Source organism: Olea europaea, chromosome 11, assembly GCF_002742605.1.
Source record: "Olea europaea var. sylvestris chromosome 11, O_europaea_v1, whole genome shotgun sequence".
Taxonomy (NCBI): domain Eukaryota; kingdom Viridiplantae; phylum Streptophyta; class Magnoliopsida; order Lamiales; family Oleaceae; genus Olea; species Olea europaea.
This window is the reverse complement of record NC_036247.1, coordinates 3,959,867-4,030,711: the sequence shown is the minus strand read 5'-3', so window position 1 is coordinate 4,030,711 and position 70,845 is coordinate 3,959,867. Positions and strand designations below refer to the sequence as shown.

General features: G+C 33.7%; 5 protein-coding genes across 7 annotated transcripts; 2 read left to right on the top strand and 3 right to left on the bottom strand.

The window, feature by feature from the left end:
- Positions 1–14,233: 14,233 nt before the first annotated feature.
- LOC111404343 lies at positions 14,234–14,713 on the bottom strand. Its single transcript, XM_023033161.1, has 2 exons — positions 14,401–14,713; positions 14,234–14,325 (listed from the first exon to the last, which is right to left on the bottom strand). Exons 1-2 carry the CDS (start codon positions 14,711–14,713, stop codon positions 14,234–14,236), a joined length of 405 nt encoding a protein of 134 aa, XP_022888929.1.
- A 9,933-nt stretch (positions 14,714–24,646) lies between these two features.
- LOC111403041 (zinc finger CCCH domain-containing protein 29-like) lies at positions 24,647–27,307 on the top strand. The gene is made up of 2 exons (XM_023031389.1): positions 24,647–24,847; positions 25,073–27,307. Exon 2 carries the CDS (start codon positions 25,079–25,081, stop codon positions 27,041–27,043), a length of 1,965 nt encoding a protein of 654 aa, XP_022887157.1. The 5' UTR covers positions 24,647–24,847; positions 25,073–25,078; the 3' UTR covers positions 27,044–27,307.
- A 1,430-nt stretch (positions 27,308–28,737) lies between these two features.
- Positions 28,738–31,605, top strand: LOC111403040 (N-(5'-phosphoribosyl)anthranilate isomerase 1, chloroplastic-like). 2 transcript variants are annotated; one of them, XM_023031387.1, is made up of 5 exons: positions 28,738–28,844; positions 29,133–29,210; positions 29,709–30,073; positions 30,151–30,314; positions 31,196–31,605. In XM_023031387.1, exons 1-5 carry the CDS (start codon positions 28,784–28,786, stop codon positions 31,419–31,421), a joined length of 894 nt encoding a protein of 297 aa, XP_022887155.1. In that variant the 5' UTR covers positions 28,738–28,783; the 3' UTR covers positions 31,422–31,605. The 2 variants fall into 2 exon arrangements, with proteins under 2 accessions (XP_022887155.1, XP_022887156.1); XM_023031388.1 differs by lacking the exon at positions 29,133–29,210 and having other exon boundaries at positions 28,768–28,844.
- A 1,108-nt stretch (positions 31,606–32,713) lies between these two features.
- LOC111403039 (omega-3 fatty acid desaturase, chloroplastic) lies at positions 32,714–35,358 on the bottom strand. Its single transcript, XM_023031386.1, has 8 exons — positions 34,539–35,358; positions 34,347–34,436; positions 34,188–34,254; positions 34,000–34,092; positions 33,726–33,911; positions 33,498–33,578; positions 33,249–33,386; positions 32,714–33,149 (listed from the first exon to the last, which is right to left on the bottom strand). The coding sequence occupies exons 1-8, from the start codon at positions 35,027–35,029 to the stop codon at positions 32,985–32,987; spliced, it is 1,311 nt and encodes a 436-aa protein (XP_022887154.1). The 5' UTR covers positions 35,030–35,358; the 3' UTR covers positions 32,714–32,984.
- A 1,481-nt stretch (positions 35,359–36,839) lies between these two features.
- Positions 36,840–61,698, bottom strand: LOC111403038. 2 transcript variants are annotated; one of them, XM_023031385.1, is made up of 24 exons: positions 61,447–61,698; positions 51,144–51,256; positions 50,598–50,682; positions 49,993–50,046; positions 49,727–49,818; positions 49,514–49,617; positions 49,140–49,215; positions 46,884–47,343; positions 45,508–45,846; positions 45,227–45,436; positions 44,995–45,093; positions 43,642–43,714; positions 41,973–42,100; positions 41,576–41,864; positions 41,267–41,496; positions 41,060–41,184; positions 39,546–39,663; positions 38,820–38,875; positions 38,614–38,707; positions 38,363–38,546; positions 38,183–38,251; positions 37,998–38,101; positions 37,850–37,912; positions 36,840–37,167 (listed from the first exon to the last, which is right to left on the bottom strand). In XM_023031385.1, exons 1-24 carry the CDS (start codon positions 61,498–61,500, stop codon positions 37,060–37,062), a joined length of 3,327 nt encoding a protein of 1,108 aa, XP_022887153.1. In that variant the 5' UTR covers positions 61,501–61,698; the 3' UTR covers positions 36,840–37,059. The 2 variants fall into 2 exon arrangements, with proteins under 2 accessions (XP_022887153.1, XP_022887152.1); XM_023031384.1 differs by having other exon boundaries at positions 51,144–51,259; positions 61,447–61,692.
- Between the last annotated feature and the right edge of the window lie 9,147 nt (positions 61,699–70,845).

Below are 70,845 nucleotides of genomic sequence, written 5' to 3'. Positions count from 1 at the left end.
CTTTGGTTCCTAATGTGCACATAGTGGTTGATCCTACATCATTGCCCAAAGTACCTGCACAAAGACTTAACTTGTATCAATATGGAGAAATGATAAACAAGACTTAAATTTGCTAACAGGAAGAATCTTAGTGCCCATACTAGATGGGTTCTCTTCAGTTTGAATTTTTTTTCAAGATTAATGATTCTAGTTGCAATCTTTTCCATTATGAAGTAATGCTTCACCTCAATGTGTTTAGATCTTTCATGATAGACCGAGTTTTTGCTAAGTAATAATGCACTTTGACTATCAGTAAAGATTACAAGTGTTCCTTGCAAAAAAAAATTCAATTCCTTTAAGATTCATTTTAGCCAAATATATTCTTTTACTGGCTCATTAATAGCCACATACTCTACTTGATAATGTGACAATAGGTTGTAATTGAGATTCCATGTAATACAGTTATCACATATTGTAAAGAAATAGGCTGAAGTAGACTTTCTCTGATCTTTGTTACCAGCAGAGTCAGAGTTAACATATCCTTTCAATGTCAAGTTGTCAGTTCTCCTATCATACACTAATCCTACATTATAGTTCCAACTAGATATCTTAATAGCCATTTCAACCCAGCCCAATGTAGCTTCCAAGATTAGACATAAACCTGCTTAGATGACTAATAGAGTAAGGTAAGTTAGGCCTAGTGGTTGCCATGGAGTACATGACAGATCCTATGGCATTGGCATATGGTATATTTCTCATCTCATTTATCTCCTCATTTGTTTTGGGTGCCTGTTCAGTTGAAAGAATCGTATGAGCAACCAGGGTAAGTTAATAGGTTTGGCTTCCTTCATGCCAAATTTTGTTATTACTTTATCAAGATAAGACTTCTGAGTAACTATCAATTTATGAGTAGACCTATCCTTGTCAATAACCATTCCCAAGATCTACTTGGCTTCCCCTAGATCTTTAATATCAAATTCAAATTTTAAAAGATCTTTCATTCTGATAATTTCAGTTTTGCTAGGACTGGTCAACATGTCATCGACATATAGGAGAAAATAGACTATACTACCACTTCTCACATTGTTATCGTACAAGCATGGATCATATTCACTCCTCTTAAACCCAATCCTAAGCACACATGTGTCGAACCTTATGTACCACTGCCTTAGGCTTTGTTTAAGCTGATATAATGATTTTTCTAATTTGAAGACATAATCAGTTTTGCCTTTTAGTGAAGCCTTTTGCAACTAGCCTGGCTTTATATCTCAAAGGATTGCTACTGGCTTTATATCTCAAAGGATCGCTAGGATTACTACTTTCCTTTAATTTGTACACCGACTTACATTGCACAACCCTTTGTTTATCAGGTTTCTTTACTAGTTTCCAGGTCTTATTGTCAAGTAGAGATTTCATCTCCTTTTCCATTGATCTCTTCCAGTTTTCAGATTTCTTTCCATTCATAGCTTCTTCAAAAGAAGAAGGTTTTGAATGTTCTAAGTTTTCACCCGAGACTAAAGTAAATTCAGTTAGATTTAATGTTTAATACCTAGGATTTGGTCTAGGCTGTCTCATTTCCCTCTCTCTAATAAGTTGATAGTCTCTTATTGTAGAGTCTACAATAGTGTCATTATTGGTTTCACATCCACTATCAGCTTGAGGTTAGTTTACAGGTTCAGGTTCTAGTTCTTGTACTTCACCTCCACAAGAATTACTCCCATTCCCTTCCGTTGAAGGGGCTTCAGATTCAACCTCACCATTTACAGATTGTGAGGGACTAAATCTAGTTAACTTTACCTTACTTTGAAGAGTTCTATCAATTTCAAATTCCTTAGGCTTATTAACTCTATGTTTAATACATGGCATTTCAAATTCATTAAAGACAACTTTCCTACTATTAATGATTTTAATGCCTTGTACCCCCAGCACTCATAGCCTGTACCTTTTCATCCCTTCAAGGTATCCTAACATAACACACTTGGTGGCTCTAAGGTCTAATTTTCCCTCAGTTTGGTGGGCATATGCAGCACACCTAAAAACCCTAATATGTGCCAATTTAGGGGCTTTTCCTGTCCACAGTTCCTATGGGGTTTTAAACCCAACAGAGCTGCATGGAGGCCTATTTATAAGATAAACAATAGTACATACTGCTTCAAACCAGAATCCCTTTGCAAGCCCAGAACTTATTAACATGCATCTGACATTGTTTAGTAGGGTTCTATTCATTTTTTCTGCAACCCCATTTTGTTGTGGGGTATGCCTCACAGTTTTGTGTTTGACAATCCCCTTTTGGTTACAAAAATTGTTAAATTCAGCACCACAAAACTCGAGTTCATTATCTGTCCTTAAGGTTTTCAGCTTCCTATCTAGTTGATTTTCAACCATCCTAAACCAGATTTTGCTTTCAAATGATAAACCCGTACCTTCCTAAAATAGTTATCAACTAAGGATAGAAAATATATATTCCCACCAAAAGTGCGATAACTCTCTGGTCCCCACAAGTCTGAATGTACATAGTCTAGAGGTCTCTTAGAATTGTGTGACCCAGCTTCAAAACTCACTCTATGTGACTTACCCAAGACACGGGTTTCACAGAAGTCAAGTGGCTCAATTATATCTTTCCCAAGCAGTTTTTGATTGCTTAGATATTTCAGGCCCTTATTTCCAATATGCCACATCCTATTATGCCAAAGTTCAGATATGTTTTCTGTTACAGTAAGTGAGCTAGAGTTATTAGTGGTAATTATCTTTCCCAACAGATAATACAGACCATTTCTTTTGGTCCTTTTAAGACAACTAAGGATCCCTCATCACTTTCAAGATATTGTTGTCAGATTTAAATGTATACCTCTCATCTTCAGGGATTCCCAATGAAATGAGGTTTTCTTTTCAGATTTGGAACATATCTAACATTCCTAATTGGTCTCACTATGCCATCATGCATTTTGATGGCAATCTCAACCATCTCAATGACAGTTTGGGTATTATTATTATTATTATTATTATTATTATTATTCCCCATATGTACCTTCCTGGGTTCTATTTCTTTGTAATTGTAGAACCAAGATTTAATAGGGCACATATGGAATGTACATCTAGAGTCTAAGATCCAGTTCTCACTGACTTCTCCACTAGACACAGTCATAACATGTAGATTATCTAAATCAAGACCTGCTGAGTTGTTCAACTCAGGATTATTAGGATCCTTTTGTTTTCTCTTAAAATCATAACAGTCATTTTTAAAATGTCCTAGTCTTCCACGGTGATAACATTTTTTGTTACTCTTATCTCTGGACTTAGACCTTCCTTTTGATTTTCCCTTACTTCTTTTGTTTTGAAAATTATTCTCTCTTTTTTCTATCCTTTCCCTTATGAACATTCTTTTCTCTCTAAAGTTAGACTTAGACTCCTTCTTGACTTCTAACTCTCTGGATCTTAAAGCATCTATGACTATAGCTTGTGTCAACTTATCTCTCGAGTATTTTATGGCGTTCCTGACATCGTTATAAGACTCGGGTAGTGAGTTCAGTAAAATGATGGCAAGGCCCTCATCTTCAAATTTCTTTTCATTGTGTGCAAGACTTTTAACAATGATACTAAAGTCACTTAAGCTTGCTTCTAAATACTTTTCCAGCATCCATGTTAAAACTAAACAATTTTTCTAAGAGGTAGATCTTATTAGGCAAAGTCTTGGTTAAAAACAGGTTTATCAAGAGCTGTCCACAAAGTTCTTGCAGTCTTTGATTCATCAACTTGTCTCACAATGTCATTAAATAAATGCAATATTATAGAGCTATATGCAATTTCATTCATATTCTCAATTTCATCAGGTTTTACCTTAAGTTCAACAAAAAACGTTTCGGGCCATTAAGAGCTTTTGCAACCCTTCGCTGGACTAGAATGGCCCTCATTTTCTGCTTCCAATTGAGTAATCCCCCTTCCATCGAATTGTGATAATTCGACCTTCGAACCCATGACAAATTCTGTAAAATGGTGGATATTACTCATGGACATAAGTGATTTTTTATTCAAGATCACTTAAGAGCAGAAAAGGTTTTGTTTAAAAAACCTTTATCAATTCCTTTTAAAAAACCAGACAAGAAAATGAACTATGCAAGTTTATTTACAATCAAATAATATCAAATGCAACAGTAACTGGTAATGCAATATTAACACCAATTATCTGATGATCATATAGTTAATTTAAGTTCCCATAGAATAAAGTGTGATAATGTATTTAACAAATTAGTCATGTATGTGCGAATTAAAAAAGAATATACATAGGACATTTACAAATATGCAATCACAATATTCTGTAAAGAAATAGTATGAGAAGATATTAGAACAATCTCACCAAATATTGTTGTAACAACAATATTCAATCCAGAACCCTTAAGCTACAATTTTCCAAGACTTGGCCAGTTAATTTTCGTGAACCACAGTATCCTTTCACCGAAAATCTTTACCCCATGTTTTCAAGACTCCAGGTAGATTCACCCCAACATGATTAACCCACAGATTTCAATAAGATCATACACCAGCAAATGTCAACAAGATCGAACACTACTTATCAAATGAAAAATTTTTTCAAAAAAGAACACAGGCCTTAAACTAAAGCTCTGATACCAGATTGTTAGGGATTTTATCCCCAAAACGATAGTTAATAGTAAGTGAAAAACTGAACAATACGAAAATAGCCAAGCACACAAGAAAATCAAGAAAATCAACATCGATATGTTCACCCAATTTGGCCAAAAATGCCTACTCTGGGGGGCTCAGATATCAGCCCACTACTAGTACAAAAAAGACGTCCAAGAGAGATTATAATATTCCAAGACCCAAAATTAGATCTCAATATGGTCACTAATCCAAATAGATCTTCCAATTCGAAAGCCCTATTTCGAACAAAAAACCACAGAAAATCAAATTCTAACCACTATACATCTTATAGGCCCTCTTCACTGGCCAAAGTTACTGTAGCAACACCAACAACATAGATTTTTAGTAAAACTTGGATCTCTTTAGAGATCTGAAAGAAAGACTAGAAGGAGATGAAGAGACAAAACTTAGAGCGATAGAAAATCCAAAAGTCTCTCAGAACCGAAGGCAGAAAAGTGGTTGAAACGTTCCCCTTCCAAAAGTCTTTAGAAGAGTGTGATTATTTATTCTCAGCCATTAACTCAAACCAATGGTCCATATCCTATTTAAACAAGCACAACTCGTGTGAGGGGTCAATAGGCAGTTAGGGGTTGTCTCGTGGCCTTCCACTTCCAACTGGATTAAGTTTCAGTTAAAAGACTATTTTGTCCCCATATAAGTTGTGTTTTTGAGAAAACGTTTTCACAGAATGCTTAGGCTAATGTGTTCTCAAGTTGAATAAGCTCTAAAGAAGTAATATACTTTTGTTATGAGATCCCAAGTTGCCTCCTAAAAACTGTTGAGGAGGATTATCTTCATTACCGAGTAAGAACAATGAGTATATTTCATGGTTCATACAACACCAACTACACAAGTTGCGAGAATTCTAACATGAAATATCTATATAATCAAACGTTATAACAAGCCAATATATAATTTATTTAAAAAACTAGTCTTTGACATGTGCGTTGCACGAGTTTTGTATAGATTATATTATTATTAGCGTGGAATGTGTAGAATTGTTTTTTTTAAAAATGTGTTAGACCGATTCTCTTTGTCAAAGCAGTGAGCCCCAACCTATGATTCATAAGGCTTATCACCATTTCCCGAGCAATCTGAGGATAAACTCGGACAAGTGACTAGACATCAATCGTAAACAAAAATACTATTTTGCACTCCTCTTTTTTGAATTTGGCTCCGAGAATGCTATAACATTGAGGAGGCCTCATTACAATAAATTGATTATAAACTCTATGTAACGCCCCAAAATTTTAGAATAAAAGTGTATGCTATATTTTATATTTTGAAAATTTGAGGACTAGAATGGAATAAGTTTTAAATTCATATTTTAGTTGGACCAAATAATTAAATTTTGATAGAATGAGATTTTATACATCAATATTGGGCTCGTTGGATCGCTCGTAATTAATTACGTATGTTAGGCTTGAGAAAAAGTTGATTTGAATAAGTTAAGCCCAAGATATTGAAATTTAAAGAATTCATGGTTTATTATAAATTAGTTTAGATTCTTATTTGAATTTCATATGTTGGTCACGTGTGTGTATATATATTATATATATAATAAAATGGATTGCAGCTAGTGATTTGGGCCGAAATTCTCGAAAAACACGTGAATATGGAATTTGATAGGAAATTATATATATATATATATATATATATAAAGGTGTGGAAAAATATATTTTACTGAGAAATAGCTTTGAAATTTGAACTTTTACAAGAAATACAAACATATATTTCACCAAAATCATAACTTGATCGCTAGTAACAATTGCTGCAAGCCATGTACCAATATTTCTAATATATTTTTTTCATTTTTGCAGTGGCATTCACCCAATAAAATTTTGTCTGAAAAAAGGAAATTGTAACTTATAAAGAAATATAAATAGAAACCATAATTTTATTATGTACAGGAATATATAAATACCGGTAAAAGTCGGCCTTGTAGATTTTGAATTAAGGTGAATTTGTTGCGCATTGGAGGAGATAATTTTGTGGGAGATTTTTGAGTGTATGACTTTTTCAAAATGAACTCATCGACTTTGTCTAAATTTGTATCTTTCCTGAAAGAATGAAAGAGTAAATATGCCGAATAAAACCATAATAATTGCAAGCGGAAGGATATACATACATACCATTCAACCAACTTTTGTACTGCAACAAAAAGAGTATTCATGAAGAAGATACTACGAACTTTTGTGGAGAGCTTTAAACCTATACAATTCATTGATGTAAAATATGAAATGCATTTTTAAGCAAAATTTAAATAAGAAAAAATAATGAAAACTTACCGAAAAAATAGGTGACTTTTAGGTTTGTTGCAAAGATTACTGATTTCTTGTCAATATTTTCTAAGAATAATTTGCATTCTCCGTCGACAAATGAATCCCACAATGTCAACATCATTGTTTTGAATTTTTGGTCCAGAAGTATTACATCTTGTACCCAAGTTTGGTTGTTATTCTTTGAGTGAATCAATCGTTTAAGCATCATATCAATCATAATAGCCAAAATGTCTGCAAAATGAAAACTAAATAAAAAAAACTTTGTTGACTATAATTTTAATTATTTGATTAAATTATATATAATAGTATTATTTATTTTGAGAATAAAGATGGAATTTCTTACATATATCAATGTTTGTATCCATGAAGTGTTCAACTTCATCGAAAGAAGTCAGGTGATAGGTTGAGAAAATAAGTTCCAAGTTATTGTCATTCAACTCTTGAACACGAGTTTATCCAGAAATCGTCCATTGTAGAGCTCTCATTGAATATTTGTAGTTTCTAGTGTTGTTTTTAATATAAGCTTTAGAAATTACATAGGTCTTTCCAATGAGAAGTTGATTTTCGAACACAGTGATATTTGAATCATATAGATTTGCTTGGATAGTATTACACTAATAGATAGAAAGATAAAAATTCATTAGTGTAAGAATGTGTGTGTGTGTGTGTAATAATAATAATAATAATAATAATAATAATAATAATAATAATAATAATAATAAAAGAGAGAAAACATTCATTTTCAAAAAGAAAAATAATACTAAATAATTGTATAACTTACGTCAGTATCCATTAGCATCATATGTTGGCATCTTTCATTGCCTTGTTTTGAAGGTTTTGGTGATTGTTTTTCTACAATAATTACTTTGACTTTCCATTTTTGATTGTTGGATAGAATTTCTGGTATAAATTGGTACTTTTCTTCCATTGTGATTGTAATGATGACAATATTTGTATAAACAAGATGAATACAAAGAGTAACTTTTGAGAGAAAATATTTCTTTTGAAATAACCAATCGGAAACAGAAGAAGATATATATAGACATCTAGAGTTATATAATTTATATTTTTATATTTACCAGTAATACATTGTGAAATCTAATTTATAGTAATACTTGGCATGAAGATTACTTGTACACTGGTATGAGGATTACTTGTAAACTTATAGTACTAATAAGATGAATTGAATTAATTATTAGAGTAAGATATTTAAAATAATATTAACTCTATTTTTTGTATTATATAAAACTAAAATAAAGCTATGTTACAATCTGTAAAATTTCATCATGCTATACTTTATTGAATAATAACTTCTGTAAATAGTTTTTATATACTGCCATACTTTATACTGAGTAAACCCTGTAAATAGATATGGAGTGGTAAAATTTTAGTTTTAGTACAAGTAGAATGATAATTTATGATGAGAAAGAGTTTTTAGAAAAGATATTTATCATATACTTTGTTCATCCAAAGACAAATTTGATAAAATTAGTTATTAGTTTTTTTAATATAAATGTGAATGAATATGTTAAAGAAATAACAAAAAAATAAATAAAAAAGGAAAAAAAAATTTATTTCCTACAATTATTATCTCAACTAACTCACAAAACAACAAAATAATATTCCTACAATTATTATCTCCACTTATTATCTCAACTACCAAAAGTCACGAGAATTCAGGTGTGAAGAATCTTTCTAACATTTTATCTTATCAATCATACTAACCTTTTACTAATTTTACATTTTTGCAAGGGATGAAGAGTCTTCAAAGGAGAGAGAAGTGCCAAAGTGCAAATATTTAGCTGGATAAAATGTAAGATTTATTGTTGAGATCAACAAGAAAATTTTGTCGGGCACCGGTGGTGCATGAATAGGCGGCATTTCTGTAAGAAACTCTCCGTGCACGAAGAGCTTATCTCTCCGTGCACAGCTCCGTGCATGGAGAGACCTTTCTTGCTTTCTTAATCTATGTATGTATACAATATATTCACATCTTCTTCTTAAAAGTAATTTAGATTTTATAATGAAATGTTTACCGCGGAACTAATAATGCAAAGACAAGTAAACTATAACTACTTTTAAGATAAAATCTACAACAGGCAAAAAAAAAAAGGAAGATAAGATGAAAGGAAAATTATAACCTTAGTTCTTCATATAAGCCTTCATTCTATCTGAAATATAGTATGTATAAAGTCTTGAAATTTTAGTATTCTTTTGTTATAATCATCTAAAACATAGATAATAACACCTGAATTGTTGCCATTGTGAAATGTAGATATAGAGTTAGAATTTGTGGAATTCTTATAAATATAAATTTGTCTATTTCTTTTATTATACAGATGTCTCTAGAATATATTGTCTCTCCAAATCAATGGTTCTCTACCACTATTTGTCAATATCCAAGTCGGGAATATCTCCAAGATTTTATTGAATTTATAGATACAAATCAACAGGCTTCTGTTATGTGTAGCAATTTCTATGATTTTTTTACATGAGTTATTTATAGGGAATGAGAGGAACAATTTAGTAGTAGGTTGATACATGAATTTGTGATGAGGCTTGTACATTGTGGTAAAAATAACAAAGTGTGGGTACGGTTAGGTGATCATGTTGTAGGTTTAGCATGTAAGAATATTGTCTCATCACTAGATTACCATGTCATGAACCATCTGTGGATATTAGTTATAATAACTATCGTTTTATAAATTAATATTTCAATGGTATGAGAAGAATTAATATGAAAATGTTGCATGAAGCGTTCCATTCATGTGAAGACTACATAGATAAATTTAAGCTGTGGTTAATTATGTTTGTGGAGTGTGTTTTGAAACCAACTTGCAGAATTATTGATTATAAGAATCTTGGTATGGTTAAGCATCTCGATAACTTTCTTGCTTATCCATGGGGTCGAAATGCATATTTTGTTTTGTTAAATTCTTTGCAAGAATCACAAGCTGAAAGAGTGCAAAGAGCAAAACAAAATCAAACAGATTGCAAACATGCATTAAGAGGATATCTACTTGCATTCCAGGTAAATTTTTTCGATTCTTTTATTGTTATATATATTATGCATAACTTATTTGTATAACAAAATATCATAATTACTTGCAGTTCTGGATATATGAAGCATTCCCAAATATTGAAAAAAAATTTGGACGCAGGAGATACAAAACATCAAAAAGTTCTTGTATGTATAAGTGGAGACCTAATGCAATATTGACTGAGAAAATAGTAAAATATTTTTTGGTTATCAAGGAGGTATAACATACTTTTTTATGAATTCACAATTACATTTTCATTTCATCATTTAAAAATTAAATTTAGTTATCATGATTATAGATTGAGGTAGTTGCAGTGTTATATCCCACTGAAGAAGAGTTAGAATTGTCATGGTATACAACCCTTTCAATGCCAGCGGATAATCAACATAGCATCTTAGATGGTATTGTCAATGAAGAATTAGACAACACAGTACAACAAATCCCAGAAAACATCTTTGTGCAAGAAACGACTATTCCCAGTAGTTCAAGAACTTCTCCTGGAGTTGGTTCTACTTCTGCTTTTGATGCTTCCAACTACATAACTCGAGAACAAATGGAAGAAATGCTGGGAATACTAGGCAACATGTAATATTAGATGTATCTGGTGTATGCCAAAGAAATATTTCACAGTCAAAACCAGTTGTTTGAACACCATAAAAAATGGCAAAAAGATTATATCCAATCCAGTATTCATTCTTACATGGATACTGTTGATATCAAAATTAGCAAGGATAATTTTGAACCAACTTTAAGAAAAAATGCGATTTATGCTTAAAAAAGATCACAAAGATGTCATTTTAGTGTGATTGTGCCATAAGTCGTTATATGAATTTCTCTGCTTTTACAAGAGTCGTATTCAACTATTTATACATAATTTCAGCCGAAATTACATCAAATCAGCAATAGTGCCAAGCTCGGACCTCGGGTCGCCAAATTCTCCTGTGATTGGTCGATGAAGCCGGTGGTCATGTGTGAATGTATTATCCAGGTAATGATGACCTGTGAGGGGCTGGAGTTTTGAGAACTTGGAATTGGTTGTTCGGACGGCGATGACATCACCTATGACAAGTGTATCTGATTGATAGAGTGATGTAACAAGGGGTAATCATGATGTTTTTCTAAGATATCGTCGGGTAACTCCGGCCTGAGGGTGTGGGCCGAACTTACGTTTAACTGAGGTGGGGTTAGCGAACTGTTTATACTAGATCGGAGTTCAGATATCAACAGATACTATTCTTGACAATCACAAACAAGTATTTCAATAGGAATTTCAACAGCAGCAAAAATGACAAGAAGATAATATTTTAGGCAATATGCAATTTTATGTGGATAACAATTCAAGTTCAATTGGATCTTATGTAGATGAACAAAACAAGAGTACATTGAGCAATGTATCAAACATAGAAGCCATTACTGGTTCTATGCAATAATATGTTGCTATCCACACATTTCAATTCCCAGCGATTTGCCAAGGCAAACATTAACATATGAACAATAGGTGAAAAGTTTTGAAGGGTTGAGAAGAGAAAATAAAGGTAAGAAAAAATAAATATTGTTTTCGTCATTAAAAAACTATCCTTTAGAAGCTTATCAAAAGAACAAGTATAACATGATTAGAGATTGGATATTGCATAATTCGTCAGGGTAACAAATTTAACTCTGTATTAGTTTAAATACTATTTTTTTATTCAGTGGATAGTAAATTATATTATCCAACATTGATTTATATTTTTTATATGGTACTTATTGGGAGGACAGCGACAATTATATTGGAAGGGACATGTTGAAAAATTCGTTGGATGTAGGAAAATATGTAACTCCCAAGGTGAGTGAAGTTTAGTAATTACAATTAATTTAATTTTATCTTTGATATTAATAAATTAAATTTACATGTATTTATTCTGTTAGAGTGTTGAGCTGGAGTTAAAGTTACAAAGGCGATTTATTAAGGATGGTTCTACCTTAATTTCTAAAGATTATGCTATAATGAATTTCAAATTTGAAGATGAGTGTTCTAGTATTTTCAACTGGCTAATAGAAGAGAAAAACAAAACCACTAAAGAAGAAGTGGACCTCATTCCGTTCAATGAATATGTGAATGATGTTTCGCCTATGAATGGTCATACTTGGATGGTGTGCAAGCTTTTACTAATTTCATGTTCATTTCCTGGCAATTGTTGATATCTTTTTGTGGTGAATATTTCTGAATGAAAATTTCAAATATATGATTGTAGTAACGGTATTCTTATACCAAATCAAGTCATGATATATGCAAAAGCAACACATGGTACAATCCAAGCATTCATTCTGAATTCTGAGCTTTTTACCAAAAAGAATGTAAGGAAACATAGAAGCAAATCAATGCAAGTGGAGATCATACCTTATCTACCATGTGCAGGCAATGGGTGAGCATTTAAAAAAATATTTATTTGTCATAATATTTAATTTTTTCTTTATATTAATGTAGTCTAACATAAAATTGTTTTTTCTATAGGCCAAACTGTAGAATGTTCTTACTAAAATATATAGAATGCTTTATTCTAGGATAACCAATAGAATTAGTTTCACCTGATAAGATGTCAATTTATAGACGGAAGATGGTAGTGGATATTTGTAGCAATAAATATTTACTTCTTCCTCCTTCTTAGTTATCATGTTAGAACAAAGGTTTGCAACAACGAATATTTTTTTCATCCTTTTCCTTAGTTATGTGGTCATGTAATGAGAATAAATGTTATATAATAAGTTTATATTGTGTTTTTTTCTATTTTGTCATATTGTTGGTGTATATATAGAAAAAAATATTAAAATTGTGGTGAAATCGTGATAAACCTAAACGAATTAACAATGTTTTAGTTTTAGTATGAATCAACATTATAATATCACAATTTTACCTGATTTCTTTCCTCATAAATTTATTGTTAAACATTCATATTTATGCTTCAAATAAGAAAGATGATGAAAAAAATTAAGCATGTTAGCAAACAAAATATAACTATAATTAAAAAAAATAAATGAAAATAGCTAACCTTATGTATTCTTCTATTGAAACATGATGTATAAATCTTCACTTTGGCAGCAACGTAATGATAGATTAATTTTGGACAATTTAGAATTCTAAACTTGTTAAATAGAATGTATTAAATTCAAAATTTCCAGATACGCCACATTTTTTGTGCAACAAATATGTGATTTATTTTCGTCTCCTGGCTTAGTCAAAACTTTTAAATTTTGTCTTGTTTTTGCTCTAGACAACGCAACGTATAGCTGACCATGTGTAAACACAGGTTCAAGCCGATATAGACTTACAAAATCTAATATTTGACTTTAGGCTTTGTTAATAGTCATAGCAAAATAAGGACGAACGGGAAATTGAATTATTTTAAAGGGTACTGAATGTTTATCTCCCTCAAGTGAAATACATGGAATTTTAGGTAAAAAATACTTATTTTCCATGATATTCATCATATCCAATTTCAACTAAAATAACATTTTGTTTAAATTCAAAACAAATAAGTCTAGCTCCATTGCACAAACCTTCCGAATGATTAATATTTCTCAACAACATAACATGACAGTTTTTTTTAGAACAAGTTCATGTAGAAGTATACCGTTTGGAGTTAAACTATTCAAAAAATCTTTATGAATAAATCCTTCCATTTTATCAATCACTTCATCAAAACTGAAATATGCAAATGTATCTCCTGAAATTTGTTTAACTAACATATTGTTTATCATATCTACATATTCATTTTTTGGAGTTAAAATAATTCTATTCATCATAGTATTTAAATTATCACTATAAGTGCGAAAATTTGGAAACACAATGCTGATCAACTTTTTCAATGATTTATTTTCATCTTCAAAATCTATGACAATATCTAAAGGAAGCTTAATTATGCGACATGTATGCTCATTTTTACTTTCGTTTCCAATTTTGAGTAAATATTCACAAAAGGAAGGATCCAATCTAGCTATCATATTTTGAATTAGTGGTAGTTGTCTAAAGTATTGTCGCAAATATGAAAATACTAAACTTTCTTTCATAATATCATCTTTTGTTCCTTTCTGTACCACTGGCAAGATTTGATGAAAATCCCCTCCACACACAATGACCTTTCCACCAAATGACAATTCACATTCAATAATATCTTTTAACATTTTATCCAAAATTTCAAAAGCATATTTATTAATCATTGGTGTTTCATCCCACACAATTAGCTTCGTCATTTTTAAAAGCTAATTAAGTGCAGATTGTTTATTTATCGAACATCACATATCAAGACTTGTTTGAAGATGAATTTTAAAACGCGAATGACCAGTTCTTCCACCATGTAATAAAGAAGCAGCTACTCCAGATGATGCTATTACCAATGCAATTAGTTGTCTACATCATACTGTAGCAAGCAATGCTTTGTACAAATAAGTTTTACCAGTACCTCCTGGACTATCGATAAAAAAAAGTCCATTTCTATCGTTGAAAATACAATCTAAAGTAGTATCATAAGCAAATTGTTGTTCTTTTTTTAAACTCTTTGTAAAATGCACGTCAGACTCAACACTAACATTTGTACTTTCTTCTAAAATCATATTTGCTAACATGTCGGCGTCATCTACAGTAATGTCGAAATCTGTGAAGCAAAAATCATTTACACTTTTACCAATAACTTCTAAGAATGAATATATACAACGTAATGCTCTAATCTTAGTATCATACTTTGTCTGACTTGTATGTAAAAAATCTTCTTTCATGTAAGTTTTAATTTAATTCATAAATTTCTAGGATTTGTAGGGATACAAAAAATCAGTACATTAGTAAAAAGTCGATGGAGTGATATAGGCATTTGATAAGAAATTGCCTCAATTAAACACATGTCAGAATAATTATTTCCACTTATTAGACCATGTAAGAATGCAGCCTAGCGATATGTAGGTGCTACAACACCATTAACTGTTTTTAAATTTTCAAAAGATTTTGGTCCTTTAATATGATTCAATAAAACTCTTAAAAAGTATCTCTCACCCTCAGATGGATTAGTAGCAACTATTCTACCAATAACATTTTACTTTTTTTAGTATTCCAAACTCACAAATATGTATGTTATACAATTCATCAGAAATATTCATTCGAAAAAATTTAGTTAACATTGTTTGTTGGATAAAGTCTTTATTTATAACTTCTGATAAATCATCAGTTTCATTATAGGTAACTAATTGAGAATTTTCAACATGTAACTGCAAAAAAATTACAGAAGGAGATATGTCAAATAAATCAAAACTAAAAATTCTTCAAACAGCTTCTGGCGCAAATATCCATCTAACAGTTTGGTAATTTGAAATTTTATCAATACAATATTCATTAGTTTCTTTATTCACAGCAAAATTAACATGGTCACGTCCTTTGTATACATATTTATATAAATATTTCACAACTTTAACAGAAGAATATATTTCTACATTAATATGACAATCATATTTAGCTGAAATATACGGATTGTATGGTACAACTCATCTATTGTCTAGTATGCATTGTCTTGCTCTAACAGTAACTCCATCATTACGACGTTTGTAAAGCGGATAAGAATCATTACTTAATTAAGTATGTAAAATATATTCTTTTGGATATTTATTTTTACAAGTATGGTTGTTTTCCATGCAAATATTTGTAGGATTTAATTGTCCACAAGGACCATGCATCGTATGTTTGATCATAGTAGCATGTAGGTAAGAATTTTTCTTTTTATCTGGTATTTCACACGAAACAATTTCATCAAGTTGCATAGAATTAAAAATCTTAAAATTTGGTTTAAATATAAGAAGAAAATGAATTGAATCCATATATCTTTTAGTTAAATTTCTAGGACCTCCAATAAACCCTGTGGGTAACACTATTGATTTACCAATCTTATAGCCTCTATTATCACCACTTTGTACACCATCTATAATTCCTTGGTAAAGTTCCGCTCTTATAATCTTTTGATTATTTTGAAAATAATCCAATCTTGCAGTTTCAATTTTAACATGCATATCTACTATATATTGTTGCAGAAGTTTGCCTGTATGAAGAATTATAAACTTATCTGAAAGCCTCACTTGAAGTTTGTAGCAATAATATTCGTGACAGGATACATTCATTCGCTTCTTCGTTTTTGTCAAAATTGAAAAGAAATATGAAGAAAAAATTTGAAAAGGAGAATATAATTACATACTCTTTTATTATGTATAAAACGATTTCACAGATGATAAAACTTACCACATTCTTCCATTTCGAAAAGTTGTTTAGCGGAGTAAATGTTATTAATTTGTGTAAAATTTTCATCCATGAGTTAAGAAATATTCAAATTGACTTTTTGGATACCTTCATGCCATCCAGGTTATCCATAGGCAAATATTAATGGATACTGTAGTGGATCATAGCAGCCATAATAGTAGTTTACTTTATGTGTAATGTTAGAATGTCCATAAATTAATATTTCACGATTTTAAAGGCTTGCAAATGGGTCTTCGTCAGCCCAAACTGCAACTACTTGTTCACACGATGACATATTATACAGTCTTTGGTCAAGACCTGGATCACACCTAAGCATAATATGACATGAACCAAAATCACAAATTTCACTTAATGATCGAAAAAACGACAATATAGATTTATCTTTAAGACATCTATCAATTTTCTCAAAGTTGTTTCACATAACCTATCAAAATTTTTTAGTCTATTAGTGATTTCATTATCCATATCATAGAAGTTTAACTGTAAATATGCTGGTTTCCCATCAGGTGGTAACAATGGATTTATAAAATGGTACACTTGTCATTGAACTCTAAATGTATATATACCTTTATTATTTCTACATAAATTTTTATCATATTTAACATCAAAAAGAAGTGAAAGCAAAAATGATTGTTATAACTACTAGCAACTTTTTTAAAAGTAATTGCCTCACATGAAGTAGAAGTAAATAGCTCAAACAATTCAAAACTATGTAACTGTAATCTAACTTTTCTATCACACCAACAAAAGCGCTTATTTTCTTTATGAAACTTTTTTGCACCACAATATTTATAAATTGTAGATGATGGAAGAATATAAGGTTTGGCCGAAATATTTCGGAGATTTATTTGTTTGGAATCAACTCTTTTAGAATTAGGTAAAATATTAGGAATCTCTGATGTTTCATTTTCATTTTCAGAGTCTTTTTCAAGACAAATACTTTCATCCTTGTATAACTTAATACAATCATCAATACAACCTAAAAACATAAAAATAAGATTGATAAAAGATAATATAAACAATTCTAAAAAGGGGGGGGGGGAACACAAGCCAAAGAAAAAAAAAAAAAAAAAAAAAAAAAAAAAAAAAAAACCAAACATGTTTCAAAGTCACGACATCTAGTTCGTCTTTCTGGTGCATAACTTGTAGTAACTTTTAGAATACCAAATATGTATGTTAAAATTATATAGAAAACAGAATGAAAAAAATGAACAAAAAATTATATTTCAACAAATAATTATACCCAAAACCCTTTTACGCAATTTGTCTTCTTTTATCATTGGCTGAAGTTGAGAATTTTGTATTAGTGTGGATGGCGTTCTTAAATGAGCACGTTTATTTTTAAACCAATTATAAATATTCTTATCACAAATTTGGCCATATTACGACAACTGAGAGACTATCTGTGCTATTTTTGATCTGTTTGGAGTTGTGTTGCCTTGATGACATATAGATTCAAGAACTTCGAGCTGGAAAAATGTAAGTGTCCATCTACCGATTATGACTATGAAAGCAAGCAAGTTATGACAACAAGCAAGTCAACTACAAAACTTAAAACAGAAAAATTATAATAAAATATGCTATACTGACAAGGAAAAAAATTATTATTATTATGCTAACTCCGAGAAATATAGATTATCCATAGCTATGCATAGATAAGCCACCGTGCTTCAAATATTTATCAAAGTATGCATATAGAAATCATGTTTCCAATTATTTATTTAAACAAACATACCCAATGAATAAAAACAAATATAATAGGGAAAATCTAAACAAAATTTGGAAAGAAGAGTTAGATTCTGTGTTTTTTCACGTTATATAACATGTATATATTAGCAAGAAATCATCTATATTTTTTTGAAGAGATTAGTTAATTTGAGATAGATGTTTTTAATTTTATTTGATTAGATGAGGTTTATGGATGGATTTGATAACCAGATTCTTGTTCTTGCACTATGTTCTCTGAAATTCATAATTGATTAGTGGGAAGTATTGTTTCGTTAAAAACTCAGGTTGGTTTTGTTTGCTACTTATAAACCTCAATCTTTTTATTATTCCCAAAAGCACATTAAAAGGAAAAAGGAAAAAGAAAAAGAAAAAAAAATGCAACCTCTCTAATGGCCTACGTGCACGGAGGTCTAAGCCTCCGGCCACATTTTTTAAAAAAAAATATTTTTGGAAATAATAAAAAGATAGTATTTTCAGTAAAAATTTGTCTATTATAACACCTGTGAATCTCTTGTCAAATCTAATTTAAAAGGGGAAGTACACTTTTTTTTAGCTTAAATACCTCCATTTTTCACCAGATTTTTTTTCCATTCAACTCATCCATACTTCAAATATTCCACATAACAAACAATAAAGTTCTCATAAAATAGATGTCTAACGTAATTTCTTAAGAATCATCACCCCTTCCCTTAATCACAATATTCGTCTGGTTAGTGCTTCTTTGACATTTTAATATACGTTTTATTACATACTTATGTTTTTATTATTTTTTATATATGTATATTTAATATAGATGCCTCCTATATCTTTCGTCAATGATTAGAGGCAATAACTTGGTGATACAATACAAATAACTGCATATGATGTCATAATTGTCTCCATCAAATTAGAAAGAGTGGATGGAAACATATACCTAGCCGATGGATGGGAACAATTTTTCGACCATCACAATTTACAGGATAATTATGTTATAGTATTCGAATATAACGATAATTCCACACTAAACATGATATATATATATATACACACACATTTGAGTTGAATTTTTTTCATCACTGCAGTATATACCAAGAAGTTCTGCTCGATAGCACTTGCCGAGATTTGTGCGCAGCATTCAGATCTATGATTCTCTGCATCACAATTGAGACATTACTACAAATTTAAGACCAAGCGGCGTAATAAGATGTCTCATCATAGGTTGAGCTGATTTTGTTATAGAAAAACAACTACAAATGGACGATAGATGTGTTTTCCAACTAATCAACAACGAAAGACCAATGTTTATGGTCTACCAAAAAGACCACACTGGAAGTTTAACACATCTATAGAACTTTCAAATTGTTGTAACTTTTCCTTTTGCTAATCCACTTTATGTTAACATGCATTATATATATCTACGGCAATTATTATAAAACCAACTCCATCAATTTCAAATTTTGGAACTTCCAAACGTCAACAAATTCATGAAAAATCTGCACGTGGAAAAAATACACAAATAATAAAAGCATGAGAAAAAATACGAATATATTTATATACAAACAAAAAAAACAAAATAGGTAATAAAAAGAAGAAAACACATTAAACTCCACATATAAAAATAAAAAGAGATATGAAAAGAGAAAACAGAAGAAGAAACATTTTTGTTAAAATATATAATAAAAACAATAAAAAAGAAAGTTATGAAAATTAAATGAAGATTAGTATAAATACAATCTAGTTAGCTGGAAACAAAATTTATATCTCTAAGATTTTTTAAGCTAATATGTAAGTAAGCACAACAATTTATTCATACAACTCTTTTTTTCTCCTTATATAGTAGGCATGCAAATATACAGCTTGTTTGTGAGTGATTTTTTGGCCCAAAAAATTGATTTTTTGACCATTATTTCACTATTTCAACCGTCATATTTGACTTCTTATCTCACGGGTGGACCCCACTTTTCTCCTAATGGTCAAAAAATCAATTCTCAAAATCACTCCCAAACAGACTCATAAAATGAAACTAAAAAAAAATTATTAAAAAGTTTTTAAATTAAATTGAAATAATTTAAAGTAAAAATAAATATAATTTAATTAAAATTGAAAAATTCGCGTTTTAAACGAAAAGAATAAAAAATTTTAAATGGGAAAAATAAATTTTCAAACAAAATTTAAAAATAATATTTTTTGACTAAAGAGATAAGATTGATAGCATTGAAAGTTGCGTGTTGTATATAAAATATATACTAAGACAAACAGGGTCGTTTTTGCTCACCCACTGGGGAGAAAAATTTAAAATGCTACAATGAGACAAATAGAATTAAATTGAAATAATTAAAACTAAAAATAAATATTATTTAATTAAAATTAAAAATTCAAGGGAAAAGAATAAAAAAAAATTAAAATCGAAAAATAAAGTTTAAAACAATTTTCAAACAAAATTTAATAAAAATGAAATAAAAGAAAGTTATGAAAATTTAAAAATATATATATAAATATTATTTATTTAGTTAAAATTGGAAAAGTAAGTTTTAAATTTAAAAAAAATACAAAAATAAGGAGTGTCTCCATGCACGGAGACCTTGTCTCCATCCGTGCACCGAGACTTCTCCGTGCATGGAGACTGTTGCAAGTCTTCATGCATGGAGAGTTAGAGAAAAATTAATTTTTTTTAATTTTTTTAAAGCTAATATATTTTTACATATAATAACTAACTACAATTATATTTTTTTTTAACTTAAAATAAAATACTGGAAACAAATTTTTAACTATAATTAAGTCTTTACATTTTTTAGAAATATACTAAGATAAGATTGGTAGCATGGAAAGTTACGTGTTGCAATAAATTTGGAGGTAGTGTATAATAAAATATATACTAAGACAAACGGCGTCGTTTTTACTCACCCACTTGAAAAAAAAATTAAAAATGCTACAGTAAGACAAAATGAATTAACTCAATATTGCTTTCTACAGTAATTTCATATTCTTCTTTTTATATAGTAGGGAAATTATAATAAACTTCCTCCAGTAAAAGAAGAATAATTGCCCCTCGGGGCATATCCCAGTGGTGCAAAGGACAAATGGGAGGTATACTCAACCTTGCTGATAGTCGTAGTGTGATGATTCGATTCCTGAAGTATGGATTGAGACTCTTTGTGGACACTAGTGTACAGGTAGCTCTTGTTTCCTGGTCTTTTAGGGCACATCCCGCGATTAACCTCTCTCACGGTACTTTAGAGATTGGGCAGTGAGGGATCCTTAAGGTTGGAGTTCAACTTTTAGAAATAATTATAGATTTTATAGTTGAGAACAAGTGGTCACGTGCATGATATCCTAACAAAGGTACCATGGACACGTGCACTTATCTTCTTAAGCTGACACATAAAAGTTTAACTGGAGGTTGTGGGGCATTGGTCATGATCAATATCGTTTAGTACATTAGAAGTAACAAGGCAAGGCAAACAATCAGTCCTAAAAAATGAACACATTATGCATAAGAAAGTAAGAAGCCAACTCATTATCTATCTTATTACCCACACACAAACAAGAGCCATCGCGGACCTCCCTAAAAAGCTCCGAAATATCATGAAGAAGCACTACATTCAGTGCAATGGGAAGCGAGCACTACCAATTGGTTCTTACTAGACAAAAAGGCTCACCAAGGATCTATCTAGGCGTATATGAGCATATTATCACTTTGGATGATCTATATTTACCAGATTGCCCCTAATAAAATTTTTCGTTTTCGAGACTTATATGATCTGGAATACATGAAATTGTGTCTTCGACTAAACTTTGAAAATTTTCCAATAATATCCATGTTAGGTCTTTGTCAACATTCCTTAATCTCTCTTTAATCTTGTTACTATAATACATTTTTTTTTTTTTTTTTGTACTAGGACTATAATTAACTTTTTTTTTTTTAAATCTCAATTTCTATTTTATCTTGGAATGAAATATTTTGTAATTAATACTTTTATTTTGTCACTTTTTCCACAACAAACAGACAACATCTCATGTCACTCTTGAGTTCTTGTTTGAATATCATGTTCGTTTTTTTTCCCCCAAAAATTATATTTTTATATTGATAAAATTGTTTGCCTAATAATGAAAGTTCATAAACATATTGGGAAGTGCAGTCTAGTTCTCGAATCAACAACATACAAAAATGTTCTCACAATCTAATTGTTAAAAACAATTTGCCATCTTAAGTAAGAATCGTTCAAAATAGGAAATTAGTATGAACAAAACTTAATTGCTTATTCTTTTAGTAAACGTATTTTTTGTTTTATCATTGTGATTAAAGCAGTGAAAGCGCCACCAATAATAGTAGGGATGGAAGCGGTCCGATTTTACCGATTTTTGATATATTTTTAAACCAAACCGTTTAAACGGGTTTGAGAAAAATCTAAACCTAGACCAAACAATTTTAAACAGTTTGAAAAAAACTCAAAACCTTAACCTAACGGTTTGGTTCGATTTTAAACCGCTGATTTTGTCATATATTTTTTTGCTTGTCTACTTTTACGCTAATTGAATTCAATATATATTTATATCTTACTAGCAATAAATCAAAAATAAACTAAATATATCTTCTATAAATTTAAATACCAACTAAATAAAAGTGAAATCACAATAAACTAAAACATAATTTTTTTTGTTCGCCATTTTTAGGCTAATGACGTTACGATAACATTATGATAAAAGTCTACTAAACTAAATATAAGGCCAAAAATATTAATGATGTCCAATAAGTCTTGATCATCATATTTGAAAAAAAAAATGTTACTGATCAGACAGAGAGAATAACCAATCACAATAATCAAGCAGTTGTTTACAATATCTAAACATAACAATTACACAAACTTACGGTTGTATGTTGTTAAGAACCCAATTTCTTGCATATACTCAAATATCAATTGTTATCACACATGATATGTCGTCTACATAGTCAAACAAATGCATTATTACATCATCATAATACTAGATACTAGATAAATAATAGAATTTTCATAAATATGATAATAGAAAATATAAATCACCTACCACAACTTTCATTAAATCATCCAATGCATTCACTTCATCTAAATATTGGCGCAACACTATAGGTTCCTTCTTAACGAATTCTTTCCGCATATACAAGCCTCAACCATCTGTGCACCTAATGATAGGGATGACAATCGGGCTCGCCAGCTCGGGCCGCCCGTAGCTCGGCTCGGGGCTCGGTAGACCTGAGCCTAAGCTCGGGCCAAACCCCATTTTGGGGACACGGGCTTTGCCCGAGCCGGCTCGTGAGCTCGCAAGCTTTAAAAAAAAAAAAAATTAAGGCAGAACTGCTGCCTTAAAAGGCAGCAGAAGAAGAAAAGAAAAAAAATAGGGGAGAAAATGAGCCTGCCCGGCTCGGCCCGTAAAAAGCTCGGGCCGAGCCTTTTTTTTTTGGCCGAGCTTTTGCTCGGTCTGGCTCAAGCCCACAAAAAAGCTCGGTCATTTTAACTGGGCCGAGCCCGAGCCGAAACTTTAGGCTCGCGAGCCGGCTCGACTCGACTCGTTTACATCCCTATCTAATGAACTCCTAAGTAATATAGTCGAAGCCCAAATACTTCCTCTTTTCTATTTTGGAGCTCATATGGCTTTACAGGCTCTAGGCCCAAAACAAGAATTAAAACTTGACAAAAATAATAATAACTAATTAGGATTATTAGGTAATAATAATATATATGTAATAGAAAAATAAAAATTGACAAAAATATTCACAAATGACAAAAGTCACGAAACTATTAAATTTTACATATTTGGATGAATTTTCAAAAAAAAAATTATTTTTATTTTTTATTTTTATATATTTTTTCACCAATCCGATTTTGTGTTAAATCGCAATTAAAACTCTTAAACTTAAACCAAAATGTTTTTGACTGGTTTGGTTTGGTTCAAAACCATTTCGTTGAAGGGTCCACGTGGCACCAAATCAATGGTTTCTGAAATGCGATTTCGATTCGATTTTCGATTTGGCGATCTTTACTTACAACAATAATCCCTTATTTGATTCTTATTCTTCTAAAAATTTATTTTGTCAAAATTCATTTTTAACCACACACTTTTCAATAAAATATTTTAACCACACATTTTTCATTAATTTACTATTCAAAATGCATTATTTTTCTCAAAATGGGATCAAACAAGGACTAAATAATAGATGTTCGCTCAATACTATAGTATTTTAAGTTGGAGTTATAAATTTTCATTTTTTTTTCAATAATGGGACAAGATTGTTGACGTCAAAATTATAAAATGATGTCTGTAGTTTTCACCTAAAAATACAATTATCGTCAAAAGACAATCTTCAAATTCAAAATCAAAAGATGAAAAAGAATCAAAAAAGGCGAGTCAGGCGCGGCCGGCAGGATTTTCCAAGATTCCACCATATGAACCCCACACGTGACACCAGCACACCCGTTATGCCAATCAGATAACTTAATATTTTGTGGGACCCTTCATTTCCATTTCCATTTCCATTTCCATTTCCATTTCCATTTCATTTGATTTTAGATTTAGATTTAATTTGCATTTGCATTTGCATTTGCATTTGCATTTGCATTTTAGGTGGGATGAAAATTGAAATAGAGCCAGTAAGACACATCAGGGGTGTGAGGATGGCCCCTCTTTGAAGATTTGACTCTGACCAAAATGAGTCTATGGGTAAAAAGTGAAAACAAAACCCAAAAAGAAAGAAAGAAGCAAGAAGAAAAGTCACACTTTCCTCCTCCCTTCCTCTCAATTTTTGAACTATATATATACACACCTCAAAGACTCCGCCTTCCACAACAACATATAATTATTATCTCATCCAACTTGAATTGAAACTATCTCTGAATTCGATATTTTTCAGGAAATTCTACAAACCGTAGAAGGTGTGTTTTCTTATTTTGAAGACTTCAGCTTGATTAACTTTCCTTTTTGTTGATTCCTTGATGTTTATCTGTGTCAAAGATTGATTTTATGATGTGGGTTGTGTTTAATTTTCTTGAATTTTATGACTTTGTTCAAAGGATACCGAGTTATGGATTTGTTCGATCTTGAAGTTTGGGATTCACGCGAAAGTACTAAATTTATTCATTCTTTGGTTATTTTTTCAGCGGTTGATGTGCAGCGGTTCAAAGAGCAAAAATTGCCCTTTTGATTTGGAGATGGAGGCTGAATTTCAAGAGAATAAGGGAAGAGCTGCCTTCAGAAATTGCTCAAAGTTGCTTGAGTTGGCAGCCACAGACGATCTCGATGGTTTTATATGTGAAGTAGAGGAGAGGGGTTGTGATATTGACGAGGTGAGCTTTTGGTATGGCAGAAGCTTTTGCTCAAAGGAGATGGGGCTTGAAAAGAGGACCCCTGTTATGATTGCTTCGTTGTACGGTAACACTGAGGTTTTGAAGTATATTCTTGGAACTGGAAAGGTTGATATCAATAGATCATGTGGCTCAGACGGGGCTACTGCTCTCCACTGTGCTGCAGCGGGTGGATCGTGGTCGTCAGTCGAGGTTGTCAAACTCTTGATTGATGCCTCTGCCAATTTCTGTGCTGTTGATGCCAATGGGAAGAAACCTGGTGATCTGATTGCTCCTTGTATAAAGTCCTCCAGCAATTCGAAGAGGAAAACGTTGGAGATGCTGTTGAATGGCTTAAACGTCGAGGCTGGTGATGAGGAGGACGAGCAAGGAAACAGAACCACCACGGCCGAGAAAAAGGAATATCCCATTGATGTATCTTTGCCGGATATAAACAATGGTATATATGGAACTGATGAGTTCAGGATGTATAGCTTTAAGGTGAAGCCTTGTTCAAGGGCTTATTCTCATGACTGGACAGAGTGCCCTTTCGTCCATCCTGGTGAGAACGCGAGAAGGCGTGATCCAAGGAAGTATCACTACACTTGTGTGCCTTGCCCTGAATTCAAGAAGGGAACTTGTGCTAAGGCCGATGCTTGTGAATATGCTCATGGTGTTTTTGAGTCCTGGCTTCATCCCGCACAGTATAGAACCCGGCTTTGCAAGGATGAGACTGGATGCTCGAGGAAAGTATGTTTTTTTGCGCACAAGCCTGAGGAGTTGCGTCCGTTGTATGCTTCTACGGGTTCAGCTATGCCTTCCCCAAAGTCTGTTTCGGCCAATTCAATTGACTTCGCAACATTAAGCCCGTTATCTCTTGGTTTGTCTTCAATGATGATGCCGCCTAATACTTCAACACCACCAATATCCCCTTCGGTTACCTGTTCATCTCCCATGGGTGGTAGCCTGTGGCAGAACAAGGCGAACCTTTCACTGCCTACGTTGCAACTCCCAGGTAGCCGGCTGAAAACAGCCTTGAGTGCAAGAGATATGGAATTGGATATGGCCCAACACCAACAGAGGCAGCTGGTGGATGAGATGGCCAGTCTCTCTTCCCCATACAGCAGAATTGGGGATTTGAAGCCTACTAATCTTGATGATATTTTTGGATCTCTCGATCCTTCATTAGTATCTCAATTGCAATGCCTCTCGCCTAATGTTAACAATTCTACCACCTCGCAGTTGCAATCTCCAACTGGCCTTCAGATTCGCCAAAACATGAACCAACTCCGAGCAAGCTACCCTTCCAACCTCGCATCCTCTCCAGCTAGGAAGCCCTCCTCGTATGGGTTTGACTCCTCAGCAGCTGTTGCAGCAGCAGTCATGAACTCTAGGTCGTCTGCTTTTGCAAAGCGCAGCCAGAGCTTTATCGACCGTGGTGGGGTTAGCCGGGCTAGCCTTTCTGGTGCAGCCAATTCCCCAACCGCCATGTCATCTAAACTCTCGGATTGGGGCTCTCCAGATGGAAAATTAGATTGGGGCTTCAATGGTGATGATGCAAATAAGCTTCGAAAATCAGCATCTTTCGGTTTTCGCAGTAGCAATGCTTCTGCTACAACAACAATGACTCCATCAAATGTGAATGAACCAGATGTCTCTTGGGTGAATTCACTGGTAAAGGATGTGCCCTCTGCTACTGGTCCTGACCAGAATCATGGAGGGGTTCATGATATGGTGCCGCATTGGGTTGATCAATTTTATTTAGAGCAGGAACAGATTGTGGCTTAAACCGGCATCACATCCATTTGAAGATTACCGTTAATTAGATTGATATTCTTTCAGATTCTTATTTATATCTTATATTATTAGATGGTTCAAGTTAAACACACAACTGTTGCTTGGATGAATGACTGATCATGTATTGTTTCAAGAGCTAGAACGAAATTTTTTTAATTTTTTCAATGTATTTCTCTCCCCGTGGGGTATAGTTTATGTATTCCTTAACGTTCAAGAGATAATGAAAGAATGCCAAGATAATTTTTGCTTTGCCAACTTTTTCGTGTATACTGTCATTGGTATTATATTCGTGAAAAGTGGTTTCGCAATCTTTTTGTACCTCATCTTGATAGCAAGCTCATCTTTTGGTATCTACCACGTTGGTGTGGGTCGGAAAACTTTAATTTACAAGTTTCATTTTTCTCCTGGTTAAATATTTGTCGAATTTTCTTTTAGATGACAAAAATTTAGTGCTGTTAATATGCAAGGATCGGATTTGATATTCTTTGGCAATCGCCTCTTGCGGGATCTTCTATGACTGTTGTCGAGTTTCCTGACTCGGTAACTTGCTTTCTTGGCCGACTAACAAAGTCTGAATTTTAGCTAAGTTGATAAAAAGCTAAAGAATCCATGGTGTTTAAAAATGTGGTTTGCCGAAAGTATGCTAGATGTTGCACGCTCTGTGCCAGTGGCAGTCACCATCCGATACAGAAAGAGTCCATTGATCATCCACTGAGGATTTCTTTATGGGTGATTGACACTTATGATTTTTAATTAGAGAAAGCTAATTAATCCAATGCATCAAACAAAAGCCCACTCCTCTATGTATACTTTTCAGCACTGCCTTTTATATTTATCTTTTGTATTGAATTAATAATGCAAATATAACATAAACTCAAGAACTAAGCCATAGCCTAGCGATGTGGAAGAACTATCTTTTCAAAATTGACATCCAAGAAAATCTATATTCTTAGCTAAGTGATATCAAGAAATCAGTAGTCCTCTATTCATCGGCCAGACTGTTACTCCTTCAACAACCAGCAGATAGACTTGAAATTGTTTTTGGTCGAGACGTCTAATATGGATAGTGTTTTCTTCGCACTGCAGACGCAGCCGTGTTTCTGATTACGCGTTGAGATGTGGGAGATGAGGGCACAAATGTCCCCATCAGCTAATAGGTTTTTCAATGTCCGGGCCCAGTTCTAGAATATGTACTAAATTATTTGTGAAAATGAAGGCAATGTTTTTTGGGTAGCCGCCCTAAGACCAATGTTCACAATTTTCCATCTTGAGTATTTAATTGAAGGATGCTTTCGTTTCTTCTTTTATTTATTTGATTAAAATATGTTGATTATATTATTCATTTTGAAATGAACACGTAGAGGTTTATAAAGAGGCCTTATCGTATTGGAATCTGGCATTGAAACTTACTTCCTTAAAGAGAGAAAATTTCATAATTATAAATTTATAATAATTTAAGAATACAATTTCGAAATAAACAAACTTTAAAAATGAATAAATAAATAAAAATCTTAAAAATCTTGTGACTTGTTCTGATAAATGATTGTGATCTATGAATTATGTGATTGTGACTTAGTATAATGTATTATTGTGAATTTTTTTTTTTTTTGGGGGTCCGAGCCCTCTTCTGAGAACAGTGTCCGACCCAGGCCCAAAAGAACTACTCTTCGGGCCCATTTTACATGTCCACTAATTTGAAGAATTTATAGATGCACCCTGTGCAATTTTCGTATGTTCTTCCCGCTCTTCGGTCCAAATTTCAGGCTACAATTTACTGGAAATATGCTCTCAGGTCTCTTTCTTTCTGTCTATGCATATATAACACACACACACACACACACGCTTGAATTTGTAGATCGCTCCTTGCATTAATGAAATATATACATTTATGATTGGCTGCACCATACATGCTTGTTGGAATGCCTCAAAGAAGAGGAACTAATCTTGATTTCATTTTCTTTTGGCAAAATTACGCGTCTGGAACGTTTCTCGCAAAATAAGATTCTATGAGCGCTATGTTGTGGTGGACTGGTTAATACGCACACATGTTAAAAATCCAATCTTTCATGTATGAATACAGGTGCTCAACTTCAAACTGAAGTCTGTAGGATGCCCGTATATCTTGGCATACCGCAAACTTCAACTGTAAAAAGTTGGGGTAAGTTTCATTGAATCAAGTATATGTGGAATTTGTATATCGATACCATGTTGCCTTTTGAGTTTTAATGTGCTGTATTATACCTAATTAATTGTGCTCTAAAAGACCAAAAGGAATAATAAACGAGGAAACCTACAAGCACTTGAATGAGCCTATCATTGGAAAAATATTATATTGAGTTACTGAATAGACACAGGTGCACATGTTGGATCATCTTCAGTCTCTCATCTATTATGCATAAAATAGAGTTCCTCAGCTACATACACTTGGAGAGGCCTATCCATTACTTTTGATGATAAAAATGGTATAGATGCCAATAGCTATTCTTCTTCCCTCAATAGTGAACCTAGGTTGTTTCACAGGTTAGATTCTGCTGGTCAGAGATATAAAGGAAATAAAAGATCTAGATCTTTATATGCATGCAAGATAATTCTGAATGATTTTGTTTTTAACATCAGAAATTTGAACTTATTTGTCAGCCTTGCCATCAATCTGCAGGTCTACAGCATAGAGAGATGCATCCATCGATCACCAAAACCTTTCGGAAAATGAAAATAACATGCATCCTAAACCACTCAGTAGAAGTTTCTCACCGTCATAAGGAACATGAAGTCAATAGACCTTTAGTTAAAATCTGTGGAGTCACATCAACTAGAGATGCTGCCCTGGCAGCAGAAGCTGGTGCAAATTTTATAGGGATGATTGTTTGGCCCAACTCAGAGCGTTCTATTTCACTTCCTGTTGCAAAAGAAATTTCAACAGTGGCAAGATCATATGGAGCAGAGCCTGTTGGGGTATTTGTAGATGATGATGCAGAAACAATACTAGAAGCTTCTGATAAAGCAGACCTTGAATATGTGCAGGCAAGTTGGACAAGCATTGATTTTATTCTGAATCTACTAAATTTTTATTTAGCCAGTAATATGTTGGACCCATGCAGCTTCACGGAAGTGCTTCTCGTGCTGCTTTTCCAATCTTGGTGAGAGAAAACCGAGTAATATATGTTCTTCATGCGAACCAAGATGGAGATCTTTTGAACTCTATTTCTGATGAAGAAAGTTCTCTAGTTGATTGGGTTCTTGTGGATAGTGCTAAAGGCGGCAGGTAAAAAACATCACACAATAATTTGTATTAATTGCACAGCATCATCATCAAGTTTTCTTCTTATTGATTGATCTTGATCAGGCTATAAATTTGCGATCATCAAAAAACATTTGTCAGATTAAATTGCTTAATTGAACTGTGTGTGAGTTGCACATTTTACTGAACCTATTTGCCAAAATTTCTGGCCAAAACTAGGACCCTTTGCTGAAATAAGAGCCCAATTTTCGTATGATAGATCGAAGTAGACATATTAGGAATCCCGAATGTTACAGGATTGACTTGATACTAACAATTGCAGTTTAAACTTTTAAGTTCTCGCTCATCCTCTTTCTATATGAAACAAATTTGTATTAGATTCTATAACTACAACTTTAATTCCTAGCATCAGATAATTCCTTCCTATTTTCCGGTCAGTGATAAAATGTATCGTTGCTGAGAAATGAGAATCAGTTGAACATATCGATAATCTGAACTCAAAAAAGAAAATGTTACTCTATTTTTCAAATACTTGAAGGATGAGTATTTTGTATGTATGTGTGTGATTTTGCAAGTCTATGAATGATGATGCATCGTTAGTTTCAATTTCAAATAAAATCTTCCGTTGTGGACTTGCACATTTAAATGTTTGGAGCGGCCTTGATGTTGATATATCGTGACATCACCTTTTGTCTTTAGGACACAAATATGGAAGGGTACATATTAAGTTTTACTTTGTAAGTTCAGTTTGGAATTATGGAAATGACCCAAGATACCTTGCTTTAGTTGATCATTTCTGTGACTTTCTTGTTTTCAATAGTTGCGCAATTTATTAATCAATTCAAAACTTCCTCATTGGGTTTATTCAATCATGACAATACTTTTTTCCTGTTGCATGCTTCCAGTGGTAAAGGGTTTAATTGGTCCCGGTTTACGATGCCACCAGTTAAAAGCAAACAAGGATGGTTGCTGGCCGGAGGGATTAAGCCTGAGAATGTGTACGAGGCCCTTTCAGTACTTAAACCTCATGGAGTTGATGTTAGTAGTGGCGTTTGTGCTCCAGATGGCATTCAGAAGGATAAATCTCGGATAATGTCCTTCATGAGCGCTGTGAATTCTGTACATTATTGACTGATATGCCATGTCATACGTCTAAACTAAGAAGGTGGAAAACAACCAATATGTAGCTATTGTGTTTGTTCTGAATTCTGGTTGATCATTATCATGTGTTTTTCTTTTCCATTTACTCTTCAAGAGCATAAAGATTTGTGAGTCGAATATATTATTTTTATTTTCTAATATATTAAGTTTTTTTCATCGTTCTTCTGTTAATAAAGGAAGAAACAAAGTTCTTACTTCGTGAATTATATCAGGCATTTTTTATGCTTTCTTATTTTCATCAATATCCATGTAATTAAGGAAAGCCGATATCGTGACAGGGCGCCAATTTGCCCTAGGGGGCACCAATTCACATGGGCTGTCATGGCCCCTGTTTGAGTATAATTATTTGGGACGGTGCTACCTGCACAGAGCCTTTACAGGTGCGCACACATGGGATTCACATGTGTGGGTGCCCCATGTGAGAGTCCCTGTACAGCCCTGTGCAGGGCCCTTTTCCAATTATTTGTAGTTGATAGTTTTTTAGCATATCTACCTGTCAGAAACAACATAATATTTTGAATCTCTATGAAAAGATGACTCTTTTGGCTTAAAAGTATTGAAATCATCAACTTTGATTAAGGATTCGTTTGACATGATTTTTAAAAATCAAAAATTATTTTTGAGATTCAAAAGTTGTTTTTGAACCCATTTGGCAAATTTTATAAAATAGTTCGAAAAGTTTTTAAAGAAAATTGTTCAATGTAGCTTTTTCCTAAAAACACTTCAAATATAGAAAGTGATTTTAAAAATTAATTTTCAAACAAAAATTAAGATAATCATGCCAACTTGAAGCATGTAATACACATGTATATGTACCTAATTTTGTTCATATACGAACGTCACGTCTCAAAATTATAGATTTCGCAGGACAATAATTGATGGTCCCTCTTGATTTTCATGTCGTGTAAGTTATCATCATGGGTCCATTGACAGCAGCCAGCCATCATATTTGCGCCTTTTCATTTCATTGACTTGAAATTAATTATCTTAACGGATCTTCAAACTCCTCTTCAATTCCACCACAAACATGTGGACTCGTACCAACACAGAATCACGAGTCATTCCAGATTTCTTGTCCCTAACTTGTTATCCTCTCAATTATTCTTCCAATACATTTATGATGTCATGATTCCAATTTATAAGAAGTTACGAATGACACATCTCAACTCTAAAATCATAGAACATGAATTTGAAACCCTCTAAGATCTTTACTAGTTACTCTAGGACTGGCGCACTTAAGTATACACATGCACATATGGAGAGATTATTGAAAACAATATTTCTACCTTCGGTAAAGTGCTAGTTTACATCGAGTACAAATAGGCATGTGAACTGTATATTAGTAATATCTATATATGTAACTCCATCAATGGAGGAAAAATCATTCTTCTTAGCAGAAAACTAGGATCCTGGCATCAATTTTTGGCTAAGAGAGTTAAGAGTCACATATGCATCAATTATTTAGCCATCATTTGGCTAATTCACAAATCACATATAAATAGTCAAACTTAAAGTGACTAGTTTCCGAGATCTCTATAGCTGAGAATCAGTTTGATAATAAACAATATCTCCAGAGTCACTCACATAGTGATCCTTTCTCATGCTTCTTATAAGAACTCCCAGCAAATACAATGGAAGAGGCCCTGATTTCTTTGGCTCCCTATAGTACTTTCCTAGCACCGGCTTAGCTGCTTCGGTCTGTTTCGAGAAAATTAGCAACCATCACGACTCGAATCACAATTAAATTTAGTAACAAGTGTGAAATAGATTATGGGTTTCAGCAAAATTGAAACTTACTGCTTCTACTAAATGATAGTGTGGGATTTGAGGGTAGAGGTGATGTATGACATGGGTTCCTATGTCATGATGGATGTTATTGACCCATCCATAGTCACGATCAAGTGTCGTAAGCCCCCCTCGAAGATAACTCCATTCCTGTTTCAATAAGTTTAAGAGATAATTAAGCAACCTTATTATGAAATATATAAAGATAAGATTAGTTAATCATGGAAAAGTAGGATTCAAAGATATATGCCAAATTCATACCTTTCCCCTGTACCAAGGAAGTTTCGCATCATGGCCATGGTGATGTAAGTAGGTAACTAAGTCCAGCCACATCACGAAAATCTGCAGTCAATTCAAATTCCAAGTTTTATCGAAAAAATTGAAAGTCGAATTCCAAGTTCAACACAAAGACTGCAAGTCGGAATTTCAAACAATAGAAACATGTTCGGTGAGTTGAACTAGACAAATCGAGATGTAAAAACAACTAACCGCGTAAGGAATGCCATAGAGTTTAAGCAATTGAACAGGACCCATAATGAAAGATAACCCTGCAAGAATTGCAACCATTGCTGTCCAACAAACTGTTGAGGTAATCACATCTTTTCTCTCATTTGGAACAAACAAATCACTGTCTGGGTGGTAATGAGAGCCTGTTTTCCCAGGGCTTCGACTCCACTGTCATAAAATATGCGAATATGATGAATAATTAGGGAATTAATTGATAAAAGTTTTATTAAATTGAAGGACTTAATTAACAGCTTACCAGATAGATAGGGTATGCTAGCAAGGGGAAAGGCAATGTGAACCTCAATTTCTTGGTGACATTATCCAAATTCTTGTAAATCTTCTCAGATAACTGGAAATTTCATTGGAGAAGACGGATTAATCTTGCATCTTCTAGCTTTACAACATGATAAAATCAAGAAGAAAGGCATTTAACAAATGACTTACTGGATGCCACGATTCGTCGTTCTCGACATGGCCATGGTTCTGATGATGAGTCCTGTGGCTAATTCTCCTACAACATTCACCACAACAAAATTTATCAGGTTCATGCGGCTCTATTCATATTCGAGATTTCTCATAATTAGAAGAAAATATTTCTCATACCATCCATGGTAAGGGACAAGAATTGAAGAATGAAGAAGATGTCCTGCTACACTATTCAGCTTTGGATTGTTTGAAAAACTTCCATGCCCACTGCACAAGACAAAACCCAGAAAAATTAACTCTCAATACACAATAAATTCATTCATTAGGCACAATATGTGAACTACAACGAAAATTAAAGCAAAAAATTACCAGTCGTGACCAAGAACAAAAAGAGCCCAGAACATAGTCCCCTGAGCAAACCAATACAAAGGCCAAAAAACCCAGTTGTTAAAATAAGCAGCCACAGCTGCTAATCCAAAAACTACCACAACATCCCTAACAACATAGGACATAGACTTCCAAGGATCCTTAACCCAACAATGTTTAGGAATTGCTGCTTTAATATCAGACAATTTAAACGGGGGTGGAGCACCAGGGTCAAAAGATTCATCCCCATTGAGAATTTTTCCCTCTTCTTTATTTTCTTCCACTGGCTGAACCCTCAATGGTGCGCTCACCTTCAAACCCCAATTTCTCTCCCTAAACCCACTTGACAAAGAAAACGAATAACCATTTCCACTTGTTCTTGAAATCCGAACTTTGGAGGGGTTAGAATTCAAGAAAGCTTGGCCAGTTCTTGGCTTTGCGTAGAATCTTGGAAGTGGCTTGAGCCCACATTCTGAGAGCACCCAACTGGCCATTGGATCCGCAACCTACCCAAGATTTCAGCTTTTAAAGGCTCTCACAGCAGTGAGAGAAGAAATTTGTGGACGTAAAACTATCCAACAAAAATAAGTAGATATATCTGTATGTATCGGCAAGAATGTATGTATATTAGCTGGAATATGGATTGGGCAAGTTGATAACGCAATGGATTGTCTCCTCAAGTTTTAGTTTCAAGAACCCCAACTTGTGTTTCTCGTTGATTGTCAAGATCTTCAGGCTTCAGTTCTTTATAGCATATGGTTTCGAGTACAAATTTTGATTTGTTGGTTTATGTGGCCTCTCTTTCTTCCCACTTTCATATTCCAATAACTAGTGTCTCCACTACAAGAAAGGGTAGAACGTGATATTTATGCCATAATATGGTACCTTTTTCCTATTATTATTCATTAGCTCTAATTATTATTTGTTTATTAAATTCTATTTTCTGTTTCCATATATTGGTCGGTTTGAAAATTCTAAGTTTTATTTTGTTTCAAATAAGTCATTGATATTTCTTTACAATTTCAATTTGGTTTATTTGTTAGTTAAATTAACATAAAATCATATTATTTGAATTACATTGCCATGAAAACCTCGACGATATTAATAATAGAATGACACAAAACCCTAAATTTCGTTTTTCTCCCGTTGAAGAAAAATAGGTTTCAAGCTTCCGTCATTAACATGATTATCACTTGTATATGCGATCAACCTCATTGGTATAAAAAGGCTTTTATAGTATACACACAGGATTTCATGTTAATCTTACTATCAAAGTCAGTAGCCGTTGTAAAAATTTAGCTACTGATTTGGAACAAAATAAGCATTAAAAGGACCAAGTGTGTAATTAACTTAATATCTCTCACTTTGAATATTCTATGATTCTACTTTTGGTTAGCTGTTCATGGGACCTTTTAATTGGATTTGAGAAATGCACAAGTAAAATGACTTTTATGTTTTTACTTATTTTCAATGAGTAATTATTATTTTTTGGTCCATTTCCAAACGTGTCAACTGGTTAGTGGAAGACAGAAGCGTGTGTGTACATATTTTAGGTCTCAAATCTGTAGTCAGCTCAATTTTCCTCTTCAGACTTTGGACTCAAAAAAATCAAAGGATGGCTGTGGGGGCCTGGAGGCTATGGCTTTTCGTTTTACCGACCAAGTCCAGAGAGACTGCGCAAATTATATATTAGGCACAAAAGTCAATTTTACATATATAATTTACTTTTATGACCAAGAGTGATAAAAAGTGAATTATTTCATTTCGACAGTAATTTAATTTATTTTTTCAATTCTAAAAATTGTAATTATCTTTTACTCTAATGAAAGGAAAAAAAAAATCATAAAGAACTTATAGTGATTTTACTTCTCCCCTTTTTTCTTTTTTTTTTTTATCCCCCTTTTTGAGATAAATATTTTTAAACCATAGTAACGCCGACCAACACAGATAAAATATACGCGGGGATGGTTGCAATATGCAATTAATGCCGTTTAACCTGCCGGCCATGTTGTGATAAATGCCAATTGCCCAGTATCATTGACCTTTTTTAATTTAGTCAACGTTCATATTTATTTTTTTTCCTTTGGTCTTTCTAGTTATATGTTTTTTGTTCACAGGCAGATACAATGTGTACAGTCCAACTTTTAATGCAAGTGACTAGCAGAAATCTCATTCGGTAGTTGAGATGTGTTATCTCGAACTTTTTATTCTCTTGGTTGTACGTTATTTTTGACTCCTCAACGCATCACTTCTTAAAAAATCGGAGGATGTCAAAGTAGAGGCTTCGAAAAATATGTTGACATCTTCTATTTGGTGATGTAAAAAAAATATATTAATGCCATTGACATCCACATAAATGAAGAAAAATAAATATTTAATTCTAAAAAATATAACAATACATAGTGTAGAAATTCGAAATGAGTATATCTACGTAGTCGCAGCTCGGCGACTGCAAACCAAAATCTGATAGGCTTGCTCATGCTCAGCGAGATCAAGTTGCTTCGGCGGATGAAATTGAATGCAGTCAAATATTCCACCATTTACGTTTTTCCATTGCCTTGGCGAGCTCATTCGCCATTGAGGCAAAGTTTTCAGCACCGCTTTGTAGCTCTTCAGTCCGTCTGCTGAGTTTCTGGATGAGAACGCCAAACGAAGAATGTTAAAATACCGAATATGAATAGGTTTATACAATACCAAATTGATTTTGGCTATTTTCATCATTTATAAAATTTTCACTGACAGAGACGTAGATAGGCTAGTCTCTGCCTCGTGTTGATAATCAATCTTGTCTCCATGAGATGCAATGAAGCTTACTGAACTACTTGAGAGATAAATTACGGATTTCTTCCTGTCTCAACCCAAGGTTAGATCAAGGCAGTTCACTTCACTGTTGCATAGAAGAGGTAAGACATTTTTCATTTCTTTCCTCTTGTTTGGTTTGTTTAATGATACAAACCGCGATTTTTCACGAAGAAATGGTAGCTAGCTATTTTTTGCAATAATAGTAAGACTAAAAGAAAGATATCTATGCAAATGACTTTGACAACTAGTAAGCTCCATGGAATCATATCAAAGAACATAAAATGTCCAGCAGACACAAATCCCATGCCTGTCATATATTAACACAAAACCCGGGACTGAACCGCTAGGGGTATAGTTGCTCCTAACCCATTTTTTTAATCATGGCCATTGAACTTGCACAAGTGAAGTTAAGATATTGAAACGGATTTCCACTAATTCTTCGCAGTCTTCAGTAATTACAATATATGCATATCCATCAAAGATAATATAAATTCGTTCTTCAAGTGGCTTACCTCAAGTTTCTCCTGGCGTTCTATAAGTTTTTCTTTTGCTTGTGCAGCGGCAGTGGAAGCATCCTAGAACAATTGACATGGTCAGACAGAAAAATCCCAATAATAAATCATGAAGTCATTCACAGGTTATCTGAAAGGAAAATGTTACCCCGGTGTTCCTATATTTAGCAATAATTTCTTCACGTGTCCGAGCCCTTGGTTTAGTATCTGCGGTACCACCTTCGAATAACATTTCCCTCTCAGTTTCCTTTCCTAAAAGTTAGCAGAAGAAAATGTTCGGGTCCATCAGGCTTAAACACAATCTATCATTAGAAAGAAATTAATAATTTTTACCTTTTCTGTCATTGTTAGCAGTAAGAGATGAGGATACAGTAGGAACAGGTTCATCTATTTCAATATCATCTGTAACACAAGCAAACAATTGAAGCAAAATATCATGCACTTCGTTCATTGACTCTTTTCAATAAAGTGAATACCATACCCAGGTTAGGGCCGACATAGTTAAGGACTCACCTATGTGAAGATCCAAGTCTCCTACGTCATATTCATTGTCTGGTTCAGAGAATGGGAATCTTGAGAATATGCTATCTAAATGGCCAATCAAAGCTTCACGAGCTTCAATATAATTCAAACTCGAATCTGCCTTTTCCCCTTTCAAACCCTTCATCATATTTCCAATGAATCCAGGGATGGTACTCTGGAAACAGAAACAGACAAATTCATTAACAGATTGAGAAAAACACAAGTAATGTGATATTTGTAACCTGTGTCTTCTTTTGGCTCTGGGAGAAACTAACAGCAGCATCAGCTGCAGCTGCAAGGACTTTATCATGTAGCCCAGGTGAATTCTCAGGAATCCTGAAATAAGCGTAGTTTCTTTTAAGAAATTTATCAGCTGAATGTACATAGCTTTGCAGGGGGTGGGATTTATGTGGTGAGAGAGGGAAGGGGGAGAGAGAGAGGGAGGGACCTAAATTCATTTTCACAGGCCAAAAATGATATTAAAGCAAATTCACATCCATTCACCTATAAAACATAAGCACATCAGTTAGATATCAAAAATTTATAGCATGAGACATATGGCTGGATAAAAGCCGATGTACCAATGCTAGTTTGCTAATGAACAATGGGAATATTTACAAAAACTGTCCTGCCATTCTGTTTCAAAATTAATTTTAATACATGTCCAAGGTCGAGGGGGGTTAATATAAAATAATAATAAAAAACAAGACCATACTCTAGATGATAAATCATGCAACATTTGATAGAGATTCCAGTTTGAAATCAAGAGCATGCTTGGTATTGTTTCTTTCTAAAAAAGAAGCTGCTTATTTCAGCAGTATCACACGATACTGCCCAGAAAAGCCATTAACTAAGCCAAACATGCTCCCAAGGCACCTAGAACCAAAACATTTATTCTAACCGTTCCATTTCATTCCATCCCATTAGTCTGACTCGCTAAAGTCCACATGAGATCATGAGATTGCATTCAATTGATCCCGATTAACATAATAGCCTTGTCAAAATGTTCACATGGTACTAACCCAACCCAGGCAGCTAGCTAATAGCATCATGAAAAACTAAACTTGCTAAAAGATCCTATACTTTCTTTTATCTGATGGATGCCATGCATAGGACTGGTAAACAATTGGTGAGACATATTTTAGCAGACATTATTTCTGTCAAAGAAACCAACCAGAGTAATCTGCCCCTTATCAGAAGCACTCATTGTCTTGTTCATATTATTCTTGAAATTCCACCTAAGAATTGACATCAGTGAAGTATCTCCCACCAACTCGAGTTCTGGAATAGTCCTGGAAAGAAAATGAGAGAGTTGACTATTCATCATATCTCTACACATACTATTTCATCATTTCCGATTACATCAAAAATAATATTTACTCAAAGCATTTAAAGTAAGAAAAGTGAAAATAGCATGTTACTTAGCCCCTGTTTGTTTACCGTTAAATTGGAAAATGAGTTTTGCAATAGTGAATTTTTGGAGAATGGGTGGTTAAAAAGTAGAAAAATGTTTTAGGTTTATATGCAAAATATTTTATTTTGAAAATATGTGATTGAAAATGAATGAGAAAATAAGAATTTTCAAGTAATGATAGACTAGGTTTAGTATCACGAGACAGTTAAATATACTAGAATCCTCAATTTTTATTACTTCTTAATCAGTGACTTGCTATAATTACTCTTCAATTTTCTGTTGAAATCTATTTTGTAGAGGTACTCAAATTGGATTAGTGATCGATTTCTAGGTTCTGTCATAAACCTAATTGTTTACTTCTAATTATTTAAACCAATAGTTCAAACCGCAATCAAAGGTATGGCAATTCCCATTTTTATAATAGCTTCTGTACCCAAAACAATTATATCTCCAATTATAGCCCTCTGGACGTAAAATAAATCTCTTCTCAACATCCCCAAAGTGTATGAGACAAATGTATAAATTTCGATTAGGGTCGTATTCTATGGTTACGATGAGTAAGCACCTGGATATATAATTATTTTTGGCTAAACCTTTTTCCACATGTTTCGAATTTTTAACACAACCATTTTGTAAGAAAATAAGAATATCCAAAATGAAGATAACAAACTATTCTTTTTCTGGAAGAATGTCAACTTAATATAATGTCCTGCTTCTTGTTCATTAAAACTGTGATTATACACAAAACATACTTTCCTGCATGAGCATGTAGAAAATGAAAAAAGTGGTGAGAGAGTGTAACACTCAAAATCCTATCAATTTCTTGCCTGGTAATACTGAATTTCTGCCTCACTACTGTGATTTAATGTTATTTGACTTATTTTTACCACAGTGAAATGTAAGTAAAAGTAACCTACCACTTCTACTAACACATTAATATCTTTTCTATATATTCATATATTCCTCCCTCTTTTTTCCAATTAAAGGGGGGCAAATCCCCTAAAAGGAGGCTTGAACCCAGGTCTTTTTCCTGGTAGGACTTTCACTCTTACCACTTAAGCTAAGCCTCGGCCTTCATATATTCCTCATAGGACAAGCATGTTTTCTTGACATAAGTTATCTCGAAGAAACAGATAAACCGTTTTCCATTTGGTTCCTTTTTATCTTCACATAACTTTGAAGCGGCAGCCTTGTGCAAACGCATCCCAGCCAAGTATAAATCATCATTCATTCAGAAAAATCAGCAGAACCAGATAGACACATAAATAGATTACCTTATTTCAATTTCTCCAGTTTGATAAACTATGATCAATCCAAATTCCTCTGCACTTTTCTTGAATATTGTAGTCCAACAACAAGGTTTCCCAAGTTCCAGTATACTGATAAATTTATTCTCCACCTAAAGTCAAAGAATTTCTCATAAGCTGTGGAAGAAAATAATAATTACTGTTAAAATTGAAAAGGATAACAGAGTAAAGCACCTGAATTATGGACTTTAAAGAGTAGAAATACAAAGCATCCTCACAGCAAAGTAAAATTAGAGATGCCATGGGTAAGTTCTCTAAATATGTAAGTTGCTTGGGATTTTCAGCTTCTGATGAACCACTTAGATTCTGATCACTTGTTTGCACAGGTGGACTTTCAGCTTCCTGATTGGGCAAAGTTGTCAGTGTGTGCTTTTTGGACCCTTCAGGGAGAGGATCTTCGCCTTCTGCTAGCAAACAGGTCCACGAAGACGGTAAACATCTGAGCACAAAAATTAGTTTGTATCATCAGACTGAGATACTTGCCTAATAAATACATGCATATGGCAGTTGACTCTTCCTTTGTATGTATTGACTGAGAACTGATCGTTTTGCCACTGATGCTATCGATTAAAACCATGTGTGCATCATTCGTCAAGACAAAAGCAACCTCCTTTGCAGATTCAGCTACAGTTCCACTTTCAGAGTTCTTTAGACTATTTTCACGAGTATCCGGAAAAGTTCTCATTGCCAAAGAAATGATTGGGGACGTTGGGCTAGATACACAGTCTGTAGTATATAAAACTGATAAAGAACCAGTATCAAGCATTGTGACCTGTAATAGGATAATTGTGATATGAATTTAGAAAACTTCTCACACTTAAGCAAAACTAAATAGGCATACAGATGATTGTGACAGTGGTTTCTGTAAAAACTAGCTCACCTGCCCGCACTGGAATCCAACTGCAAGTCTGACCCCAGAAGATACAAATTGCAAGGAAAGCACTGGAGAATTAAGGATGGAAAATATAGCATACACGTGATTTTTCTCCTCTTGCGGCAAATGATGAACTGTAAATAAACTACATAGCCGTCACCATATGTATCAAAGAAACAGATGAGAGTACGAACACATGAGAGCCAGTATGACAGTGAGAGTATCAGAAAGAAAACTACTGAAGGACCCAGCTCCCAGCAATGCCTATCTAAGAGCATTTTAGGACAGCAGGAGCAGGAGTTCCAACATACTTCACGAGGCCTCATCATCAGAATATCATTACACTTAGGTCACTCCCATCCATAGGGCATTCCATTAATAAAGTATCTTTGTTTAATTGAGTACCTTTTGTTTATGGTTGACAGGGTATAGAAATACACAACTAAAATAGAATACCTCCTGGGATGATAGTGAAGAAAGCTTATGAGAATCTATAGTAGAAACATGCAAGACAAACTGATGACAATCAAACGTTCTATTGCTTGTTGCCTTAATTTTACTTAGTGTGGTCTAGCCAGCAGTCATTCTTCATTTTTCAGTTTTGTTTAAGTTCTAACTCATTTTTTAATGTGTCCAGCTTCTCACCATACATAATTGGTTTAACCAAGCCATCCAAATATTCGATAACATGAAACTTGGTATCTCGGCTGAATAGAAAATAAAGATGTGATGTGAACAACAATAAATCAATACGTTTGACGTCATGGAAATACATAACATAATTCAAATAAAAACTTCAAATATTATTTTGACATTTCTAAAGGAAAGAAAAAACATTGCGACCATATTACAGACCCACTGCTTGAGTAGAGAAAATGCAATAAAGCTAAGCCCTTGTTTGATTTTTATTTTTTGAAAAGAGATTTTTTTGAAGAATGGGTAGTTAAAAAGTAGGGAAAAGTAATGGGTCCACGTGGAAAATAATTTTATTGGGAGAAGTGTGGTTGAAAATGAGTTTGAGAAGACGTAATTTAGAAAAACTCAAAATCAAAAAAGGGCTAAATCACAGGATTATGTAGGCTTCAAATCAAGCTTTTGTTTCATTACATGGTTGAAATGCCATCTAGAGTAGCAGAGAAGGTCAACTTACAGAAAATCAAGACTCCAATTTAAGTATCAAAGTTCACGCTGTAACTTTTATATGGAAAATCTATTTTATCCTCTATTCTTAGAAATTACCTAAAAGGAAAAAACAAACTCCTGCTTAGGAACAATAAACCAGATCCTTCCTAATGTCAAAAAAGCCCAAAGCCTGAAGAAGAGAGTATTAAGGAAAGAAACATAAATTACGACGAAAAGAAGAAAGAAATTCATTTGCCAAATTGTTTGCTCCTGGAAACAACTCTCACTTGTGCTCTTTTCTTGTTTACCAGTGCCTTGCCTTCACCATTATTTCTCTCACACTTCTGCCGTAAAGACAATGGATGTACTCAAACTCCTAAAAATCAACATTGAAATTCGTTGATCTAATTCTCAAACTTACCAAATTGCAAGTATTACTGGCCAATATTAATACAACCAAATTTTAATAATCCTAAAAAAATAAATCCTCAACATGACTTGTACAAAAGCAAAAGGAAAAGGCAAAAATATTAATGAACAAACAAAATAGTACCTTCATGTTTGGTTTCAGCTACTATGGTCAAGTTTCTCTGATTAGAATTTCTTTCTAGCCTATAAAGGCAAACCTATATAAAAATAGAAGATTACTATTCTATCACAGAGTTGGTCTTAATATATAATTTTGACGACAATTTAAATAAAGAAAATCCGTCCCTTTACTAAGTGTTCAAGCTTTTGAATGAGGCTATTCAACATGGTAAGGAAGTAGACAAAGGTCTTGGATTAAGTCTCATCACTGCTCATTTATGACTTATGAAAAACTGTGCACGTGTTAGCCTTATGGCGTACATGTGAGGAAGCATCTTAATGAATTGTTTCCTCTCTTAACATCTTAAGATTTTAGATGAGGCGATCCAAAATGGCAAGTTAGATTGAGAAGCGAGGAGCAAAACCAGTCTGGTTTTGTGGTGGAAACCGTTGTAGAAAAAACCAGTGAACTGACCACGTAAACCCTGAACCAGATAAACTCGTTATGGTCTTCCCGGTTTTTGAAGTTTTCTTCTTTAAAAAAGAAGAAAAAAATTTCCTCCACATACAGTTTCTCATCTTCATTGTTTGGATTGCATCTTGATTCTTGACTTTATTCAAGAACATGCAGCTGCCACGTCTGAGCACAAATTAAAAAGGAGAGGGTATGGTAGAGAAGAAAAACATTCTTCTCATGGGATTGATTTTGTGTGCCAGGTTTTATCTGAATTCTAGTTAGCATCTTCAGTGGGGGTGCAAGTTTTAAAATTTGACATTTTAGCTTTAACTTTTTTTCTTCAGCTGGGGGGTGTGTGTGTGTGTGTGTGTCTGTGTGTGTGTGTGTGTGTGTGTGTGTGAGAGAGAGAGAGAGAGAGATTTTCGTGATTGTTTTTCATTGGAGAGATTTGAGAGGGAAGATTTTGTGAGAAGGCACATCCTTTGAGAGATCGTTAAAATGAGGAATTATAAGTGTTGTAAATAGAGCCCAAAAGAAATGAAAATAGTAAATCTTTTTTGAAATTAATCACGTGAAAATTTATAATAATGCAATTCATGATTAATTGCAAGCCAGTCTAATGGCAGTGGACCCCTAATTCATTGTTCACTGCATTAAAATATATCACAACTCCATGAGAATAAAGTAGGGACCCACTACCACCTAATGATCACCACTAATGATGAATAGCATTACTCGCAAATTAACAATATAGTGTTATCAAGAATGGAAGGAAAATAATTTAGGTATATTAATTATTTATTTTTTAAATTCCAACATTCAACCCCCGTTGAACCTTTAACCCTTCGACCTGACCTTTTCCGATTTAATGCCAATGCCAGATTTCTATACATTGCATATAACATTGAAATTAGTTCTTACCAGACCACGTTCATTGCCAACAGCTAAAGTCAAGGTGGCAGAACAAAGGTCTAGTGCTGATACTGACCCATCTGCACCATCGACTTCAATACCCTTCATCTGCACATCACAAGGTTTGTGAGGGATAAATATTATTCGAAATCAATGAACTGTTGATCAATATTATAAGAGATGATGACAGTTGATTTAAATCACAGATGCAAAATTTAACAGCTTGCAGTACTACACTAACCTCAAATCCTAAAACAAAAATAAGTGACAGAACTGGAAATGTGGCATCCCATATTCGAACTGATCCATCTTGATATCCTCCTATATATATTCTCTGATTACTACTAACTTCAGCAGAAGACAGTTGACAAGGAATCCCGCCGGTCAGAGGCCACCTCGTCCTTTTAGTCGTCATATTACCCGCTGCTTGTAGTGTTGATTTTGAATCTGTCTAATGAAATGATAACTGATCATTAAAATGAACAATGCAAGAATTAAAACACGGTAGAGGGTATCCAGTACCTCTGAGACTGTTCTTGAAAAAATCGCTTCAGAATTGATCAAAAATAGCTTTCCCAGAGTCATACATGGTTCAACAGTGGGTATAATTGAATGGTATTGAACTGCATGGACAGATTGATTCTTCTCTAGCCCAGATTTGAACGTAGACAAAGAAGGATAGTCATAGAAATGCAATTGCCCAGGATTGGTCAATAAAAACAGTGAAGTTGAATCATTAATGTCTGCTTCATATGGATCTGACAGTGCTATCACATCAGCAAAAGATCCATGAAGAGCAAGGTCAACACGATCAACACACTTCAAGTTTATTAGTCCAGGAGACCAATCAAGATCAAGGATCTGCATAGGTATGAGCATTACAGAAATTGTTTTATCAAATATTAGAGATTACTTGGAAAGGAGAACGTTATATTTTGACTTCTTTAGCCCTCTTCATGTTCAGTGTTGACAAACAAAGATCATTAAGATTTATGAATCAAGCAGAACTGTATTGTAGTTGTTAACTGGAAAAATGAAAAGTTTTAGAGGATGACATTGCAATGCTTGCATCTCGAGCTAGAAAATAATCAAGCAGTTCGCCAACAGAACGTGCTCAAATAATCTTGGACAAGCTCAGGGCCATTACGCTTCGCAGTTTGACACCATGAGATATAAGAATTATATTTCTGGATCAATAATTTGGTTAATGTACATTGGAATATTCCTAATGTTCTGAATAATCCATATAAATTCACATCTTTATGAATGAAAAGTAGAATTTACTCAAAAAAGCAATACAGTTCACTGTCGTCAGACAATCATGGAAAAAATTCTTATAATCCCACTCATTGGATTATATTCAGAAAGGAAGACACCAATTGCAAAAATCCCCTCATATGATGTGACTGCTAAGACAAGGGACAACAGAAATTTTTTGTTATCTAGAACTTGGAAAAGTTGCAAAATGAATCCCTTGATATGATGTGACCGTGAAGACATCCGAGAACAGATATTTAGTTGTCTAGAACTTGGGGCCACTTAAAACAAGAAATAAAAAGTTGTCCTCATTGCGATATCATATTACCAATGCCAGGTGATTTGTCTCTATACACTGCATAGATGTACATGCATAAGAGATGAAATATGGGAGGCAACAAAGAAAATGAAATATGAATACAATGAGCAGAAGGTAACACTTCTAACAGTATATTAGTAAGATACACAGACACCAAGCAAACATGCAGGATACCGTGAACAGTGCTACGTCATGGTTGGTAACAGCTAGAGACAAAACGAATTATTGAAACTGTAGAACAAATACCTATCAAAGAAGAATTTATGATTGCAAAACCAAATAGTCAAGAGAGCTAAATTAGGGTCAGTTACTCTGAACATACCGTCAAGACTTCTTCAGACCCAATGTCTTCACCACCGTAAACAAAAAGTTGACCTCCACAACCATATTGGGCCTTATTAGGAGACCAGTGCAGAACAATGACAGGTAGTCTTCTATCTCCTGATGATAACTGTATCTTAACAACATCATTAGATGATTTATGTGCTCTCTGACCATTTCTATTATCAGAAACTAAAAGGTTCCATAGCAAAATATCTCCGTCTACATAACCAACAGCTATTACTGACCCATCAGGAGACACCCAACAGAGAGAGCTTATTTCCTTTTCTGCTTGTTCATCATCTAATGAATTATTCAGATACGTATGGCTTTCATTATTTGAAAAATCAACAATTGTTCCCTCCTTCAGTTGGAGATCTCTATAGCCTCTGATAAGAACAGCTCTATCCTCGGTAACATCCCAGAGAATGATCAACCCATTCTCGTATGCAATCAGAACCCTGAAAACGAATAGAAGTAATATAAATGAAGATATGAGAAGAGCACCTTGAGTACAAGACACAATGTTAAGAACATAGAATCATGTTTCAGCTATCATGGAAACAGAAAAAATTTAGGTGATAGACATGTATAAGGAAATATACTTAGTCAATTAAAAGGAAATTAGCAAACTCAGTGATCCAACACTGGATGTGAAATGGGTGTACTTGGTGATTATAGGTTTGTAAACAGACTTCACACACTAACTCACAATGACATTTCTTAATTTATCAGCAGAAAGATATATATAATGAACTGCAAAAATCTGATAGCAAGTTACACTTCGGATTCCCATACAAAGTGTTGAAACTGTGTACAAGATATGCCGACAAACAATAAGAGATATTCAAACAAAATAAAATACAGTACAACATAACATGAGAAGCTATTAAGGTCATCACGTAGAAAACTTAAAAAAAGATTCACAAGTACTGAATGACAGCCATGCTCTTCAATCTTATAGCACCAGGCAAGAGGTAAACGATCTCATAACCAATACAACTTTTTCCTTTTTGCCCTATTGGTGGAGCGCGGGAGTTTGAAAAATGTGTAGGTTATCCTTCGGACCTTTGCTTTAATAGAAAAGATGAAAGGCTTCTCATTTTACTAGGTAGCAGATACTCAAAATTTGACCACCCACCTATCAATAACAATACAAGCATTAACTTTCCAAATATAAATAATTAAAATAGTTTTTGCATGTTTTGTATCCTCCCTCTATAATCATTATCTTTTTCTCGTTAGAAGTGTAAAAGAATAAAAATACACCATGGTTGAGTACAAACATAGGGTAATACAAAACAACAAACTAAGTCGTATTGCCCATAAATTTGAGGTCGGCTATGAGCTCTGTTTGATCCGTCCTTACACTAGGTAATACACGTCAACCGAAATAAATTGGATAGAACAGCACAAGGACAGCATAAAACTGTAGAAGTATTATTCATAGGAGTTATACAACAAGAACCAAGGAAATATAAAACTACAACGAAAGAGCGTGCTCTAAAGAAAGTTGGAAGTGATTTCTAAAGCAATTAAAGGTAAGATTGCCAGATATACCAGAATCCCCATCTCGCCATTAACTGAAATTAAGTAAAGCAAATAAAAGACAATAAACATTTTATTTAAAAAAAATAAAAATAAGAAACAAAAAGAAGAAGCCAGCAATTCTTTTATAACTATTAGGACGAGAGAGCTGATGATGATATTAAGCCAGATGGTGAAAAGTTAATAACAATGATCAAGGCTTAACTAATGTCTAACTGGAAGAGATGGAAAAAGAATTCGGAATGAAACTTGGAGATTTCAGTGAAGCCAAGAGATCTCTAGGTTTTCCACTATCATCAGCCACTATCAGGATGCGGGTGAAGTGAAAGTCAAGAATTTCATGACACGTATAAGACATACATAGAAACAACTCAGATGAGTTTATCACTGTTCTTTACCTTAGATATAAATGTAAAAGGATGAAAAGTGAGGATGGTCTCCCATAAGTGTTTCATGATCCCTCCCCAATACATGTGTTAAAAGATTAGTACATTAATATTAAACAAAGGCCTCATCATACCTAGTAAGAATCTCGATCTTTTATCAGGGAAAGAAACCATGTGTCAAAATGTACACTTAACCATTTAGGTGATTACAACAATTTGAAGAATTATGGAAAGAAAGGCACAAGAGAATTGAAGGAAAAATTGACATGCTAGAATTCCCAGCAAGGAATCTGGAAGGAGAAACTAAGCATTCTTTCTCTTACCTGTTCCCAGATGAACAAGGTTGGGATAGAACACCGACGATGGATTGATGATCAGGCAATGAAATACCAGCTCCTTCTGCAAATGAGTGATAAGTGATAATATAAAGATGTAGTATATTCTAAGCTTGTTGGGAGACTTAATATAGCTTTATATCACGTACTTTACAAGGAGATATTGATAGGATTTACAACAAAATTTCGTTTCAACAATGGATCAGATGCTTAGAGATGAATTTGAATATCCGAAGTTCTCATATTTGTCAATAAGTTTCCACAGTTTTATTATCCAATATTGAACTAATTGGACAAAACACATAACTGATCATTCAAATAAATAAATAGCATTCTTAAAAGTTACCAGGAAATTATGTTACCAGCTATAAGATTTGGAGGAACATGGTATGGTAAGTGCAAAAGTTTCCTTTCTTCAGCATCATACTTTAGAGCAGACAAAAATCCATACTCATCGCCGACATACCTGAATGTCAACAGCAGTGAGAATTTAGCCATGGATGAAGTAATTACTTCATTTTCATCTAATTGGTGAACTATTCAACTGCAACATAACAGTTTCTCCAGTCTCTTACATGTAATGAGTGCCATAGATAATAGAGAAAGCTGTTATATTGGACTCCCATTGCAAATTAGAAGATATGCACCTTTTCTCTAGATCCCAAACCTGTTAAACTTGCACATTTATTGGCAGTCAAAAAGGAAAAACTGGGCACTGTATACGAAGAAATAGAAGGCACAAAAGGGGGGAATTGGAGAAGTATGTGCAGATGCAAAGATTGAAGAGCACAAATTGAAATATTTCACCAGATGCTGGTGAGCAGCCTACAAGTAATCGTACCTGAATTTCATTTTCATTGGAAACAGTCACTAGAAAACCTTGGTTTTGCATGAACTGAAAAGAGAGCAAACATAAGTGGAAGATTAGAAAAAGCTCTTACTTGGTCATCTATGACCCAAAAAGGGATTAAAATGCAAGTAAGAGATGGTTAGTACTTTTACAAGGAGTTGAAACATCTGGCTTAAGCTTTCATACAAATATTACTAAAACATCTATTATTTCTTTCAGACAACTATTTTCTAGAAATCATCTCAGCAAAACAAAATAAACATACAATGTAATCGTGTGAACATGAAAAACTATAGAGAATTTCATTTGGTAAATGTACGAAACACAAGTAAGACATATCGCAAAACTAAAAAATTACAGAAATAAAACATAGTAAGCAGATAGCATCAGGTGTACAATGATCATCAACAATAACAATAAATAAAGTTGTTTTGGCATCATGTGAGATGTACAGCATTTAAGAAACCATCGAAATTCAAAATCAACTACTTAAGAAAAGCAATAAAAAAACAAATATCCCGTAACGAGAGTAATGGACAAGATAGAAGAGGATAGGGTATAAGATGCAGCCCACTTTACGACCTAAGGCCACTAACCTCTAAATTCTTAAAGGGCAAGGATTTAGGAGACATAAGGAGGCCTTCAATATTGTCTCCACCAATTACTTTGATCCTGCCATCTCTGCAATTCCAATCAATAAAGAAGAAAAGGATTACAAAAAGGATGGCACAGAAAATCAGATTTTGAAACCAGATCTCCAAAACATAACCATAAATCTCAAGCTTCTCACGACCACTATATCATAAACTTCTACCCTCTCCTCCCTACTCATACATGAATAGAGTCAGCAATGGTTCTTAGTGCAGTTTATGCTGATGTCAACACTCAACAACTGCTGATAAATGCAATGTGAGACATCTAGATTCTCAAGGCTGAAATGTATGAGAACAGCCAAAAATGTGGATTTTGAAAATCAGGGATGATTCACAAAACAATAAAATGTAACAGGAAATGATTCTGAAAGTGGAAGAATTGTATGATGTACTATACTATACTCATGCAGCACATATAATATAATCATTACCAGTTAAACAATTCTATACATTGATATCCATACAAATGTAGAGAAACTTAAAACTCACAGTGTCCCAATTGCCAAGAGGCGTTGGATGGGGTCAAAAGCCAGAATTGATGCAGTAGATGGAATGCCATAGTGAATGGAAACACTTGGTGCCATGCTTTGGTGCACAGCATTCTGCTAAAGAAAAATGCAAACATTAGCACTCACAAGCCCACTATAGAGAGGCAGCAAAGATAGACAAATAGACCTACATTTGTAGGTTTGGCAACCAGCATTAGCTATTGGAGCATTTTAACATTAATACAATATAAACTCAAAGAAAATTAATAATTCATCCTAGGATAATATGTATAACTAATCTAGCAAGTTAATGTGAGAACACTGAAACACATCAAACAATTATTTGATTAAAAAAGAAACAAAAAAATGAGAAATGTATTTTACTAATTTTTGAAGACAAAAAAAATTGTGAAACTCTATGAAAAAGCATTAATGGTCTCCAAATTTGTTGGAAAAAGTCTTAGGCCCTGTTTGAGCCACATTCTTTCAAAAAAAAATAATTCTTAAACAATGATTTGACATCATTTCAACCACACATTCTTCAATAAAATAATATTACATGCAAATCTAAATTTTTTTTCCATTTTTTAATTATACATTCTCCATCAATCTACTATTCCAAAATACATTCTTTCAAAATAATGTGACTCAAACACACAAGATTATTGCGAAGACTCTGGCGAATAGATTGAAGGACGTGCTCAGAAAGTGGTGACTAAGTGTCAGAATACTTTTGTAAAAGGAAGGCATATTTTGGATACTGTGCTTATAGCAAATAAATGCGTAGACGCTAGATTACGTTTGGGGTGACAGGGATGTTATGCAAGCTCAATATTCAAAAGGCCTATGATCACATGAACTGGGGTTCCTTATGTACATGTTCAGGAGATGTGACTTTGGGGAAAAGTGGTGTCGGTGGATTTAATTTTGCTTCTCTACCGTTTCGTTCTCAGTCTTGGTTAACGACACCCCGAAGGATTATTTTCGAAGTAGCAGAGATTTGAGGCAAGGGAATCCCTTGTCTCCATTGCGGTTTGTGATTGTTATGGAGACATTCAGTAGAATACTTGAGAAAGCTGTGGGAGAAGGTTTGATAAGGAATTTTACGGTTGGACACTTACAGGTTTCCCATTTGCTGTTTGCAGATGATACATTAATTCTATGCGATAAGTAATTTAGAAATTTGCGTCAGCTACTTCTATGCTTTGAAGCGATGTCGGGTTGAAGATTAATTTGAGAAAATCTGAGGCTATTCCAGTGGGAAAAGTTGCTAACGTAGATGAGTTGGCCAATATATTGAGTTGTAGGGTTGCGCAATTGTCCATGTCATACCTTGGGCTCCCTTGAAGGGCAAGGTTTAAAAGTAAACATATTTGAAATGGAATTGTCGAAAGGATGGAAAAGATGTTAGCAGGATGGAAGCGTATGTACCTTTGGATGGGAGGCCATTCTACCCTCATTAAATCCACTCTCTATAATCTCTCAACTTATTTCTTATCACCGTTTTTCATTCCTGTTATAGTGGCGAATAGGTTAAAGAGAATTCAAAAGGAGTTTCTTTGGGCAAGGTTAGGGGAAGAGAGGAAATTTCATCTGATTAATTGGGATGTGGTCTGTTCTTCTGTAAGGATGGGAGGCCTAGGATTAAGGAGCCTTGTTTTGTTTATCAAGGATTTATTGGGCAAGTAGTTGTGACGATTTGGAGTAGAGAGGGAGAGTTTTTGGAGAGAAATCATAGGAGCGAAGTATGGTGTGATGGAAGGGGGTTGGTGCTCAATCGAGGGTCATGGATCTTATGGGGTAAGTTTGTGGAAGCATATCCGACAAGGATGAAATGATTTTCGAGATAAATTGACTTATGTGGTGGGGATGGCAATAATATCAAATTTTGGGATGATTGCTGGTGTGGAGATCGTCCGCTAAAGGCACGGTTTCCTTCTTTCCACGGCAATTATTTTGAAACCATCCGCTATGGTGAATGATGTAATAGTCATACATAATGGAAGTTATAGTTGGATTATTGCTTTTGAGAAGGGATTAAAAGATTGGAAATTGGATGATTATGCACTGTTCTTGACTTCCTTGCACGAGGCACGGATTCAAGTAGGAGAGAGTGATCATAGCAGCGGGATGATATTTTTCAGTTCGCACTTATTTTAGATCCATATTTGGTCCCGCGGAGAGTTCATTCCCCTGAAAGATGGTGTGACAATATAAATTGCCTCCACAAGTGGCTTTCTTATTATGGACGGTTGTGAGCGGGTAGACGTTAACGGTGGATAATCTTCGAAGAAAAGACTTTTGTGTTATCGAGTGGTGTTATATGTGTAAGAGAGATGGAGAAACGATTGACCATATGTTCATCCATTGTGATGGTGTTCGGTAGCTGTAGAACGGTCGAGATAAGGACGATAGGCTTGTGTGGAGTCTTATTGCAGGATGCATTGTATGGGAGGGGGGGTGTGTGTGTGTGTGTGGAGAGAGAGAGAGGAACAGTCGCTGTTTTGAAGACCAAACAAGAACAATAGAACAAATAAGAGAATTGTTTTATATGACTTTGTATACTTGGTTTAATGTTATGGCCACTAATCGTATAGAATGGTTGCCTAACTTCATATCGTTTCTTTCTTGTTTATTTTGATAACACACCTCCCATGTATTATCCTATTGATTAATAAAATTACATGACTACTTATCAAAAAATGATGCCATCGTGCGAATTATATATCCTGTAATATAATATATAACGATAGTTTCATTTATTAGGCATTCCTGATATGATTACAGTGGTGCCAGGTGGAATTTAAGTTTTGAATACAACTGCCATAGGCGAAGGCAATAGCTTTCCGATTATACAACAAAGTTCATCAGTAGTGTTTGAATGACTAATCAGATATAGAGCAGCTTTGCCTATGTGACACAAGGCATGAGTGTTAACCAATGTTTCAAAAATTGACTCGGAAAAGGATAAGGATCAAGGGTTAAAGGGTCGAACCGAGGCTAAACCCCATGCCAAAATTAAGTAAATGAATACACACAAACAATAAAACATTATAACAAAAATATTTTTTTTTAAATTTTAGTGCTACTAATTCAAAATAAATATAAATCCATATTTGTCAATTAGATTTATTCATCTAGTTTATTTTAAAACTTCATAAACCAATCATTAATATGTCCAAAATAATTTACTTTGTCAATTGAAATTATTTGTACTTTGGAATCCATGATTTAGATCCATGCTATTATAGGATGAAGTACATAATTAAGCCCTTGTTTGATCCCCATTTTTTAGGTAAAAAGAATAATAGAATAGTGATTTTTTAGAGAATATGTGGTTAAAAAGTAAGGAAAATTTTTGAAATACGTGTATAATTATTTTATGGAAGAATGTGTAGTTGAAAAAAAAAATGAGAAATGTATTTTACTAATTTTTGAAGACAAAAAAAATTGTGAAACTCTATGAAAAAGCATTAATGGTCTCCAAATTTGTTGGAAAAAGTCTTAGGCCCTGTTTGAGCCACATTCTTTCAAAAAAAAATAATTCTTAAACAATGATTTGACATCATTTCAACCACACATTCTTCAATAAAATAATATTACATGCAAATCTAAATTTTTTTTCCATTTTTTAATTATACATTCTCCATCAATCTACTATTCCAAAATACATTCTTTCAAAATAATGTGACTCAAACACACAAGATTATTGCGAAGACTCTGGCGAATAGATTGAAGGACGTGCTCAGAAAGTGGTGACTAAGTGTCAGAATACTTTTGTAAAAGGAAGGCATATTTTGGATACTGTGCTTATAGCAAATAAATGCGTAGACGCTAGATTACGTTTGGGGTGACAGGGATGTTATGCAAGCTCAATATTCAAAAGGCCTATGATCACATGAACTGGGGTTCCTTATGTACATGTTCAGGAGATGTGACTTTGGGGAAAAGTGGTGTCGGTGGATTTAATTTTGCTTCTCTACCGTTTCGTTCTCAGTCTTGGTTAACGACACCCCGAAGGATTATTTTCGAAGTAGCAGAGATTTGAGGCAAGGGAATCCCTTGTCTCCATTGCGGTTTGTGATTGTTATGGAGACATTCAGTAGAATACTTGAGAAAGCTGTGGGAGAAGGTTTGATAAGGAATTTTACGGTTGGACACTTACAGGTTTCCCATTTGCTGTTTGCAGATGATACATTAATTCTATGCGATAAGTAATTTAGAAATTTGCGTCAGCTACTTCTATGCTTTGAAGCGATGTCGGGTTGAAGATTAATTTGAGAAAATCTGAGGCTATTCCAGTGGGAAAAGTTGCTAACGTAGATGAGTTGGCCAATATATTGAGTTGTAGGGTTGCGCAATTGTCCATGTCATACCTTGGGCTCCCTTGAAGGGCAAGGTTTAAAAGTAAACATATTTGAAATGGAATTGTCGAAAGGATGGAAAAGATGTTAGCAGGATGGAAGCGTATGTACCTTTGGATGGGAGGCCATTCTACCCTCATTAAATCCACTCTCTATAATCTCTCAACTTATTTCTTATCACCGTTTTTCATTCCTGTTATAGTGGCGAATAGGTTAAAGAGAATTCAAAAGGAGTTTCTTTGGGCAAGGTTAGGGGAAGAGAGGAAATTTCATCTGATTAATTGGGATGTGGTCTGTTCTTCTGTAAGGATGGGAGGCCTAGGATTAAGGAGCCTTGTTTTGTTTATCAAGGATTTATTGGGCAAGTAGTTGTGACGATTTGGAGTAGAGAGGGAGAGTTTTTGGAGAGAAATCATAGGAGCGAAGTATGGTGTGATGGAAGGGGGTTGGTGCTCAATCGAGGGTCATGGATCTTATGGGGTAAGTTTGTGGAAGCATATCCGACAAGGATGAAATGATTTTCGAGATAAATTGACTTATGTGGTGGGGATGGCAATAATATCAAATTTTGGGATGATTGCTGGTGTGGAGATCGTCCGCTAAAGGCACGGTTTCCTTCTTTCCACGGCAATTATTTTGAAACCATCCGCTATGGTGAATGATGTAATAGTCATACATAATGGAAGTTATAGTTGGATTATTGCTTTTGAGAAGGGATTAAAAGATTGGAAATTGGATGATTATGCACTGTTCTTGACTTCCTTGCACGAGGCACGGATTCAAGTAGGAGAGAGTGATCATAGCAGCGGGATGATATTTTTCAGTTCGCACTTATTTTAGATCCATATTTGGTCCGGCGGAGAGTTCATTCCCCTGAAAGATGGTGTGACAATATAAATTGCCTCCACAAGTGACTTTCTTATTATGGACGGTTGTGAGCGGGTAGACGTTAACGGTGGATAATCTTCGAAGAAAAGACTTTTGTGTTATCGAGTGGTGTTATATGTGTAAGAGAGATGGAGAACGAAATGACCATGATTCCATCCATTGTGATGGTGTTCGGTAGCTGTAGAACGGTCGAGATAAGGACGATAGGCTTGTGTGGAGTCTTATTGCAGGATGCATTGTATGGGAGGGGGGGTGTGTGTGTGTGTGTGGAGAGAGAGAGAGGAACAGTCGCTGTTTTGAAGACCAAACAAGAACAATAGAACAAATAAGAGAATTGTTTTATATGACTTTGTATACTTGGTTTAATGTTATGGCCACTAATCGTATAGAATGGTTGCCTAACTTCATATCGTTTCTTTCTTGTTTATTTTGATAACACACCTCCCATGTATTATCCTATTGATTAATAAAATTACATGACTACTTATCAAAAAATGATGCCATCGTGCGAATTATATATCCTGTAATATAATATATAACGATAGTTTCATTTATTAGGCATTCCTGATATGATTACAGTGGTGCCAGGTGGAATTTAAGTTTTGAATACAACTGCCATAGGCGAAGGCAATAGCTTTCCGATTATACAACAAAGTTCATCAGTAGTGTTTGAATGACTAATCAGATATAGAGCAGCTTTGCCTATGTGACACAAGGCATGAGTGTTAACCAATGTTTCAAAAATTGACTCGGAAAAGGATAAGGATCAAGGGTTAAAGGGTCGAACCGAGGCTAAACCCCATGCCAAAATTAAGTAAATGAATACACACAAACAATAAAACATTATAACAAAAATATTTTTTTTTAAATTTTAGTGCTACTAATTCAAAATAAATATAAATCCATATTTGTCAATTAGATTTATTCATCTAGTTTATTTTAAAACTTCATAAACCAATCATTAATATGTCCAAAATAATTTACTTTGTCAATTGAAATTATTTGTACTTTGGAATCCATGATTTAGATCCATGCTATTATAGGATGAAGTACATAATTAAGCCCTTGTTTGATCCCCATTTTTTAGGTAAAAAGAATAATAGAATAGTGATTTTTTAGAGAATATGTGGTTAAAAAGTAAGGAAAATTTTTGAAATACGTGTATAATTATTTTATGGAAGAATGTGTAGTTGAAATTGAGATTCAAAAAACTGCATTCTTGAAAAAATGGGACTCAAACAAGGGCTTAAGTAATAATTTAGTATTTCAATTGGCAACGCAGTGTAGCTTTTATCCATTAGCGGGCACTGTAACTTTAATACTTATCCCACATCGGATGATGAAAAGAAATATGGATGAGTTGTTTTTAAAAGCTACCATCCTTCAGCTGAAATCATAGATGGGCTTTCCATGGAAAGTGAGCCTATTATTAAAAATTTTGTTAAAAAGAAAAGGCAACCTAAATAATTGGTAAAAAAATCGTGACTGGGTTTCAGTTTACGATCGGTTCATTGGTTTAGTTATCGTTTTTCTTTTTTCGGTAAATTGATAATAACCAGGCTGGATTTGAGACCGATTCCCGATTTTTCCAGTTGAATCGGCCGGTCCGATCCTGTTCTCATAAAATTGATGTCAACGACCTATAAGGCATAAGTCTCAAAATAAACCAATGCAATAACTCAAAATTATAAAGATGCAAAATTATGCTTATAATAAACCATAAACTATATAAATACAATCCAAACATTGCAACAAATTAAAAGTCTAATTTGTAAATCAAAATGGACCAATTTCGCTAAAGCATATAAAACAATGTACCAACTATTCATGAAGTTCTCTTACTTTAATTTCAAAAGAAAAGAAGCCCAATATTGAGTTGTAGGGTTGCGCAATTGTCCATGTCATACCTTGGGCTCCCTTGAAGGGCAAGGTTTAAAAGTAAACATATTTGAAATGGAATTGTCGAAAGGATGGAAAAGATGTTAGCAGGATGGAAGCGTATGTACCTTTGGATGGGAGGCCATTCTACCCTCATTAAATCCACTCTCTATAATCTCTCAACTTATTTCTTATCACCGTTTTTCATTCCTGTTATAGTGGCGAATAGGTTAAAGAGAATTCAAAAGGAGTTTCTTTGGGCAAGGTTAGGGGAAGAGAGGAAATTTCATCTGATTAATTGGGATGTGGTCTGTTCTTCTGTAAGGATGGGAGGCCTAGGATTAAGGAGCCTTGTTTTGTTTATCAAGGATTTATTGGGCAAGTAGTTGTGACGATTTGGAGTAGAGAGGGAGAGTTTTTGGAGAGAAATCATAGGAGCGAAGTATGGTGTGATGGAAGGGGGTTGGTGCTCAATCGAGGGTCATGGATCTTATGGGGTAAGTTTGTGGAAGCATATCCGACAAGGATGAAATGATTTTCGAGATAAATTGACTTATGTGGTGGGGATGGCAATAATATCAAATTTTGGGATGATTGCTGGTGTGGAGATCGTCCGCTAAAGGCACGGTTTCCTTCTTTGCACGGCAATTATTTTGAAACCATCCGCTATGGTGAATGATGTAATAGTCATACATAATGGAAGTTATAGTTGGATTATTGCTTTTGAGAAGGGATTAAAAGATTGGAAATTGGATGATTATGCACTGTTCTTGACTTCCTTGCACGAGGCACGGATTCAAGTAGGAGAGAGTGATCATAGCAGCGGGATGATATTTTTCAGTTCGCACTTATTTTAGATCCATATTTGGTCCGGCGGAGAGTTCATTCCCCTGAAAGATGGTGTGACAATATAAATTGCCTCCACAAGTGACTTTCTTATTATGGACGGTTGTGAGCGGGTAGACGTTAACGGTGGATAATCTTCGAAGAAAAGACTTTTGTGTTATCGAGTGGTGTTATATGTGTAAGAGAGATGGAGAACGAAAAAATTGAGATTCAAAAAACTGCATTCTTGAAAAAATGGGACTCAAACAAGGGCTTAAGTAATAATTTAGTATTTCAATTGGCAACGCAGTGTAGCTTTTATCCATTAGCGGGCACTGTAACTTTAATACTTATCCCACATCGGATGATGAAAAGAAATATGGATGAGTTGTTTTTAAAAGCTACCATCCTTCAGCTGAAATCATAGATGGGCTTTCCATGGAAAGTGAGCCTATTATTAAAAATTTTGTTAAAAAGAAAAGGCAACCTAAATAATTGGTAAAAAAATCGTGACTGGGTTTCAGTTTACGATCGGTTCATTGGTTTAGTTATCGTTTTTCTTTTTTCGGTAAATTGATAATAACCAGGCTGGATTTGAGACCGATTCCCGATTTTTCCAGTTGAATCGGCCGGTCCAATCCTGTTCTCATAAAATTGATGTCAACGACCTATAAGGCATAAGTCTCAAAATAAACCAATGCAATAACTCAAAATTATAAAGATGCAAAATTATGCTTATAATAAACCATAAACTATATAAATACAATCCAAACATTGCAACAAATTAAAAGTCTAATTTGTAAATCAAAAATCAAAATGGACCAATTTCGCTAAAGCATATAAAACAATGTACCAACTATTCATGAAGTTCTCTTACTTTAATTTCAAAAGAAAAGAAGCCCCTGTTTGGGTTTCATTTTTTCCAAAGAGTTACTTATCAAAGTCAAACATTAATTCTAACCATTCATTTCGTAAAACCCACAAGCACTATCATTCATTTCTTAAAGAGTGAAATTTTATTAAAAATAAATGAAACAAAGTCGAGATATACAGAAATTAATGGGGAAAAAAGAAACGCATAGGCAACAAGAAAAATACATTTTCCAATTCATTTTTTCCATTTTCTAGGGTTCATGATTTTCAAATCTTGAAATATGGGGAAAATGGTGTATATCTAGCTAAAGTAGTACTTAAGCCCACACTAGTGACTTGTCTTGTGGTTTCAATGATAAGTAATATAGAGAATTCTTTATGATGATAAATTTTGAATCCCTAAATTCTTACGAGATCTATAATTTGTGTGATTGCTTTTAAAATCTTTCGCAGGAATTTCATAGGGCTTCATAATCAGAGAATTAATCTAGAGCACAGTTCACATGATAGGCTGAAGACCCAAATTAGGATTAATACAATATCATCACATGTAATAAGAGTTTCTCCTTCATGAAAAAATTGATCAGAAGTCATCCCTTGATGGTTCATAACGATCCCTCCTCAGTGATTCTCATTTTAGTTTTATTATAATAGTATTTTTTATGAAAGATCAAGACCTTACTAGTAGATAAGTACAAAGAGCTGGAGGAAAGTCACATTATGCAATGGACATTATTATAGAGAATATATAAACTTTGAATTGTGAAAACAAATGATGTTATAAGATATGTCTAAACATTACTCCTCCATTTATGACGCTAACACATCTACGCATAAATCTAACAATTTCTAGTTCTTCCCGTAAGAATCTTATTAGCCAAAAAAAGGTGATCTAGTGGCTACATTGAGGTCTACTATAAGGTAGATTGGTTCAAGTCCCACGACATTCCAGCTAGACTGCTGTATCGCAGAGAAACAAGCTACAAGACTATTGTTGCGCCAGGATTGAATCTTCGAGTAAACAGATGTCCCTCTGTTAAGATAATAGCTTATGTTTAATTCTAAAACATATTTAAAAAATTTGTTACACGAACCTTAAGGAACATCGTTTAAAGGCATAACTTATGGGGAAGATGACTTATTCAGTTGGTGAAATTATCTCAGAGACATAACTGCGTTCGTCGATCAAGATCCAATACTTCAAAAGTTAAGCTCTCACAGATTCGTATCTCTCCTCAAATAATCATTACTCCAAATTTCAACGAACGAAAATAACCACTCTGAGCTGATTTCGTTTTGCACACGAGTGTTTAAGCATCAAAACAAAATTAACAAAATCCAAAAACGAAAAGTGGAAAAAGATCATTTCTTTATTTCACTTTGTCGAATTCCTCCCAAATAACCCCACCCCAATACGGAAAAAATACTCAAACTAACAAATAAAAATTAATCAAACAAGCAATAAATCCAATATACCTGGGATGCTGATGATTGCGATTGAGCGGGTTTCTCGAATAATTTACCTAACATATTACTGTATTGGTAAGTCGAAGCTGTGAGATTCTTTACTGGAATGAGAAATTGATTTTCTTCAAATTTTTGTTGCTATTTTGGCAGTGGGGTCAACGTGTATCCTTCTGCGAACAGGATTGCGGGCGAGTGCGAAGTGGGAGCCGAATCGGACCTGTTCAATATTAATTTGGGGTAGTCCACCGCCTACTCGGAAAAATTTCATATCAAATGACTCATTTTAAAACTAAAAATTAGAGTTAAAACTCCAAAACTAGGATATTAATTACATTATTCATAAAAATAATTAATTTAAATATATATTTTATTAATTAAATATATTAAGATCACAATTCGATATACAATTTGGTAACAAATTATCAAATTAATTAATCATAAATTATTTCTCGATCACAGACCAAAAATTTTATAGGTCAAAAATAAAAAAATTTCTCAAGTCACAATTTATTCATTTATCATAAAATCAATAATTTATAGGTCACAACATATTTATCGATTACAAATCATAAATTTTATAAGTCACAATTAGGGATGGCAAACGGAGCTCGTGGGCGGCTGGAGCTCGTAAAAACACGAGCGCGAGCCAAGCGAACGAGCCGCTCGCGACGAGCCCGTGAGCGGCTCGTTTATAAAGTGACTGAAACGGCCACTAACTTTTGTCAGCGACTGTTTCTGTCCCTGAAAATTTATTTATTATTATTATTTTTTTTAAATTTATGACTGTTAACGGTTACTACGGTCACTGAATTTTCTTAGTGACCGTTTCGGTACGTTAATTTTTATTTATTTATTTATTTCTCTCTTCTTCTTCCATAAATAGTAGCATTTAGCCACAAAATTTTCTACAATTCACTCTCAACTCTCTTGTGTTGTATTGATAGTTGTACAATTTTTATATACAATTTATACAATATCTAATTCTCATTTCTCACTATATTTATTGAAATTTCATCCAATTTTCATTTCTCACTACATTTATACAATAATTTTTTTACTAGTTATTACTTATTACAATTAAACAAATGGATTCGCGCACATTTGTCGAAAACTTGTTTGGTGTGGGATGAAATAAATCGCCTATGACACCCAAAGTCAATTTCGGAATCAATTTGAAGGTCTAAATGATGTGCCCCTACCTAAAGATATGCCAGATTTGGATCTTCATCATCATGTAAACGACAAACCAAATTATCCAATTAATTTGGATGATGTTAACGTTCCCGGAGCGGAACGCGATCAGGAAAAAGATGTTGAATTAAATATTCCTGATGCGAAGGGAAAGTGAAAGGGAAAAAAAACAAAATGTTGGAATCACTTTAAGTTGATTTCAACGAGAAAAATCTTCAATGGAGTCCCAGAATCCAAAGCAATATGTAAATAATGCCAATAAAGATTGGCATGGCAAAGAGGAATTGGTACCACCCATCTCAACCGTCATTACAAAGTATGTGCGGCCAAACACGGACTTATTCCAGACTATCGAACACAATTGCAATTTGACAATCTAGACGTCAGTGGTTCTGCTGCACCCCTATCCACATGGTTGTATTCGGAAGAGAGAGCTTGAACCGGAATGGTAAAGTTTGTTGCCGGTGCTAAGTTGCTTTTGGCATTAATTGACAACCAACACTACGTCTCGTATGTGAAAGAATATCTGCAGCCAAGATATGTTGGGGTAAGTCGAAACACTCTTCGTTCCAATACAATATAATATTTTACCGAAACAAAACAACAATTAATTATCAATTTGCAAAAATATGGAGGTGTCATATCTTTAATTTCGAATATATGGGAAATGATTAATAAAAGAGCATATATAGCTGTAATTGCACATTATATAGACTCATTTTGGTGCATGCGTAAAAAAAGTATTACTTTTAGAATTATTGAGTTTCCTCACAACGCTAATAATATATTTAATGTTATTATTAGTATTGTTAGAGAATATCATTGCGAAAGTAAAATTCGTTCATTTACTTTCGATAATGCTAGTGTTAATAAAGTAATTGCCGATAAATTGCATAGGGTACTGCAACCTGATTTTGATGGGTGTTTGTTTTATATTCGTTGTGTATGTCATATTTTGAATTTAATTGTCCAAGAGGTTTAAAACATATAAAGGATGAATTTCAAAATATTAGGAACGCACTAATATATATCACAATCTCCCTAAGTAGAAAACAAGTATTTGAGGATTATTGTGCCAAAATAGGAGTGCAAAATGCTAAAACATTTGTTAGCGACGTAGGTTATAGGTGGAACTCTACTTACTTGTTATTAAAGTCATATGAAAGTTTTGAACATTTAATAACTGACTATTATAACAATAGACATGTTAGAAGTGATGACGAAGGTATGTTGACCGAATGTGATTGGCAAATAGTTTTGAAAGTTAAAAGATTTTTGATATTTTTTTATGAAACTACTAAGGTTTTATCGGGCGTTTACTATCCCACCAGCTGTATAGTGCTTGAACGTCTTTATATAATTGCAAGAACATTTCATAAATACAAAAATGACCTTGATTCAGAAAATATTAGGAAGACTTGCCTATGTTATTTCCTTTAGCATGCACAATGGACCCCGATATAATTTATCGGGAACTAAATATATAATTAATCAAATTTCAAACGCCTTAACATTTGATACACCTATCACATATAGAAATTTAGAGCAAATATTATGTGAAATGTATAAATTATATGCGAACCGAATGGGTACCAATATTAGTCGGGTACCATCTGCACCTACTCCTTCCGCTGAAATTAAAGAAAATGCAGAAATATTTAATTTATTTCAAGGCATTAATTCATATAGATATGATTCATCTGCAATGTGTTCATCTACCACCTCTACCATGTCGTCTACATCTGCATCTCATTCTCATCAAACATCTATCGGTTCAAACCATAATGTATTGCCTGCTGAATTAATTGATTATTTTAACCAGAATACGCCAACAGATAAAATAATTAAAAAAAGTTCAGACGAAATAATTGAATTCTGGCGAAGGTATGAACGACGTTGGCCAGTTATATCTGCGATTGCAAAAGATATGCTAACACCTCCGGTTAGCACTGTTGTTCCGGAGTCTGCTTTTAGTGCAGGTAAAAGAGTTTTGAGCGAGATCATCAGCCGACTGAAAGAAGATATTTTAGAAGCGTTAATGTGCATTAAGGATTGGCAGGACGCTCATTTTCGACTACTAGATAAATATGTCGAAATTACAAGTCGTCAAGTAAGTGATATTTGATTTAATTATACTGATAAAACTTTTCTTTTCTTATCGTTACTTTTAATTTCCTTTAAAAATTTGTACATGCTACAATAAATTGGTTGTGTACAATTTTTAACTCCACCTACTAAAAATTTAAGTAACCGGTCCCAAACCCGGATAAAAAAGGAAGATTTATATTTTATCTATTTTAAAAAGAAAAATAAAAAAAATAAAGATTTCATTTTTTTTTCTATTCTCGAACAACGCTGTGTCACTTCGAAAATTATATATAATTTTCGAAGTGAAAGACTACTATATAATCTTCAAAGTGAAGACTTCTGACAATTGAAAAAGTATTTGATTACCCTTTCAATTTTTAGAAGGAATTTATTTCGAAAATTATATGTAAAAGGACGCGAAGCGTTGCTTGAAAAAATAATTTTTAATACTATTTTAAATTTTCTTTAAAAATTTGTACACGAACAAACAAACAAATAACACAAATAATCATGATATAAAAATTAAAATTACTTTTTTTATTTTCCAATTTACCTATTTGTTTCCAAAAAAAAATGACGTTTGCTCGCAAGTCGAGCTTGACCCATGAGCCACGAGCTCGTGGGCCGAGGCGAGCTCGAGCTGTGCTTTCACGGGACGAGCCGGCTGCTCGACCGACCCATTGACACCCCTAGTCATAACTCAAATTTTTTATATCACGTGATCACAAGTTATTAGTGAGATATTATTTATTGGTCAAGAAATATCTAATTTATTGGTCACAATCTCAAATAATTTGTCACATATTTATTAGTCATACAATCAACCAAATAACATGTCACAAACACCCCCATCACATGCCATCCCACCCATAAACTATCGCACTACCACCACAACCACCACCACTTCACTAGCACCGTCAACATCACCACCACCTCATATTCACAACCAACATCACAACCACCACTACACAAACATCGCCATAAAAATCACTGCTAAAAACTCAATGCAGTAGCCAGAGCCACTCCTACCTTACCACCACAGTTACCACCATTACCGTCACCACCAACAAAATCACTGTACAAAAACGAGATCCAAATCAAAGTCACGCACCAACGACGATGCTAGCCATTACATTATTGCCGTTGTGAGTGACTTCGTCATAGCGATCAAGACCACCACATCATACCATTAACACGATCACCTTCAATCGCCATTCCACTACCAATATCCTTCACCTCGTTGGAAGCCACTCTTTCACATATCTATCATGCTACCACCAAGAACCACATGATACATTTAGTACCACAATGACTGTACGCAGCATTGCTATTGTTGGAATTAGTTTAAAAGTAATTAAAAAGTTGGTTAAAACCAAAATGAAAAGGTGTGACTTCATGTTAACTTCGATCAAATATTCGAACTTGATCCGATATTCAAATTATAAAAGAAAATAGAAAACTTATTCTACTCGTCTAGTAGATCGTCGTGGTATATTTGGATTCTTGAAACCAGTTTCGGATGAATGAGAAATTGCGATCCAAAGTTGGAATAATGAAGTGTTGCAACTTTTCGAAATGATGCAGGTTTGAAATGAAGTGTTGTATTTTTTCATGAAAAATGCTGAATTTGGAGCGTGTCCCTTCACCCACAATCCTTCATCTTCTATATATAGGATCCCTTGGACGTGTATTTGTCATTCCAATTCATTCTATAATTCCATATTATTCATTGCATGTCATGTTACATAAAGTACTTTGTAGAAGTGATTATGTCATACATTAAAGTCATATTTATGGTCGAGATGGAATTCCATTCGAGTTCGTTGGTCAAAGTCATTTGGAGTGCTCATGTGGCTCAACGTGGTCGTTGTATTTTGAGAGATGATTGCCAAAAACCCGTTAGCAACGTTGCGGAGCAAATTTATTTTAAGGACAAAATGTCAAACACTTGTCTTAGCCAAAAATCCATCACTTGCATTTTTTTTTCATTTTCTGAATTCTCTTAATTATGGTTTGATTTCAGAAACTGATTAACATTATTTACATATTTGATCTGCGAGGTTCGATTCAAAAAATTACCTATTTTCGTTCAAAAGTCGAAAGATATGAATCCATATTCATGCATTCGAATTTGGTAACTATTATTGTTTTGCTTTTCAAATCCATTTCGATAAGTCGAAATTACATTTCAATTTCATAACGGTATATTTTTTGTGAATATAATATGCACAATATCGGTGTATTCATCAACAATCTTAAGATGAATTTTGTACTTTTGTGCATTATATATCTTATTTGAATTTCCATATTATATATAGTAAGTTATATGCTCATATGGATTAGAATTTAAATACGGTATTCTACACAATTGAATATAACTCCTTGGTGGGATTATCAAATATGAAATTTTTATCTTTTTGAAATGGGGGGTGTGCTTATTTAACATGGATTCAATTCATAATGGCCATAAGTCTATATGCATGATGGGATTCTTCATTTAGTTTCTTCAATAGTTTCTGATATCATGAATTCCATATAAGATTATTTGATATTGGTGCCTGCTTATATTCATGTGAACCACCATCTTCTTTGTTTTCTCTGTTATACTTTGCAATTGTCATGGGAGAGAATTCATGGATGGACGTGACTTTTCATTGGATACTGTTATTGCAATTTTTACATTCAGTTTACCATTTGTATCAATCTAAAATTCTGCATTACAATGACTTCGGTAATTGCATCAACTATTAATATGCCATTTGTTTGGAATTGATGAAGCATGTTATCAAGTTTCATGGTTCTAATTTAATATTGTTTTCTTAACACTTTAATGCAGTAAAACGATATGTATTAAAAAAATTTAAGTGTTGATATCTAGTTTTTAAATTTGGTAACTTGCCAATAGAGAGTTACAAAATTTGGATTTTGAAGTAAATATGGAAGTAAATGGAGTTCCACGAGACAATGACATTCCTAGTCATATTATATGTTGACTATAAATGAATAAACTTATACAATGGATGTATAAATTTTTTTGTTGAAAGTATGTGAACTTTCATTATTCCATTACAAAATTAGTTAAGTCCAATTTTATTAATTATTTAAGTGGAAATCATTATTTGGTAATGAGAATTAAGTTGCTCAATTGATTGGAATTGTTGGAAAATTATGTAAAATATTATGAAATATTCTCAGATTACTTTAGATGAAAATGTGTCTTTTCATACGAAAGATTATGACTTTTGTTATGATACTTTTTCCAATGGGTATGAAAGATTATGACGTTTGATATGATTATTTTTCAATGGATATATCTCTTTATAGAGATTAATTCAAGAGGTGTGTCCTTTTGTAGGGCTGTGTCTCTTAAGAACACAACTTTTCAACCTATGGTTGATTCGTTCATTCAAGTTTGAATATTATGAATATGTACCTTATTATTTGGTATGAAATGAAACTATCATGTAAAATGTCACAAATGTGATAAGTTGCATATGCTTGGAGAACTTGCAATTCTTGTGAATCAAGATGCTTAACCCTCTACACTATTGAAATTGACTTCATTCATGAGACCAATTAAATTGGTCTATACTTGGAAAGCATTGTAAGTCGACGATCACTGTTTTGAAAGTACTTAGACTTTCACGAAGCACTCGATACGAATATTATCTAATAGATAAATGAATTGAATTATGAAAGAGTTGCCGAATCCTAATTTCAATTCTAACACAAAGATGGGGGGGTTATCGTAAATGCTCGTGAACTTGAATGAAAAGTTCAGAACTTGTAGATGCAACATTACTAGATTGCATATGTATTCCTAATTGAGGAATTGTGGGGGTAACTCAGTCTAACAATTATATTTGTTTCTATCTTATAATCATATATCTATGAAGGTGGAAAGATAAAAAACCCTTATACTATTCATAAGGATGATATACACTAAGTCTAAAATGGATTAAATGGATGGAAGCCAATTGTGACGATTGATTGGACATGTAAGAACAATTAGAATATTTGAAGAATATTCATAAAGTTCGAATGCATTGTAATGTTTCAATGATGATATTGAATACCCGTGATTCTGAAATTTACTAGTAAACATGTTTGACTAGTGTAATAATTAGATAGAAATCCTCTAACGGTGTTGTTTGGATTTAATTAAACTTTAGATAAAACTAATAAGAAGCATGTAACTTCATGAGAGGATTTCTTAGTGCTGACAAATTGTATCTAATAAATGAAATCGATCGTTGGCTAGCAATATTTGATATGATGTTAAGTCACATGTAATGGTAGGTCTAGACGTATAAGTCATAGACATAATACTATTAAGTAGTTGATCTCAATGGTATAAACTCGTGGAACCTTTAAGAGATTTACCGAGATATTAAGTATACTGTATATCGAAAGGAATGCGATTGAAGCCTACTACGTTAGAGTCCTTGTAATGGTAATCCTACCTTGTCGACTGGAGATCCCAAGATCTTAGTTCAAAGGGACAACTAAGTTATGAGGATTCCATGAAGCACTAAGAGAAATAATTTCTTAACTCATTCCTATGATATTAAAGTGCTTTCTGCAGAGTTGTAAGAGATTAAGATAGTATTTTAATGATTCTTATATCTTCATCAAGTCAAGTGGAGTAGGGCAATATACTCTTAATAGGAAGTCACCTATGTGAGTGTGAAGTGGGGCTGCTTCAACGAGAATTATTCAAGGCTTGAATTCTCTAAACACTCGCAAAACCAAAAAGGGTTTAGGGTCAAAATGAACCAAGTCATGAGAACCATGAATGATTTAGGGAAGACATTGTGTAAGTATCGTTGTCTTGATTTACACTAAAGGCTAAATGGTTCAAGACATCACGTTCACTAATTAGTCGAGTAAATCCGATGGTATTTCACTAAGGGAGTTCAAAGCCAAAAGCTACCATCCCTGATGTAGTGTTTTTTCCCTCTCTCTACTAGTGTTTGCATTATCATTTGCATATATATACTCGAATTTCCATTCATGTGGGGGATTGTTGGAATTGGTTTAAAAGTAATTGAAAAGTTGGTTAAAACCAAAATGAAAATGTGTGACTTCGTGTCAACTTCAACCAAATATTTGAACTTGATTCAATGGTCAAATTACAAAAGTAAATAAACCAACTTATTTTACTCATTGAGTAGATCGTCATAATATATTTATATTCTCGAAATCAGTTTCGAATGAATGAGTAATTGCGGTCCAAAGTTGGAAGAATGAAGTGTTGCAATTTTTTGAAATGATGCATGTTTAAAATGAAGTGTTACAACTTTACATGAAAAAATGTGAATTTGCAGTGTATCCCTTCACCTACAATCCTTCATCTTCTATATAGGACCCCTTGGACGTATATTTGTCATTCCAATTCATTCCATATTATTCATTTCATATCAAGTTATATAAAATACTTTGTAGAAGTGATTATGCCTTGCATCAAAGTCACGTTTATGGTAGAGAAGGAATTTCGTTCAGGTTCGCTGGTTGAAATCATTTGGAGTGCTCCTATGGCTCGATGTGGTCGTTGTATTTTGGGAGATGATTGCCAAAAAATCGTTAGCACTATTGTTGGGCAAATTCATCTTAAGAACAAAGTGTCAAACACTTGCATCGGCAAAAAATCCATCACTTGCATCTTTTTTTTCTTTTTCTGATTTCTCTTAATTATGGTTTGATTTTAGAAACTGATTATCATTATTTACATGTTTGTTTTGCGATGTTTGATTCAAAGAATTACCTGCTTTTGTTCAATAGTTGAAAGAGATGAATTCATATTCGTGCATTCAAATTTGGTAACTATTATTGTTTTGCTCTTCAAATTCATTTCGGTAAATTGAAATGTAATTTCGATTTCGCGAACATAATCAGTATATTTGTTGTGAATATAATATGCATACTATCAGTGTATTCACCAACAGCTACTTCGTGCAGCAGAGAGGCTACGGTGTGCATCGAGCAACACGAATTCATTTGCAGTGTGATTAGCTCGTGTTTCATTTACAAGTTTATTTGCTAATCGCACCTCGCAAGTCGCAGCAGCACTGCAACGACAAATAGAGAAAAGTGTGGAGAATCAAGGCAATGCACAGAGGGAAATCGATT

What these genes read in the sequence shown, in the direction of transcription:
- LOC111403039 (XM_023031386.1), bottom strand. Translation starts at nt 35,029, where the DNA reads ATGGCCAGTTGGGTGCTCTCAGAATGTGGGCTCAAGCCACTTCCAAGA. An exon ending in ACGACGAATCGTGGCATCCA is followed by an intron (nt 34,093 to 34,187) that starts GTAAGTCATTTG and finishes TGAAATTTCCAG; the next exon opens with TTATCTGAGAAGATTTACAA. An exon ending in TAGCATACCCTATCTATCTG is followed by an intron (nt 33,912 to 33,999) that starts GTAAGCTGTTAA and finishes ATTTTATGACAG; the next exon opens with TGGAGTCGAAGCCCTGGGAA.
- LOC111403041 (XM_023031389.1), top strand. Translation starts at nt 25,079, where the DNA reads ATGTGCAGCGGTTCAAAGAGCAAAAATTGCCCTTTTGATTTGGAGATG.
- LOC111404343 (XM_023033161.1), bottom strand. Translation starts at nt 14,713, where the DNA reads ATGAAAGAAGATTTTTTACATACAAGTCAGACAAAGTATGATACTAAG. An exon ending in TTTTATCGATAGTCCAGGAG is followed by an intron (nt 14,326 to 14,400) that starts GTACTGGTAAAA and finishes CATTGGTAATAG; the next exon opens with CATCATCTGGAGTAGCTGCT.
- LOC111403040 (XM_023031387.1), top strand. Translation starts at nt 28,784, where the DNA reads ATGTTCTTCCCGCTCTTCGGTCCAAATTTCAGGCTACAATTTACTGGA. An exon ending in TTCAACTGTAAAAAGTTGGG is followed by an intron (nt 29,211 to 29,708) that starts GTAAGTTTCATT and finishes ATCAATCTGCAG; the next exon opens with GTCTACAGCATAGAGAGATG. An exon ending in CAGACCTTGAATATGTGCAG is followed by an intron (nt 30,074 to 30,150) that starts GCAAGTTGGACA and finishes GGACCCATGCAG; the next exon opens with CTTCACGGAAGTGCTTCTCG.
- LOC111403038 (XM_023031384.1), bottom strand. Translation starts at nt 61,500, where the DNA reads ATGTTAGGTAAATTATTCGAGAAACCCGCTCAATCGCAATCATCAGCA. An exon ending in ATCTATGGCACTCATTACAT is followed by an intron (nt 49,618 to 49,726) that starts GTAAGAGACTGG and finishes GTTGACATTCAG; the next exon opens with GTATGTCGGCGATGAGTATG. An exon ending in TGCTAACAATGACAGAAAAG is followed by an intron (nt 38,102 to 38,182) that starts GTAAAAATTATT and finishes GCTAACTTTTAG; the next exon opens with GAAAGGAAACTGAGAGGGAA.